We start from the raw sequence: 60,948 nt of genomic DNA on the forward strand, positions 1-60,948 counted from the left end.
AATTGGAGGATCTAAAATTATAGTACAAACAATACATTCCCTATTGAAATACATAATATCAGGAAAAGCGCAGGAGGGGCAACTATCTAATCCTAGGTTGGCACAATGCATTCTGGCCCTTGTAAATCGAGGGATAACTATAGAAAAGGTAAAGGGACTATCCCCTGTACTATATGGTCTTATAGTGCAAGAGCATGAGTATCCTCTACCAGAGTATAAAAAGGTGGAGTGGCCAGTGAAATCAGGACTCACCCTAAAGAAAGCTTGGGAGAAAAATGCACAAATCTGGTTTGTGGATGAGTCTAGCTATTATAGTGCTGAGAGACCTAACAGTATTTGGAGCTGTAAAGGTAAATACCAAGCAGGAACTAACCCTAAAGGGGCCAGTAAAGCCACATTCAAAACAAGCTGAACAAGTGGTGGAGGTTCAAAAGGTGTTACAGGCGGAGAATCAAGAAACCACCCTGGCACTATTTACCAATTTGGACTGGGTGTGCAGAGCAGCAGTAATGCGGTTACCCATTTGGGCATCTAGGGATATGTGCACAGGAGATGGAAAGCCAGTAATTTGTGAACAGTTCTGGGAGCAAGTAGCAGTTTTAAATAAAGGGTATAAAGGGAGACACTTATGTAACTTGTGTGTAAGCACATCAGAAACCAGTGGGTGAGGATGGATTTTGGCACAAAAGGTGGATGTTTTAGCCAGACAAAGGTCCGGTTAACACAAAGTGAGGAAAATGGACACAAATCAGACATCAGGAGTGGTAACATACAAAAGCCAGTAGGAGAACACTTCAATCTCCCAGGATACTCAATAACAGATTTAAAAGTAGCTATCCTTCAACAAAAAAACTTCAAAAACAGACTTCAAAGAGAAACTGCTGATCTACAATTCATTTGCAAACTTAACACCATCAATTTGGGCTTGAATAGGGACTGGGAGTGGCTGGCTCACTACAAAAGCAATTTTCCCTCTCTTAGTATTGACACATCGCCATCAATTACTGGGAGTGGACTACATCCATCCTGACTAAATTGGCCTTCAACATTGGTTCTCCACTTGTAAGGTAACTCCTGTCTCTCATGTGCCAATATACATTTATGCCTGTATCTGTAATTTTCACTCCATGCATCTGAAGAAGTGGGTTTTTTACCTATGAAAGCTTATTCCCAAATAAATCTGTTAGTCTTTAAGATGCCACCGGACTCCTCATTGTTTTTGTGGATACAGACTAACACGGCTACCCTTCTGATACAAAGCAAGGAAGAGGAGGTAATCAATGTAGTAACCAGAGCATGAAAACAGGTGACAAGCCCAGAGATGTTGGATCTGCAAACCCTACAGGAAGGGGGATGAAGAAATTGAACAATTATTGAAGAAAAAAATAATCAGAGGAAAATGGCACATACATAAAGACCCCCGAAGGGGTAGTGTGGGTCACTGAGCATGACTTGGACCTTTGGGAGCAGCCTAAAAAGGCTGTTAGTGCCTAAGAAAGTCAGGATTGAATTAATTCAATATGTGCATGAGCAAAGGAATTTTTGGATGAACAAAACTGTGGAAAGAGAAAGATACAGGGTGGTGGCCCACCCTAAAGGAAGATGTAAAGCCGCGATGTAATGATTGTTTGCAATATGCTATGGTCAATGCCGACCCAGGTACAAAAGAGTCCCATTGCTCACCAAAGGATTCAGAGTCCGTAGGACCTGTTACAGATAGACGATATTGGATCCCTACCAATCACCACATGAAACAATAAGTATTGTTTGGCAATTGTACATCCCTTTACAAAATGGATAGAAGCCATCCCAACAAAGACTGACACAGCTTTGACTACAGCCCAGCAATTGTTTAAGGTAGTGTTTAGCTAGTGGGGCTGCCCAAGGAAATCAATTCAGATTTGAATCGCATGAACTATGTAATATACTGAACATTAAGTAAAAGTTCCACATTGCAGGCCACCCCCAATCCTTAGGAGTGGAACGAACTAACCACCCTCTGCTTTCAGAAAAATGGTAAAAGAAAATGGAAAAGATTGCAATGAAAAACTGCCTAAAATTCTAATGGCCTTAAAGTTGGTCCCAACGAGTCATGGTTATACTCCCTTCAGAGCAATGACAGGAAAGGACACTAGTGGCTAGATGTAGATATTCCAGATGGGTGGTAACGCAAAGTGCTAAGTGACCAATGGATCCAGTCCTTTTTAGGGGCGTTAACAGAAATCCACAAGAAAACAGCAAAACAATTGGGCCTTAATGTAAAAAAGATGGATAAAAGGCTGGGCTGAGTAAAAAAGCCAATTGAGAGGGAGGTTAGAGAGCAGGTGCTGTATCAAAAAGTTGAAGAACAAGATCATTCTTTGAGTATGAAATGGGAAGGCCCAGTAAACGTGTAAAAACCCAGCCTAACTGTGTACCAGGTAGAAATCTGATCAAAGAGGCTAAACAAGCCAAGTTAAAATGGTTCCATTCTTCACAGATTAAATCCCATAGAAAAGGGATTTCAAGCAGTAACCTCTAATTAGCCCCATAAAGGGGGTGGGGGTTAGAAAAATATTTATTTTGTCTTTCAGCATTCCAAGGTAAGGCTGGTGCCAACAGAAGAGCACAAGTAACCCAGGCACCATAATAACAAGTGTATATTATGTTACATGTTTGTTTGTCTAGTAGCCAACCCTGTTTGCTGGCCTGTTGATATTCATGCAGTAAATGTAAGGAAAAGTGATTTCTGGATGATGGTACAATGTTGCATTAATCCATTAGTATGCAATCACACTAGCTGTTGCTTGTGTCAGGAAAAGGGGTTTTCCCATAACAGCAGGGGGGTTATCACCAAAACCCCAATCTGGGTTGTCCTTAATGACTGGATACTCTAACACTATGATAGGAAATTGTACAGGACCTAAAGCCACAATATATGATATTGACTGCCTTAAGCTGGTACGGAAACAAGAATGGGGTCAATCCTTTTAGGATCCTTGTATTTACCCCAAAATGTGGGATACTGACAGTCATTGTGTCAGTGGCAGATTAGCCACTGGGCCAACAGGGCCCGTGCCCAGGGGCCCTGGAAAAATGGGCACACGTGCTCCACTGCAGGAGCATCGGGCAAGCGGAGTAGATCAGGGTGCAGGGGTTTGCCCTCCTCCATCCGCCAGGCATGCCAGCCAGGGAGTGGGGCCTTGCCCCCATGCCCTGACTCCACTCCCTGGCAGGAATACTGGACAGATGGGGAAAGCCCCTGCACCGCGCCCCGACCCCATTTCCCTGGCAGAAGCCTGGGAGGTGGGGTGGGGAGGACTGCATGAGGAAGGGGTGGGGAGCGGCCCCCCACTTGCTCTGACCCAGGAGCCCCACAAATCGTAATCTGCCCCTGCGTGGGGTTTGCTTGGCAGCCAGGAGAGGACATTCACATTAGGATATTAATGGGGTTCGGTGAGCCTCACCTGCTTTAAATCTGGGAATCAAGGCTTATTACACTGACTATTCCCTCTGGGGAGCAATTGAAAGTATCAGGAAACTGCACAAATGCACCTTGGCAGGTGGATATCCGACATATAGGGGAAACGGGTCCCCCAGAATGAATTAAAGAAACTCAGGGCAGTGAATGTACTAAAAACAACCCAAAGTTCAATTACATTATCAGTGTCTGACTAATTTTCTTAATATCCTTGCCCAATTAAGTGTATATATTGCAAAATATCTGGGTAACATTAAATTTTGAAATAATTACCACTGAATCTGATATGCAAAAAATCAAGAAGACACCCATTAAATGGACCACATGTGGCAAAATTGGATCATAGGGAACAAGTTACTATATGACCAATACAATCTCTAAAGCAAATTGAGCTGGACCTCACCAGATTTAAATGTAAGGTGGTACCTCAATGCACCCCATATGTACACACTCTCCATAAGTGATGGGCAGCATGGTTAAAAGTATGGTATATTGAAAAATCCATAAGAATAAGGACCCAAAGGGATATATTGGAAACTGTGGATGCTACTAACATAGAGGTATTGGCAAACAAACTAAGTTGTGTTGCAGCTGAAATACAAAAATTGAGAGAGCCTATCAGTGCACCCTTGTCAAAATTAGGAATGGGGCAACAATTATTTTCTAAATTACTGCCAGTATGGCAACAGCAAGGTGACAAAAGAGATTTGTTACTTTTATCAGGGGACTATGGAATCAATAGAAGAAAATACGTCCTTAGCAATAGCCTGTACCCAGGCCCAGGAAATAAATTAACAATTGGTCATTCAAATAATCTGGGAAGGCATGCAAGGAAATTTGCCTTTGGAAATAAAGATGCTGTGGGAAAATGATACAGAAGAGAGGGACAATTAATGGCATGGTGGAAATTGGTAATCTACATTAAATAAATATCAAATGGTGCTATGGGCATATGTAGTGACTCTACACCACAGTTTAACTATTGATATATATCCAGTGGTAACGGTGGGAATCGAGCTAACAAAAAAATTGGTTATATGTTCCGTGGATAGTCACTCTTGAGCATATAAAAAAATCCAACAATCGAAAACCATTGATTCAAGGAGTATGGGGAACAAACAGGAAGAAATGGAAGTATTAGTACATAAGCTAAATTATGACTTATTTGGCATCACAGAGACTTGGTGGGGCAATTCTTATGAAAGGAATGTTGGTATAGAGGCCCAGGGGCATATCTTTTTGGAGAAAGGACAGGCAGGGAGAAAGGGAAGGGTCTTCCAATATATATCAAGTATATATGATCTTGATCAGAGGTCCAGAAGGTGGTGAAATAAAGACCAGTTGAAAATCTGTGGGTGAAGAAAAAAGGGGGGGGGGGGAAACTGGGGAGATGTCATGTAGGAATATACTATAGACCACTAAATCAGAAGGAGGAGGTGAATGGGGCATTTTTAAAACCAAAAGAAATATCCAAAAATACAAGACCTGATAGTAACTGGGGACTTTAAGTACCCAGATATCTATTTGAAAAATAACATGGCAAAACAGTGTCCAGTAAGTTCTAGGAATGTATTGGGGGGGAATTTTGTTTTGGAAAGTGGAGGAAGTAACCAAGGGAGTCAGCCAGGCATATAGGGACAAAATCAGAATGGCTAAAGACAAACACAAGTTATGCCTAGCAAGACGCATAAAAGGCAATAAGAGGAAGGTCTGTAAATGCTTTAAGAGCAAGAGAAAGACGAAGAAAAGTGTAGATCCTCTAAACAGCCAGAAAGGAGACCTAATAACTGATTACATTGATAAGGCTGAGGTTTGCAATGCCTATTTTGCTTCAGTCTTCACTAAAAAGGTAAATGGCTTCCAGATATTTAATTAATATGAACAACAAAGAGGAAGGGATGCAGGCCAAAATAGAGAAAAAACAGGCAAAAGAGTACTTAGATAAGTTAGATGTATTCAAACTGGCAAGGCCTGATAAAAGGCACCCTAGGGAAGTTAAGGAACTTGCTGAAACAATCTTGGAACCATAAGCAATTATCTTTGAGAACTCATGGATACCAGGTGAGGTCTCAGAGGACTGGAGAAGAGCAAACATAGTGCCTATCTTTAGAAAGCGGAACAAAGATGACCCAATTATACATCTGTCAGCCTAAGTTCGATACCAGGAAAGATATTGGAACACATGATTAAACAATCAATTTGTAAGCACCTAGAGGATAATGAGATAAGTAATGGCCAAAATAGATTAGTCAAGAACAAGTCATGCCAAACCAACCTAATTTCTTTTCTTTGCCTAGTCAATGGGAGGACGCGAAACACACAATATATATCTTGAATTTAGTAAGGCTTTTGATGTAGTCCCACATGACATTCTCATAAACACGTGAGGGAAGGTAGCCAGCCAGTCAGGCAGCGGCACAGACAGCTGCAGCGGCACAGGAGCTAGCAAACAGAGCTCTAAACAGGGGAGTTTGAGTGGGAGTTCTGTTGGAGGAGAAGGTAGTTGTACTTGGTTTTGTATTTTTAGTATTTGTGTGTGTGTGTAGGGGTTTTGTGCTGGGAGAGCAGCTGAGCCCTGCTTAGGGGGTGGGGCTTCTGACTAGGGGCCCTATAAAGGTAGCCAACCAGTCAGGCAGTGGCACAGACAGCTGCAGTGGTACAGGAGCTAGCAAACAGAGCTCTAAACAGGGGAGTTTGAGTGGGAGTTTGGATTGTGGTGCTTGTTTGGGGTTTGCTTTTGCTGGGGGGGTGTGTGGTCTTCTTGGTGTGGCTTGTGTTTCCCAGATTAACAGGATTTAGGTGGGAAGGAGATGACAGATACAGAGGCAGCTGTGGGAGTGACTCCTGTAGTGAAAGACACATTGAGAATGACTGGATGTAGAAGCTGTGGTATGTACATGATCCTGGAGGGGGGAACCGGTAAGAGTTTTTTTCTGCATGAAATGTCGTCAGATAGAGCTGATGGAGGAAAAGATCAGAGGTTTGGAGATGCAGGTGGAAAGTCTGGTTGAGTTTAGGAAGGGGTTTGAGCAGATGATGGAGCAAAGATATGAGGTATCTGAAGGGAAAAGCTCAGACTCACAGATGGAAGCAGGGCTGGGGAACTTTGAGGAGAGACTGGATGAGGAAAGTGGTCAGTGGAAACATGTGACTCAAAGAACCAGGCAGAGAAAAAGACTGGCTAGTGAAGGAGAAATAGAGCTTAGGAACAGGTTTGCAGAGTTGGAAAATGAAGAAGGGGCTCAGCAGGTACTTGTTGAAGGTGGAAGGGTAAGGAAGAAGAGAAGAGAGGCTAGTCCTATAGAAAAAGGGGAAGAGTCAAGGGAGACTACACCAAATATGAGCCCCAGGAGGATACAGGATGGGTTGAAGAAGATTGTAAGGGAAAATAGGAATGGAAAGAACTTGCAGCCAGAGAGAACAGGGGAGACACTGGAGAATAGCACTGTCACCAGGAAAAGGCAGGTCTATGTGATCGGGGACTCTTTATTGAGAAGAATAGACAGGCCTGTAACTAGAGCTGATCCTGAGAATAGAAGGGTGTGCTGTCTTCCGGGTGCTAAGATACGGGATGTAGACCTGAGGTTGAAAAGGATCCTAAAGGGAGCAGGAAAGAATCCCCTAATTATCCTTCATGTGGGAACAAATGATACGGCTAGATTCTCGCTGGAAAGTATTAAGGGAGACTATGCTAGGCTGGGGAAGACGCTTAAGGAAATTGAGGCTCAGGTGATCTTTAGCGGGATCCTTCCTGTTCCTAGAGAAGGGCAACAAAGGTCTGACAAGATTATGACTGTCAACAGATGGCTTAGGCAGTGGTGCTATAAGGAGGGCTTTGGGATGTATGACCACTGGGAGGCATTCACGGACAGAGGTCAGTTCTCTCGGGATGGACTTCATCTGAGTAGGGAAGGAAATAGACTTCTAGGATCAAGGCTGGCACAACTGATAAAGAGAGCTTTAAACTAGGAATTGGGGGGAGATGGATGGGAGATGTCCAGAAAATCTCCACGCCAGATTTTAGCATTGAGAGGGAAGAAGATGAAGTAAGAATGGATACAGCCGTGGGTAGGAGAATGTATATAAGGAGTGAGGGCGGTGTGGATACTAGTCTAATAGGTTATACTGGATGTAGAATGATTGTGCCTAATAGGGTACAAAATGTGAGCGAGGCCAAACAGCAAAAATTAAGATGTTTGTACACCAATGCGAGGAGTCTAGGTAACAAAATGGAGGAACTAGAGCTACTGGTGCAGGAAGTGAAACCAGATATTATAGGGATAACAGAAACATGGTGCAATAGTAGTCACTGGACTACAGGTATTGAAGGGTATGTGCTCTTTAGGAAAGACAGAAACAAAGGTAAAGGGGGTGGAGTAGCATTGTATATCAATGATGAGGTAGAATGTAAAGAAATAAGAAGTGATGCAATGGATAAGACAGAGTCTGTCTGGGCAAAAATTACATTGGGGAAGAAAACTAGTAAAGCCTCTCCTACGATAGTGCTTGGGGTGTGCTATAGACCTCCGGGATCTAATTTGGATATGGATAGAGCCCTTTTTAATGTCTTTAATAAAGTAAATACTAATGGAAACTGCATGATCATGGGAGACTTTAACTTCCCAGATATAGACTGGAGGACCAGTGCTAGTAATAATAATAGGGCTCAGATTTTCCTAGATGCGATAGCTGATGGATTCCTCATCAAGTAGTTGCTGAACCGACTAGAGGGGATGCCATTTTAGATTTAATTTTGGTGAGTAGCGAGGACCTCATAGAAGAAATGGTTGTAGGGGACAATCTTGGCTCAAGTGATCATGAGCTAATTCAGTTCAAACTAAATGGAAGGATTAACAAAAATAAATCTGCCACTAGGGTTTTTGATTTCAAAAGGGCTGACTTTCAAAAATTAAGGAAATTAGTTAGGGAAGTGGATTGGACTGAAGAACTTATGGATCTAAAGGTAGAGGAGGCCTGGGATTACTTTAAATCAAAACTGCAGAAGCTATCGGAAGCCTGTATCCCAAGAAAGGGGAAAAAATTCATAGGAAGGAGTTGTAGACCAAGCTGGATGAGCAAGCATCTTAGAGAGGTGATTAAGAAGAAGCAGAAAGCATACAGGGAGTGGAAGATGGGAGGGATCAGCAAGGAAAGCTACCTAATTGAGGTCAGAACATGTAGGGATAAAGTGAGACAGACTAAAAGTCGAGTAGAGTTGGACCTTGCAAAGGGAATTAAAACCAATAGTAAAAGGTTCTATAGCCATATAAATAAGAAGAAAACTAAAAAGGAAGAAGTGGGGCCGCTTAACACTGAGGATGGAGTGGAGGTTAAAGATAATCTAGGCATGGCCCAATATCTAAACAAATACTTTGCCTCAGTCTTTAATAAGGCTAAAGAGGATCTTGGGGATAATGGTAGCATGACAAATGGGAAGGAGGATATAGAGGTAGATATTACCATATCAGAGGTAGAAGCGAAACTGAAACAGCTTAATGGGACTAAATCAGGGGGCCCAGATAATCTTCATCCAAGAATATTAAAGGAATTGGCACCTGAAATTGCAAGCCCATTAGCAAGAATTTTTAATGAATCTGTAAACTCAGGAATAGTACCGAATGATTGGAGAATTGCTAATATAGTTCCTATTTTTAAGAAAGGAAAAAAAAGTGATCCGGGTAACTACAGGCCAGTTAGTTTGACATCTGTAGTATGCAAGGTCCTGGAAAAAATTTTGAAGGAGAAATTAGTTAAGGACATTGAAGTCAATGGTAAATGGGACAAAATACAACATGGTTTTACAAAAGGTAGATCATGCCAAACCAACCTAATCTCCTTTTTTGAAAAGGTAACAGATTTTTTAGATAAAGGAAATGCAGTGGATCTAATTTACGTAGATTTCAGTAATGCATTTGATACCGTGCCACATGGGGAATTATTAGTTAAATTGGAGAAGATGGGGATCAATATGAACATCAAAAGGTGGATAAGGAATTGGTTAAAGGGGAGACTGCAACGGATCCTACTGCAAGGCGAACTGTCAGGTTGGAGGGAGGTTACCAGTGGAGTTCCTCAGGGATCGGTTTTGGGACCAATCTTATTTAATCTTTTTATTACTGACCTTGGCACAAAAAGTGGGAGTGTGCTAATAAAGTTTGCAGATGATACAAAGCTGGAAGGTATTGCCAATTCGGAGAAGGATCGGGATATTATACAGGAGGATCTGGATTACCTTGTAAACTGGAGTAATAGTAATAGGATGAAATTTAATAGTGAGAAGTGTAAGGTTATGCATTTAGGGATTAATAACAAGAATTTTAGCTATAAGTTGGGGACGCATCAATTAGAAGTAACGGAAGAGGAGAAGGACCTTGGAGTATTGGTTGATCATAGGATGACTATGAGCTGCCAATGTGATATGGCTGTGAAAAAAGCTAATGCGGTTTTGGGATGCATCAGGAGAGGCATTTCCAGTAGGGATAAGGAGGTTTTAGTACCGTTATACAAGGCACTGGTGAGACCTCACCTAGAATACTGTGTGCAGTTCTGGTCTCCCATGTTTAAAAAGGATGAATTCAAACTGGAGCAGGTACAGAGAAGGGCTATTAGGTGATCCGAGGAATGGAAAACTTGTCTTATGAAAGGAGACTTAAGGAGCTTAGCTTGTTTAGCCTAACTAAAAGAAGGTTGAGGGGAGATATGATTGCTCTCTATAAATATATCAGAGGGATAAATATAGGAGAGGGAGAGGAATTATTTAAGCTCAGCACCAATGTGGACACAAGAACAAATGGGTATAAACTGGCCACCAGGAAGTTTAGACTTGAAATCAGATGAAGGTTTTTAACCATCAGAGGAGTGAAGTTTTGGAATAGCCTTCCAAGGGAAGCAGTGGGGGCAAAAGATCTATCTGGTTTTAAGATTCTACTCGATAAGTTTATGGAGGAGATGGTATGATGGGATAATGGGATTTTGGTAAGTAATTGATCTTTAAATATTCAGGGTAAATAGGCCAAATCCCCTGAGATGGGATATTAGATGGATGGGATCTGAGTTACTATAGAAAATTCTTTCCTGGGTATCTGGCTGGTGAATCTTGCCCATATGCTCAGGGTTTAGCTGATTGCCATATTTGGGGTCGGGAAGGAATTTTCCTCCAGGGCAGATTGGAGAGGCCCTGGAGGTTTTTCGCCTTCCTCTGTAGCATGGGGCATGGTTGACTTGAGGGAGGCTTCTCTGCTCCTTGAAGTCTTTGAACCATGATTTAAGGACTTCAATAGCTCAGACATGGGTGAGGTTTTTCATAGGAGTGGGTGGGTGAGATTCTGTGGCCTGCGCTGTGCAGGAGGTCGGACTAGATGATCAGAATGGTCCCTTCTGACCTTAGTATCTATGAATCTATAAGTTCTTTTAAAGGCAAATTAGTATTTCTCCATACCAAATAGCTGATTTCCATACATAAGAATGCTCATACTGGGTCAGAGACCCATGGTCCATCTAGCCCAGTATCCTGTCTTCAAACAGTGGCAAGTGCCAGATGCTTCAGAGGGAATGAGCAGTACAGGGCAATTGAATGATCCATCCCCTGCCATCCAATCCCAGATTCTGGCAGTCATACAAAACCACATGCAGTTGATTCTCATCCAGCCAGAAGCTCATGGATGTTTATCCTAATACAGTTCTCTAGGTATACTAACTTGTACGTTAATGATCTATAATAAAACAATGCAATTTAGTTCACTGAATACATTTTTAACTTTGCTTTCAAGTAGAATATCAGAGCCTATAAGATTTTTTTGCTAATGATCCAAACAAATAGCTATTCAGATAGAATAGGAAGAGGCTGTAAGAGTGAAACGCTTGTCTGAAACATCACAGAGGACTTTTAAATAACAGTAAATAACGGACACACATGTCATTGTCCAATTTACTACATTTCAAGAAGTCCCACCAAGTAAGAAATGTGTGGAAGCTAGCAGCAAAAGTTTGATTTAATCCTAATGTGGAAAGAAGGGAAAAAATCAAACTTGGTGCAAAATCACAGAATTTAAAATGTGCATATTTCAAATGGTCTGGAAACCGTAATGGCACATCAGTGGGACAGTGTTGCCAGAAGGATTCCAAAACCTTTAACTGACTATTCCATAATTTTCATCCCCCACATGTTACTTCAGGAACTCACTTAAAACAACACCATCACCCACCCTTTAAAATACCACATATTTATAAATTCACTGATTAAAATAAAATCCTGCTTGTGAATCTCAGTTTGGTCATCTCGAGTTTCTATAGAAGACTTGTGATTTTCTAGGCTGAGGTTGAAAAGTACATACCACACAATGCCTACATGTTGGGTGGTGAGTCATGGAGAGCAACAGGGACTTGTGCCTTTGTAGATCCAGCCAGTCTACAACAGATTTCTTACATCAGGAATAAGGAGTGAAGCTAAACAAGACACTCAGACTTCGCTGGTCAAGTAGGTGCAGGAAAGTTCCCTTGGGGCTGTGGGCAGCCTGGTGTATGTTAGAGCAGCTCAGGAAATAGAAACTGAAGGCTAAAATAATGTCTATTTTAGAACCTTTGACTCAGAAGAGTAAGATTGCAAGGCAACTGATGAGCCATTGATCTTCCAAAAATGACAGTGAATGAAGCTCTGACACCGATCTCAAGCAAAAGGGCTACGTCACAATCAAGAGGAAACTGTTAAGTTAGGACAACAGCTCTTCCTACACTGTCAATAGCCTAAAATGACATTAGTAAATACTCTAGAATTTTAGTGTTGATTTTCAAGGTTATTAGGTCAACTGGGTTTTTAAATGAACAAACATATTTGAAGATAATTTTTTAAGTGTGATTAAACATTTTTGGGGGAGAACAAGCTGAATGGCACAGGATTGATATAATGATATAGGGTTTTTCAGCACGGTCACTAGTTCAATTCAGATACGGGAAGGAAATAACTAAAAGTTTACAATCTGAGAGGAGCTTTGTGACCTGTGTGAAGTAAGTTATTGTTCCCAATGGACAGGCATCCACCTCAAGTAATCACCAACCTAGCTAGTATCCTTCTTGGTAGAGATGTCAGGAAGTGAATATGCATGGAAGCACCTATCCTCTCACATGAGGCCTTGAAAGGAGCCTGACCTTCAGAGGATGGATAGGGAGCACTTTCTGAAAAATGGGCCCCTTTAAGTTGCCTGAAGTTCGGTACCTAAAAACTGAGGGACTCAAAATCAAAAGTCACCCTTGAAAATCTTGCCTTGACTAATTAAAATATTCATTAGGAAGATGGCATACATGGAGGCAAAAAAGGAAGCCAAATTAAGTGTTGGAACAGCTAAAAGTATGGCCTGTGATGAGCTATATAACTGACCAGGAGGGAGAAAAGACCATTTATAGACTTACCAAGGCAAGAGAGAAAATGATGAGGGGCGTGAATAGGTTGCTTATATTAGAAATGAATATGGTATATTGCAAATGAAGGGTGAATCAACAGAGTTTGGAGTGATTCTTTTGGTAAGAGTGATGAACAAGGAAAACCCAAGGCAGGAATAAAGAATGTGTAACCCCAACCAGGACATGATAGATTTCATACAGGAGGAAGAGGTTACAGAAGCACTGGGGAAAATTTAAAAGGGGAGAGCATCTGGGACAGATGAAGTACCAATGGATGCGGTAAAATCACTGGGAAAGGACGGTATCAAGTATCTTACAAGTTAGCTCAATGATATTCTTGAGACATAAATTCTGGAGAAGTGGCATAAAAGCTTTGTGGTGAAATGAATGGAAAATCTGAAAGACCCAGAGAAAGCGGGGAAAAAGGTCATTTTTATCAGTCAGAGAGCACAGCACAGCAGCATGCTTGTAAGTAAAAAAAAATACTGACCATACTGCTGGTCACCAAGCAACCCCAGAATTGGAGGCATTGTGCTCATGTATCCAAATACAGTTTAAAAGCATCAAAAGAAACCTGACCCCTCCTAGGATGATGGGGGGTGGGGGGAGGGAAATAGGCAGGAAAGTTATTGCTTAGCTAAAAAAATGACCCGAGTGCTGCAGCACACTTCAAGCAAGATTAAAAAATGTAGTTCCCCAAGGAAGAATGAAAATGAATCTGCAAAGTTGAAGGCAATAAAAATAAATAAGGAAAGCCCTAAGCTCTTTGCCTGCTCCTCTTTCCCCTCTCCCACGCACTGTGACTGTGTTGTTTAATAGTAACTTGAAAATTCTGAAGAAATGTTAATATGCAGCTCTTAGCTCCCTTTTGCATGGCTAGCTTGCCAGTGTTAATAACAAGGCATTAATGGCTCCAGATTTTGCTTTTGTGTGAATATTCTGAGAAGGTGTTTACATAAGATAAGTTTATATATATATATATATATATATATATATATATATATATATATATATATAATAAGAAGTCACTTTCAGCTAAATCACTTCTGGTATTTATTTTTCAATGCATACATGTATACCTGTGGGTACACAAATGCTCCAGCATTTCCAACCACAGACAGTAGTAATAATCCTAGCTCTGACTGCTCTGCGTGTTTTTGTTTTTTAATAAACATTTAAAACCAAATCCCAGACTCTCCAGAGGAACCAAGATGTTCTCAATTCAGCTCATAAAATATAGTGGGATGAGTGCAAGAAGTGAGACTGCCTTTGGGAAGAGGAGATCTGACCTCCAACAGCTTGTCCTGCATGGATACCCCATCCTGAGGAGCTGACATTTGGAAGATTTTTGTCCAGGATATATTTGTGTAATTAAATGCAGGCCCAGATTTCCTCCCTATGCTTCCATACAAAACTACAAAAAGAAGAGGCTAGGGTTCCAGCGAAGAACCTCTGTGATGTCCCTTTGTAAAATTTCTTCCATTGCAATGGTGTGTTGTTTACACACCTGTGCTCATTCTGTCTGGGATTTGGCCCCAAGCCCCATGGATCTAATGGAGGCAAAGGGTCATCCACACACAGACCTTTGCCTCTACACTGGTTCCCCAGCCCCAGGGGATCTGCTCAAGTTTCTGTCACCACTACTTTGGGATTTCCTTGCTGGCTACAGCCTATAGCCCCCACCACCCCATGAGGTGCTGCCTTAGTGTAGTTGGATTCCATTTGGGAGTTAACACTGCAGATTCCCCACAGAGTTGAAGAGCAGGCAATATGCTCTCCAAGAACTCTCTTCCAAGTCCAGGGAGTTGTGTGGACAAGTAGGCTGGGGAGGTGGTGCTGCAGGCATAGCTGAAGATGGTTACAAATCTGGATATGGGGTGCTAGAGGACTCTGAGGTGCAGTGTAGTTAGGTATGTATTTTTTTTAAGGATAGAATTACTTGGTGCAGCACTTTGTATTTCAAAAGAATCCTGTTAAAAATCTTTCTCCCTAGGGGAGGCGGGAAGCTTCTCTCTGAGAGGTGCAGAACTTTCTTGGGTCTTTGTTCAGTGAGCAGAAGAGATCTTAAATTGTTTGGCAAGGTTGGAAAAATCATGTGTGTCGGGGGAGGGGAGGGAATATACAAGACGTTGCTATTTCTTTGGAAGAAATATTAAAAAAAAATCCCATGTGTTTATTGCAAGCATTTTTAAGAGAGGTTCACATTTTATTCCCTCTATTACAATTTAATTTAAGGATGATGCTTTAATTTTTGCTACTGAAGGTTTTGAGTTAGCCTGTGGCTACAGTTATATCAGATCACAGTTTTATTTTAACTTAATATGTCATACACAGTTACAACATACAAAATACATAAACTAGATTCTGCAAAGAAAATAGCTTGTTTAGCAATAAATGTTGCTAGTAATGCAGTAGCCTTGTCAACATATTTAATTAGAGCAGTCAAGAGAAGTGTGGAGGAACTTCCTTATTTTTGATTTAAAAGCTTGTGTTGATTTACCATGTTGTACCTTAGGGACAAAAGAGCTCCAAGACAATGTTCCATATTAAAGCAATAATTTTGTAAGCAAAGTATCAGGGATCTGTATGTTAGCAGGTTTGATTCTCTTCTCCTGCTTGTGCATTAGAAGCCGGGATAGTGGGGGAGGCAAAGGTGCTTTTGAAATACCTTGGTGCTTCCTGTATCGTGGGGCAGTACAGAGGCTTATCTGACTCCTTGCGTAAATGACAGTAGCTTCAGGGCTTCCCTAATTTATGCTCTGCTTCTTTGCCCCCCCCCCCAAAAGGAATATGACCAGAGTGCAGGGCATACTGCCACATCCTCAATATGCCAGCAGGGCTGGTGCAGAGTTCTTTGGTGAAATCTTGGCTCCATTGAAGTCACTGGGAGTTTTGCCTTTGACTTCAATGTGGCAAGGATTTCACACCTTGCGTCAGCTCTACACCAACCAAGGAGGTCCTCTGCCCATCAGTTATTCTCAGGTCTGCTTCTGCCCATCTTGAGACTCCTTTACTCTGCCAGAGCTACGTAAAGGGAATTTAGTCCAACTGAGAATAGGGGCCAGTGTGCATTTGTTATGTGTATCATCCATACTTCTATCACTGGATTTGGTTCCAAGTCAGAGGTGTAGGAGTATGAGGTCTTGTCAGGCATTTGATGTGATCTACACACACATACACACACCAATAGGTGTTGAATGTGATGAGTTTTTTTGATGGAATTGTAGCATTAACCCACAGAAATATCAAGATTATATGCAGATGTGTGCATAGGCACCAACTTCCTCTCTGCCCAGGGAGGGCTCGACTCTGCCCCAGGCCCACCCTCACTCCACCTCTTTTCCTCCAAACCCTCACCCCGCCTCTTCCCAATCCACCCATTCCCCCAAGGCCTCCCCTTCCTGCCCCTGCACCACCCCTGCGCTGTCTCTTCCCAACCTTCCCCCCGAGTGTGCCTCCTTCCCCTCCCTCCCAGCACCTTCTGCATGCCACAGAACAGTGGTGGTTTTATTTATAGTGTTTCCAACTCTCCTGATATCAGGTGTTTTTCTTAAAGCTCCAGCTTCTGGAGTCATATGAATATGTGAGAATCTCAGATTTCATTTTTTAAAAAAAGGTTTGAGTACTCACTGTTAGAAATTAAAGCTTCAAAATACATACCTTAAAGGCTTAAATACATACCAGAAGGCAAATAACAAGAATCCAATAGGTAATTTTTAAAATTTTGTTTTTAAGCCATCTATTAATGGGGGAAGGGGGGTGAAGGAACTAACTCATGATTTTTTGAATGCTTAGGTTTGGCAATGTTGTTTTTATGTCAGGTCAATGAGCTTTGTTGGATTTTATTTTTAAGAGAGCACAGTTTGGTGCTCAGCATTGTGTGCAGCCATCAAGGGCCTGATCCTGAGAAAGGCAGGACAGCTGTGACTCCTTGGATTAGATTTTAGGAGCCAGGTTTTTCAGAAGTGCAGAGTATCCACAGCTCCCATTGACTTCTGTGGGAGTTGTAGGTGCTCAAGACTTGTGCAAATCAGGATTGAAACAACTGAGCTCTGTGCTATGTTGCAGTTCCTCTGCTTTTGAAAATCCATAATGCCTTACACACCCGTAGGGCCTTTCAGATGAGGATTTTAAAACCTTTTACAAACATTAATTAAATTAAACCTTAAAACATCCCTATAAAATAGACCTGTGGCATTATAGAGACAAGGTGGGTAAGGTAATATATTTTATTAGACCAACTTCTGCTGGTGAAAGAGAGAAGCTTTCAAGCTACACGGAGCTCTTCTTCAGGTATCAGTCATTTCATGGAGGAATAAAGCAAGTAAGAGGAAGTGACTTTCTCAAGGTCAGGCAGCCAATTAGTGGCAGAGCTGGCAACAGAGGCCAGAGGTCTTGCTTCTCAATGACCTGTTGTAAGTACTAATCCAGACTAAACAGCTGCATGCTAAGCAAACTGTCACATTAGTGGGAGAATGGGGAAAGGAAAAGAGCACAACAAAGGCAGCTGGCAGGGGGTAGACGGGGGCTATACCACTGCTTCAGTCTATAAAATGCATGGAGGCAAGCCCTAGCTGAAGTAGTGAGATCTCTTTTTAAGTCATGTAGATCATAGTCACAAATGGCCATGCCAGATCCAATCAATTCCGCTTCTTGCTCATGTGAGAAAGTCTGTTGTTAAAGAGCTAAAGGAGTCAATGGCATTGACTCTGTTTTTCTTCTCTCACCAATGGAAGCTGGAAGTAACTCAACTGAAATCAATAGACTTGTAGGGTAAGTGGTGCAAGCTGAAGAGAATCAGGGTCATATTCTTGACTTCACAAAAGACTGGGCATAGCCCAAGAGCCTTTGATGCCAATGAAATGTAAAGTAGAAGATATCTTGAACCAACTTCAAGAGATTGAAAATTTGAGTGGTTGACCTGGAATACACAGTGTCTGCCTTTGATGTTGTGCAGTCAGCAGAGCTTACCAAAAATAAATACATGGCAAACAGACTGGACTGAGATCCTTGTCATTGATTCATCCTACCACAATTGTAGTGATTTGCAAAACCCTTCAAATGAAGATAGTATTCCTCTAAAGCAGATGGAATTGCAAGGAAATGGGAAGTGCTGTACCAGGGGACAAGGATCAGAAAGTACATGGCAGGCCTTCTAAAGAAAAGAGAACATTTTACAGCCAAGAGGGAAGAAGCTTGGAGACATCAGGCTCTTCCTAATAGTCTTCTGCTTCCCCCCCCCCCCCACACCATTGGTAGATAGATATGGGAGGCTGGACATTGAACACAGTACAATGCTGAATGCTGAATTCTTCTTTGTTAGGAAGATGTTTTGGCTGAGGCTGAATCTTCCCTAGAACAATTTTGAGTGACTGGAATTGCCAGTGGATTCCTGGTTGTCATAGTCTTGAGTTGGACTAGTTTCTTCTCCACATTTTCATATGTCCCTTTACATAGAGTACCATTTTGGAAATGTACTCCTACTAGGGTGACCAGACAGCAAGTGTGAAAAATCAGGATGGGGATGAGGGGTGATTGGCCTTTATATAAGAAAAAGCCCCAAATATCAGGACTGTCCCTATAAAATCAGGACTCTGGTCACCCTAACTCCTACAGTCCAGTATGTGGTACAATGTAGTTCCAAACTGTGTTTCGATGGATGGTTAAAAATCCTCCACATTGTCCTGCTGCAGCGGACTGACCTTTCAGTGCACACACATCACTTGGATTATTTTCACTGCCAATGCATTTCATTCCTCATTTTGAATCTTTGAGTTAAATGGTACCATTTAAAAAGCCCTGCATTGGGGGATAAATGCTCAGGCTGGAGGAGCTGGAGAGGAATTGTGCCTCAAGATGCACAAGGGAAATGAGTCCTTGTACCCCTTCTCAGCATAATAGAAGCAAGCAAGCTATAGCATCCCTTGGGATGATGCAACCTGCTCCCTGCAACACACCAGAGCAGCTTTGCAGGCAGGTGAAGAAAAAAGGTAGGATTATGGCCCTGTTTCCTTCTTGTCACTGCCCCAGCTGCTTTGTGCCTCCAGTGAGAAGTTCCTACACCACCTCAGGTATTGCTTGTTCTTGGCTGTTAACTGTGTAGGAAGGCAGCTCCTTGTGCTCTTCTTTCTCTCATCACACTCCCCCCGCCCGGCCTCTGAGAAAGAAGCAGGGGCAATCTGGCTTTATTTGTTGGTTGACGCTGAAAAAATACATGGTATTTTAAGCTACCTTATCAATGTTTCTAAATCTGATATGTAATAGTAGAGCTAAGATAGCATCACATGGCATGCACATCATAGTGCATAGCAAAGGCATATGTAATGACATGTGCGTTGCTCTGGATATATGTAATGGATTTGTTACAGAATTTAAAAGCTGCTCATGGGCTTTTAGTTATGTAGTCTATCGTGTTACATTCCTGATGTCTTACTCTGGTGCTTTGATCATAGTACTTACTGGGGTGTCACTGTGAAATGTGAAACACTTGGATAAAATGCAAAGAAAGTCATATTTAGGCTTCATCCTTGTGGATCTTAAAACATTTATTACTCACAAAATGACAAACCTAGCCAAGCATCATGAGTTGCAGAAAATAGCTTATAAAAGTGCAACAAATAAAAGTTCAAGGATTTTTTTTTTAAAAAAAAAATGGATATATGTCAGCTTGTCACAAGGTAAAGATCTTGGTGGTAAGTATTTAAAAAGCAGATTATGCTGGAAAATAGTAAATGATTTATATATATATTTATGAAATTGGGATATGGATATATAGATAGATAGATAGATAGATAGATATAGATATATATGAACTCCACAGAAGCTTAGAAAATAATGAAGATGATTTTAAAAAGGGGAGGTAGGGAATGGATTAAAAGAATAATGGCCCCTATTAAAAATATTTTCAAATAAGTGTGTGGAGTGTGTGCACTTTAAATGTGCTTTATCTTGTTACATGGCAGGACTTCCTTGCACTAGCTCCCCTCTAGGATTTGAAAAGTGTGTGTGTGTCTAGAGTACCTTTGGGTGGGACGGTGGAGGGAGGAGGATTGAGAATGAAATTGTGATGGTGGGTGGAGCACGTGTTTTAGAATGAAATGCTGAGGCTGGTGGAAATGAAGAATGAAATGTTGATGGGGAAGATAAGAGGAGAGAGTAAAACACTGGGTCAACCTTGCTCTCTCTCCATCTACCTCTCCCTCTCCCTCCACCTTTCAGTATGTCTAGATCAGGGGTGGGCAAATATTTTGGCCTGAGGGTCACATCGGGTTTCCAAAATTGTATGGAGGGCCGGTTATGGGAGGCTGTGTCACCCCAAACAGCCAGGTGTGTCCTGGCCCCCGCCTCCTATCCGACCACTGCGCTTCTCGTCCCCTGATGGCTCCCCCGGGACTCCTGCCCGATTCAACCCACCCTGTCCCCTGACCACTCCGGACCCCCCACCCCTGACTGCCCCCTGCCGCCCCATCCAACCCCCCCTCTCATTCCTGACTTGCCCCGCAGGACTCCTGCCCCATCCAATCACCCCTTCTCCCTGTCCCCTGACTGCCCCCAGAACTCCTGCCCCTGACTGCCCCCTGCCACTCCATCCAACCCCCCCTCTCCTTCCTGACTGCCCCCCAGGATCCCCACCTCTTGACCACCACCGCGAACTCCCCTGCCCTCTATCCAACCCTGCCATTACCTGCCCCCTTACCGCGCAGCACAGAGCACCAGGTCAGGCTGCGGCTCTGCAACTGCACTGCCCAGCTGCCCAGAGCATTGCACCGGCAGCACGGTGCACTGAGGCTGCAGGGGAGGAGGGACCTCAGGGAGGGACCGGGGGCAAGCCTCAGGGCCTGGGCAGGACAGTCCCACAGGTCGTAATTTGCCCACCTCTGGTCTAGAGATTTATGGAGCTCTGCAATCTTCTACCTTCCTTTCTAAGATTCACCTCCGAATTTGGTGCAGACCTTGGATTGATATGTCTTTCCTGAGTTCTGCAGCCAGCAAATATTTTCTAGGAAAATCTACAAAATTAAACCAACCTATTTTCATATGATATTAAGAAGACTCTGCACCTTTATTCTCAGAAGGAAGGATCTATATGTCTCTCACATACGTGTAGGAAACCAGGTAAAATGGCCATCCGGGAAGGCTTTCTGTTGGCTCTGCTCCTGTTATTGCTGTTTTCTTTATTCCCTGACTGCTACTTGTTTGACAGTGATTCTAGTCGCACTCTGTATCCATGTCTGCCAATGTGTGAAAATGAAAAAAAGTTTCACACTCCCCCCTACCTCCCAAATACAATTTGACTGGAGAGATACCCAAGCACTAGACTTCTTTCCTGAGTGCAGAAATATTCTAGGAAGAACTTGCTGGAAACAACATGTTTATACAGGAATTCTGAATTCCCATAGTCGCACCTCCTTCCTCAGCATGGGAGCTCTCAGGAGGAAGGAGGTGCAGTTTGAGTGTTGCCCTCAGGCTGCCCTCCCAATGCCTTGGGGGCCCTTGAGAGAGAGCCAGCCTAGCTCCAGGATTGGGAGAGGACAAAGGTGGGGCTGTGCCGTCTCCTTTTACATCCATTGAGTCATGCACCAAGCAATATTCAGCCAGGCCTAAGGGTCAGGGCTTTTAAATGGGGCAGGTTTATGGAGACAGTTCTTTCTTTTAAGAGCTATCTAGTTAACTTAAAAGTGAACTAAGCAATCAGGACTCTCTTTCAAGCTGTGAGAAATCTATTTGGAAATTCCCAAACGTTCTTCATCCATAAATGACCGACTGAACTTTATCGAGAGCATGGATGTTTCATGTATTTTGGTGTCATCCCTTCATTGTCATGGGTGATGTCAGAAATGTATTAAGAAGCCAAGAGGAAGCCAACTAGAGATTTTGCTGCAAGGCCACTCCTGGCCTGTCTGTCAAACACTGTAGAATATATGAAAAATAACTTGAAAGCTGGGATTCTTTTCAACAGGCAGGAAGGAGGAGACAGCTGCAGTGCAGAAAATCTTGATTGTCTAATGGAAAGCCATGGGTGCCAGCATGGTGCTGAGCAACTTTCGATTTAAGTGAGCTTCCTTTTAATTCTGTTTGGTAAATTAAAGCCACCTGCTTCCTGGTTGAGATAGTCAGTGATCAACAGCTTTGAATCTGAAGAACCAGCTCCTGAAATTAGTAGGCAAGGACTGGAGAAAGTCTTAATTTCTTGGCTGTCTCAGCAGACAGGCCAGTGATTTAAATGGGCTATCAGGACTGAACTCCCCTTCTCCCCCCATCCTTGACATGCTGCCTCCCAGATCAATGTTATAATATATTATCAGGGCAGAGAGAAGAAATTTCTTCTGCAAGAAAACAGATTTTTAATTTTCCATTATCACTGTGGCACCTTCGGTGAGCACTGAATTGACTTACTTTTTTTTTATTAATAGAGGTTATGAATTCAGGCAAGGGTCTCAGAAACACAGTGACACATACTTGCAAAGCAATATCACAAGGTTTCCTTTGGTGTGAATAAGGCCCATGACAGGCATCTGAAATTAATAAGCATCCACCACAACTCTTGTTGAAACAAGTCCTTGCTATATTGTGAACATGACCAAAACCATCTCATGCCCAAGGAGCGTCACTTCAAAATTACAGTTGTTGCAAACTCAGATGTTCAAGAATTAGAAAGTCTGCAAGCAATTTCCTTCCCGGGCAGCTTGGAAGCCTGGATGTGCTATAAGATACCATGACAAAAAGCCATTGCAGAAGCTTTGGTGGTGCAGATTTTCCCTTTGGAGCTGTACAATAGGTTCAAACCCTGCTTAAGGTCAGACATGTCTCCTGCTATGTGTTTGTGTTTGGGGCCTCAGTCCTGTTTCGGTGTCTAATCATTATGTGAGATGTACAGACATTCATGTTTATAACTACTACCATGATAGATATAATAAATCAAAATCTGAAGTGTGAAACATTTGAATATTTATCAGACTACCTTGATTATATAAATATTAATGAACAGTGGGAACACCAATGGCCCACAGTGGCACATTTACACTTCTCGAAGTAGTTTGTATGTTGCAAAATGCCGGTACTGCCTAATGGAACAGCACCAACACTCACTGTTTCTTCTTCTTCACCCTAAATAAGGGGCAGAATTCATCACCCTTGATCTGACAGAGTAGCATCTTACGCCAAGTAAGTGGAAATCAGTGAGGCTAGTCATGGAGTAAGGCATTACTCAATGTAAAGATGACAGAATCTGGCCCTAAAGCAACAGTGAAAAGTTCAAAAGCTGGAGCTGTTGTAGAGCCAAAAGGAGCTAATAAACTAATTGTAGTTATCACACAATGGCCCCTACATCTTTTTCAGAGTCACGGCTTTCCAGGATAATCAGCTGAACATGAGCTCTCAATGTGATGCTGTGGCCAAAAGAGCTAATGCGATCCTAGGATGCATAAAAGGGGACATCTTGAGTAGGAGTAGAGAGGTTATTTTATCTCTGTGTTTTTGGCACTGGTGCAACTTCTGCTGGAAAATTGAGCCCAGTTCTGTTGTCCACAATTCAAGAAGGATGTTGATAAATTGGAGAGGGTTCAGAGAAGAGCCACAAGAATGATCTAAAGGTTTAGAAAACAGCCCTTTTAGTGATTGTGGTGAAATGTTCATACCCATCCTGGCCTAGGAAGGTTAATGAGGCTGAGAAGGGGCCAGTTAAGTGGATAGGCCCAACCTGAGATGAATTAGGTGGCCTAAATAACCATGGAAGGGGGAAAACATGTAGTGATCTGGCCGGAGGGCCACACCATGAAGAAAGGCCATTCTGAGTCAGAGAGAGAGTGACATGTCAGGGCACATGAACAAGCAACAGAAGGGGATGTCAGGCCTGGAAGGAGCTAATCCACAGAGCAGCTAGGAGGAGGTGCCCTAATGATGAGGGTACTCCACGGCAATGATAAGCTAATAGATTGTCAGACTCTCAGAGCTCAAAGAGGAGGTTAAGGGGTGACTTGATTAGTCTATACATATCTACATGGGGAACAAATATTTAATAATGGGCTCTTCAGTCAAGTAGAGGAAAGTATAACAATCCAATGGCTGGAAATTGACGCCAGACAAATTCAGATTGGGAATAAGGCATAAATTTTTGACAGTGAGAGAAATTACCCCTTGGAACAATTTGGAAGGAATTTGAACGGAAGGATTCTCCATCACTAGCAATTTTTAAATCAAGATTGGATGTTTTACTAAAAGATCTGCTCTAAGAATTATTTTGGAGAAGTCCTGTGGCCTGTGCTACAGGAGGTCAGACAGATGATCACAATAGTCCCTTCTGGCCTGGGAATCTCTGGATCCTATTGCTGTTTCTAGTACACATTACAACAATCTGAAGGCTATTTTAACTTCCACCAATGGCCTCAAGCTTGCGTCAGAGAGGATCACGCCGCAACAGGCAGTCAAGGAACATGTCTTGTCTTGCTGCTCACTTTTCATCTCTCCCTTTAGAATTCTCCATTTGTGTTGGAGTAAGCACACATGCTGGGCGAGCTTTGAGAATGGCTTTTCATTTTTAAAAAAAGTCAGTTGTCCAATAAGAAAATGTCCTCTACTCACAGTGATTTTCTGGTAATTTACTGGTAACATTGTTCTTTGAAGTAAAAAGTTTATTAGCAGAACTTTTTTAATCTGGATAAGGTATAATATTGGGAACTTACTTAAGAATTCTACTTAGTTGAGTAGTTAGAGAGGAGTATAGGCAATTAGTTTCTACCAGATTCTTTTGTTTCATCCCTGAATCTTTCTTACTGATGCAAGAGATTCAGGCTGTGAGAAAAAAACATTGCTTATTTATTCCCATACAGTTAAAGGCTAGCATTTATCATCTTCCCATACATGGGAAATAGATACTTTTGACATTTGAGTTATTAACTGGAATGGATGCATCATATCCATCAGTGCTAAAAGGGTACGTTAGGAAGATCACTCTATATCTGGTCCTTAGTGCACTTACTCTGATACTTTACTTCATGCAATAGCCACAAGTACCTGACACTTCAGGGGAAATTGAAACATTTCATAATGAATCATAGAATATCAGGGTTGGAAGGGACCTCGGGATCTAGTCCAAACCCCTGCTCAACAGAGGACAAATCCCCAACTAAATCAATGCACCTGTACATGGAAAGAACTTCCTTTCTGTCTCCACAGCCTGTGTCTTGAAGCATGAAATCTGAGTGGCTTTTATCACAAAATTATGGCTTGCTTTCCCTATTAAGGATTACAATGAAAATTGGCTAAATTCTCTTACGGGTTATGGCAGCTTCATTGCAGGACCTCCTGGAAGCAGGAAGTTGTTGATAAAAGAAAGGATTGGGGCTAGAATCTGATGGCTGCTAGCACAGACTAAAAATTAGGCAGTGCTGGTTGAAGGGAGGCATAGCCAAAGGATTTGCTGACTCACAACATTGCTGTTGGCCAAGTTTCTGTGTAGACACCAAATAAAAGTATAAGAGGCCTTCCCCCAGTGGAGGAAGGGCAGGAATGGAAACACAGCCTATGCTCCACTGGAAGTGGATCACTCTATAGTTCAGCAGCCCACATTGGCAGTTTCCTCCCTGGCAAACTGCATCTCCCTGTGGCAGTGGGGATAAATCTGGCCCATTATCTGTTCCCCACTAGGCAGCAGCATGCATTCCTCTCTATTTGATGCCACTCTTCTGGGAGTCTGATCTTGATCTGCAACTTTCCATGTGTTCATGATATTGAAAGCACAAGTTGTAACACTCTTGTAAAGTAGTTTTTCCCTGTGGAAGGTGAAGTCTTCAATGTTTCTCCTAGCTTCCACCACCTTTTTTCCTCCTCTCTACCTGCACCAGTCTTGGTGAAAGTTCACAATAGGTCAAATGCTCTAAAGAGGTTGTTCTCAAGCTTTATTTATGGTTATTGGACTTTGCCAGTTCATTAAAAAATATATCTATATATATAATTTGCTCAAAAACCCACTGCCAACAGTGTCCTTGGTAAATAAATTATCATGATTATGGCTTTGCTAGTGAAAAATGTTAGCTGAATTTTTATGCACTGAATATTCATGCGAGGTGAAAATTTTAGTGCAGCTTGCAGAGTGAATATAAATGCAACCATTAGCATCCCAGACCCATTTTTACCAGAGAGCGCCTACCAGAAACAAGAGAGATTTGAAATAACAACAATCAGCCACTTCAAAAGAGATGGGAAAACAATGCTTTTATTACAGTATTTAAAACAAACAAACAAAAATAATACTTTTGATCAGAGCTTCTCTCGAAATTTGAATTCGCGTGTATCTGTTTGGTGCAGACAATTGTCCTCTGGTCACTCAAATGTTATCACTGCAGTCTTCCTCTCATTTCTCCTGGGATTCCAACACAAGTGTCTGGGTGAGCACCTCCAATTTAACTGGGATTGTTCAAGCTTAGTTTAAATCTGTTGAGAAAATGGGAGTCTCAAACAAGGACTCGGTGAGAATGTCTTCTAAATACTCTGTCTCCTCTCACAATTAGGTCAGTCACTGGCTGGAGGCACAGTACATACATTACAGTACTCTGTGCTGTCACATAATTTTTTTGGAGTAGTGAAAACAATCCTATAGTGAAGGATGGGCCTGTGTTAGCTGGATGTTCTCTCTGGAGTAATTTCATCCTCATTGTACAGGATGATTTGGAGGATGAGATGTGTGTCAGATCCAGCTCAAAAATGAAACCAATAAATCAAGCACTCTGGGAAGAGTAGGTGATGTTATGGTAGCTATAGAAGATGATCCAAAAAAGTTTCTCCTCATGACAATGAAATATAACAAGAGGTGACCATTAGGGGAAACAAAATAGGGCTGGATGAATCTGAAGATGTTTGGACTCAGACTCTCTGTTTTGGTCAAACTAGACTTAGGCCCTGATCCAGGCCCACTGAAGTCAATGGGAGCCTTTCCACAGACTTCAAATGTCTTTGTATGCACCCATTAGTTTGAGAGCCTGGTGTGACATACCCAGGGTACAATCCAGACTAATGAGTAGCTGTGTCACCTCTGCCCTCTAACCTGGGGTGCCCTTTACATTGCTTTTCAGCTGTAGCCTCCAGCCTGGAGTGCTCACAAACAGCCTCCAGCATGCAAGTCACTCCCAGCTGTGTGTGTGTACTGCAGCCAGCCAGCCACACCTTGGCTCTTACCAGCCTGGGTTATACTGCAGGGTGACCCCAACACACCCTCAGTCCTAGTTTTTATCCCAGAAATGTATGCCCTGTAATGCCTGGTCCTCTCCTGGACAACACAAGATTATATAAAGTCCATCATTTTATTAATAGAAATGATATGCATGTATCTTGTTACCCCAACTGGAGTTTCCCAAATGTTTGAATTCAAACACACTGGTTTAGATAAAATGATAAAACTACTACAAAGAGAGGGATTTTAAGTGAGTACAAGTAACGAGGCATAAAAGTCAGAAAAGGTTACAAGAAAAAGATAAAATGCAACTGGTGCCTAACAACAAACTATGTTAAATTAAAAGCAAAGTTTTTCTTACCACATGCTCTCCACAGTCTGACCAAACTTCTTAGGTCCAGACCCCTTTCCCAGTTGAATGGCTACTTCCTTTGCTCCTTCTGGTGCAGTGAATCAATGGGGGGGGGAAGGGGAGAGGATGGGGGTCTTTGGGGTGTTTGCCCTTTCTTTTTATAGTCTTGTCCCCCTTTGAGAAGCATTTCCAGCTGGGAGAAAGGCCACAGGCAGTCTGTGTGGAAGGGAACTCCTTGCTGTTTCTTTGCTAAGATGTAGACTTTTTTTGCCTCTGCTCCCTTTCCAGAGGAAGAATTGCAATTAGCAAGCAATGGTTCATCAGCCTTGTTTATACCTGGCTGAAGCATCAGCTTGTCCTTTGTCTCTGAGGAACTGGTTTGGCCAGTTCCCAGACTTCTATGGAAAAAATATTTTTGCCCATGATTTCAGCTTCTATTTATAACTTCACATATAACCCTGCTACGTGCACTTCACCATGATATTATTGATCAACAAAGTATGAATTTTTAAATGACATCTATAAGGTATACTGTGCACAAATATTATTACAATAGAGTATAGGGTGTGGACACAGGAACATTCTGTCACACCTGGACCTAAACTTTCCCAGGTATTCTCAAGTGAGATACTAGATAAAGATTGATGAACAAGTGATGGGTTTTGAGTTGCCTGTAATAATTTATGAATGCTATGTTTGTCTTATAATTGTAAGGAATTTATTATGTGAAAACATTGGGTTAATTCAAGAAGAGCAGAAAAGAGTACAATGGCTTTAGATAGCATCCCATCAGCTGATCCTTAAGAGATGATGCAGGAGTCATTTGCTTTGATATCCCACCTCTGACCTCCTGTTGTGCTCATTGAACTAGTAAATCAAGGTATGTGATGGGGGGTCCCAGCTTGTAAACACAGTGGATCCAAGCCTGGGAACTGGAGACAAATGTAGATAGAATATGTGGCTAGATTTAAAGACCATCCTTGAAGGATGGGGGGGGGGGTTGTTAATGTGAACCCATACTCCAGAGTTTGGGGGTATCTGGGAAGTTATACCTGCCTATATTCTCTGCTAAGGGATGGCAAACTTTTAGGTAAGATAGGGGTGTGTATAGACTTTTTGTTTTTTAAAAATCCTTTTCTTCTATGTTATGCTATGTTCCTATTGTTAAGATTAAACAATACTTTTGTTTAAGACAGTGGTTCCCAAACTGGGGTTTGTGAACCTCTGGGGATTCGCAAAATGTGACAGGAGGTTCTCAGGAAAAAATTCCTTAATGGCGGACAGAGCTGTCCCTAGGGACCCCAGGCAGCACGGGGCCAGCAACCCGGAGCCCCTGGACTTCCAAGAGCTAAGCAGATCAAAGCATACATATCTATCACACTGAGGAGATTTAAACTTCAAGACTCCTTATAAGAAATGGAAAGGGAGGTGGATTTTTTTGCTGTTTTTAAAATTAAATAGGCAGCTAGTATTGTTTTTAAAATTATTATGAAGAACAAGTTTAAGCTTTGTTGTAACATGCGTTGTTTGCCTGGACTGCTCAAGACCTGAATGCTTGTGTAGGAGGAACTCTTTGAGTTGGCTTCTTAAACACCTTCATGCTGTTTCACATCTGATACTCCTTGATGAAACATAGGAGCCTTGTCTTCTAACAGGCTTATTCAAAGTGATACAAGCTATGAAAATGAGATCTTGGAAAAGTGTTGCCATTTTCTTAATATAATAAAATACTGTAATGATAAATAATAAATAATAGTGTGTAATAAGCATGTCAAAACACTTTATATTTCTTAAATCACTGCTTTTATAATTTATACTCAGGTAAAGGAGAAAATCACTGGAAATATTCATTTTTAGGAGGGGGTTTGCAAGACTTTACATTTTAGTGAAAGGATTTCACAGGATGTTAAAGTTTGTGAACCACTGGTTTAAGAAGACTGGTTTGGGTCACGGTAATCTACTGGTCACAGGCCCCCAAAGGGAAGAACCAGAGGTATGCAATTCCATTCAGTTGTGCAATGGAAGCATAGTTGATACACAGGATATTGTAGCCTAGGACCCAGTCTAAGAGTGAGAGAATCACAGGATTCCATCCCAGGCAGGTAAAGGCTCAAGGCCAGAAACCTGGGGGGGGAGGGGGAGAATGTACTTGGGGAGACTAAAGAAGGGTCAGAGATGCAGATAGCCCTGTAATCATGACAACATAAACCTTGACTTGGTCCCTCAGAAAAATTTGGATCCAATAAATATGAACCATCTTGCATGACCCAAACTTGCTCCCATTAAATTTAATGGGCATTCTGCTATTGACTTCAATTGGAGTATCTCAGGGTGGGTTGGCTCATTAAGAGAGTTGGGCTTAACTGCACCTTTACCTAGTTAACTACCTTGGCAGGTGGTGGGTGCTGAGACTTCCTTCTAAGACAAGGGTGGGCAAACTATGGCCCGGGAGCCACATCTGGCCCTCCAGACATTTTAATCCGGCCCTCAAGTTCCCATTGGGGAGTGGGGTCAGGGGCTTGCCCCACTTCAAGTGGCCTCTGGAAGCAGCGGCATGTCCCCTCTCCAGCTCCTATGCATAGGGGCAGCCAGGGGGCTCTGCACACTGCCCCCACCCCAAGCACCACCCCTGTGGCGTCTGTGGATGAGGCTGCATCTCTGTATAGGAGCTGGGGTGGGGACATGCCGCTGCTTCTGGGAGCTACTTGAGATAAGCACCCCCCAGAGCCTGCACCCCTGATCCCCTCCCATGCCCAACACCTGCCCCAGCCCTGATCCCCCCCTGCCCTCTGAACCCCTTGGTCCCAGCCTGGAGTACTCTCCTGCACCCCTCATCCCCAGAGCCAGCACCCCCAGCCAGCACCCCCCTCACCCTCCCTGCACACCAATCCCCAATTTCATGAGCATTCGTGTCCCGCCATAAAATTTCCATACCCAGATGTGGCCCTCAGGTCACCCCTGTTCTAAGAGAAGACTTCTCAGATCAGTAAGGGCAGAGACCTGGAGGTTGCAGGAAGGCTCCTGAAAGAATTGTAGGACGAAGGAGGTGAGTGCTTTCCTGCAGTGGAGCTTGATAGGTGGCAGAAAGTGGTAGGAAACTCTCTGCAGTGGGCCCAGAGATGAGATCTGGAGAGAAACACAGAGAGCCCAGGAAGAGGCCTAAAGACAGGTTGAGGTAGGAAGTGAAACAAGGGGTCTGTATAGGTGGCCCTTGGCTGCTTGCTATGAGGATCCCTGGAATGGAACGCAGAGTAGGGGGAGGTCCTAGGTTCTTCTACATTTTCACTCAGGAAAGTGTCTGAGAAGATCCAGTGTGAGGTTGCTGGATGATTATTTTGATGGTCCCTGAAAAAACGGTGGAGGAGAAGAGATGGACTTTGATTTGGCCAGAGAACTAGATTGTTATGAAGCACTGGAATTGGCCTATTGAAGAGTGAGAGACTGAAGTGCCTGGAGCTGGCAGACAGGGAACTGAGGTATGGCAGACCACATACCAAGAGGGAAAAAGGGGATCTGGTCACATGGAGCAAGGCACTTTACTTTTATGATCTCTTTCATTCACAGTGGTGAAAATTTTGATCCCTCTAGCCCTAAGGGCAACATACACCACATGACATATTTTGCATATGATAGTAAAAGTTGTGGGATGTGAAGGTATTGCTCTTATAAAAAAAATAAGCAGTCTTATATTTGTCCTTTATTATATCACTTATGCCAATTATCAAAATAATTTGTGTTTAATGTAATGGTTTTCCTCTTTCACCTCAACCAGTCACTGGATCTCTCCTCATTCCTTGGGACATCATGCAATGACTTTCTGGATGGGAGGTCTGCTGGAACAGTGGTTTAATTACATCTCTCATCAGTTATCATGCTTGGTGAATCAAGCAGAAGATGAATTTGGGGGTAGAGGGAGACAGCTAATTCAAACACAAAAGGTCTTAAATAATACTAAAGGGATTGGAGGAGTATAGAAAATTAATGGAAAAATAAATGACTTTATATATGACTGTTGAGTTCCCATTCCTCCACCCTCTGCCTGCCCGATTTGTCCTCGTGGGAAAGTCCCTCTCTGAAATAAAATTAGCAGTGATGTCGTACTTTGTGTTTCATCAATGTTAAACCTTAAAATGAAAAGACAGCTAGATAAATGGGGGAAATAAATGTATAATCTGAGAGAAACAGTAGCAGTAATTATCTGAAGGAATTATATGGTATTGGACCCAGGAAAAGAAAATGCATGAGGGAATAAAACTTAGTTATAAGAATTTAGACTGATGGGGTGATATGCCATAAACTTATTTCTATATATTTGGCATTCTTAAGAAAGGGACCTTGTCAAAGGGTTTTCTCCTTACCTCTGGGGCGCCTCCTTGTGACTCATGTGGGGATTAGCTCTTGACCGGTCTGACAAACCCTTTCTTTGGTTGCTTACCCTGTGATGTCTGTCTCTCTCTCTGGACTTGGGGTGGTTGCTATAATCCTCTCCTTCTGGGGTATCCACATCTTGCTGGACCAACTGGCTGGTTGCTGCCTTCACTAGTCCTGCACTGTTTCCCATTGGCCAGTACAGGAACCCAGGCCTGCCCGCTATTCCAGGTGTCAGCCCAGAGATTCTACGCTCGGTAACCACAGTCTGCTCAAGCTCTGACCTGGTTGATGTTTCTCTAGGCTCTTTCCTACTTCTCTCCTCTATCTTCTAGACTACCTCTGGGATTACCTCTGGAGCTTCCTCTTCTCCCCATGGCTACTTCATCCCTCTCAGCTTCTTGCCAGTCTGTAGTCCAATGCAGGATCCCAGGGTCTACATTCCCCCTAGAACTCCTCTTTGTACCTATCTAACAAACTCCTCCCTTTTTCTTTTTCTGTCATTTTATAGCACAGCAGCCTCAGCCTGTGAGGCTATGACTGCCACCCACTGCAAAAGCAAAAATCTGTATCCTCTCACCCCATCTGGTATCCTTAAAAAAAGCAAAGTAATCCTTTTTTTAATGCTACTCCCATTTTCCGGTCTTTTACCCACCTTTTGACCCTATTAGCTAGTGGGAGTTTATGGCACCCAGTTACTTCTTGTCTACTTAATTCCCAACAGTGCTTATATATTCGTTAAGTGCTCTTATCTTCATTGTTTCCATTAACCATAGCCCAAAGGGTTAAATCTAACAATTTAATCCTTAAATTTATAGGCATTTCTCCAATTGCTACTCGCAGCACACACAATGGAGTCACTCACTCATACTCACCTGCATGCAATTCACAGAGCTTGGGTTTGGATCAGCTCTATTTTTTTTAGTGTTGATTTAGAAGCTGAATTAAAGGCTTGTCATCCATAATCTGTAATGGATCTTATTAATGACTTATGCAGCACCAACAGTGTGTTCTTATCTACACCTCAGTTATTCCCAGAAATATTTTAAAACAGATTCATCCGATCTTTACATTTAGTCAGAGATGAAAGTGGGCCTGTACAGCATACCAGTAAGAAGTGGCCGCTGGTACGGGCCCATACATAGAGGACGTTAAAGTGCTGCTAAGGCAGCTTTAATGTCGTTGCCCCTTTTGCACACACCCCCCGGGCTGCCAACGAGGGGGGGCAAAAGGGGCAGCTGCCCCAGGGCCCGGCAATTTAAAAGGCCCCTGTACTGGTAAGACTTTTAAGTTACTTTCACCCCTGCATTTAGTCTTTATATTATCTGTATGACCTTTCCTAGTTAATCAAACAACTCCTAAGACTGTAACATTTTGAATTACCTGTATTTTTTCTGTATATATAGAGAGAGAGAGGTTCCAATTTTTCTTGTTGTGAATATCATTCCGTTTGTTTTAGCAAGTAATAACTTAAATCCCCGAATATCTCTCTATTCTGAAATCCCCAAGTGCCTTGTTGGTTCTCTCTACAGCTATCTTAAGTCTTCTATGTTTGACCCATATAGCACAGTCATCTACAAATAGAGTAATACTTATTCTTGCTGGTATACTCTCTGGGAGATCATTAATCATTCTATTAAACAGGGTTGGGCTGATAACACTCCCCTGTGAAGTGTCATTAGTAAATTTGTAAATATTTGACAAAGCTGCCTCCAACCGGATTTGTATGGTTCTATCTCTTAAGACGTCACTAAAGGCTTTGTCTACACTACAGACCATACAGCAGTACAGAGAGCTCTCCTGCCAACATAATTAAACCACCCCAATGAATGGTGGTAGCTATGCTGGTGGGAGAGCATATCTCACCAACATAGCACTGTCCACATGGACATTTTGTCGGTGAAACTTTTGTCAGTCAGGGGGGTGTTTTTCACACCCCAATGGACAAAAGTTTTACCAACAAAAGTGCTAGTGTAGACAAATACTTATTCAACCACATATTCTTCCTCTTATTCTACTTGTGGCTAGTTTATTCACCAAGCCTTTCCCCCATAGCATATAATACTCTTTTTCAATGTCCAAAAAGACAGCTATCATAAACTCGGTTCCTTGAGTTGTTTTGTATTTCTCTTTCTAATCTTACAATAAGATCAACTGTGCATCTTCCTTCTCTGAAACCACTTTGTACACAGTTTCTAATTTCATTTTTTTCCAAGTATGCTACTAATCTCTCATTTATCATTCTTATCACATGATATGAGAGCAATAGACGTATATGCATCAGGGTTTGTGTATAATTTGCCTGCTTTCCCTATCGGTATAACCACTGCTTGCTTCTGTTCTGGCAGTACTATTCCTTTCTCAATATATTTTTATATAATTCAATACAATTTTTAGTCTCCCTTTTGGTAGGTGCTTAAGCATTGCATTATATATGCTATCTATACCTGAGGCTGTATTTTTAGCTTTTTTTGAGTTCCTATATGCTGAAATTTTAATGATGTCATTTTTATATTCTACCTAGCCACATAAGAACTTCCTTGTTTTCTTCAGCAAACATTCTCCCCCAACCCACAAAAGTGTTCACTTTGATTTGTATCACTACTAACTTTTTGAAATTATTTTGCTAAAATGTGCGCTTTCCCTAATTTAGAACTTTCAGCTTTATCATTTACTATAAGAAAAGGTTTGCATTTGTTTTTATCTCTGAAACTGTGGAATCTTTGTTCATATTCCCACAGTACTTTCTCCAATTCCTTCTTTGCCTTTTTAATAATTCTTTGTCTCACTGCTTTACATCTTTTATAGTTCATTAAGTCCTTGGTATTCATTGTACTTTTGGCTTCTTTGGACGCCTTATGTCTTTCTTTAACTGTTGCTTTACAATCTTCATTCCACCAGGGAACTGTATTTTTGAGCTTGTGTCAATTCGATGTCTTACATGTAGCTAGGTTGGCTGCTACTACAACTCCCTTATCGTAGTATCATGACATTTCTCTATATTATTACTTATTGGTACTTAGATGCTGAACTCACTTACTTTTAGTCCCCAATTTGCTTTTCTAAGGATCCAGGTAGGAATTCCTTCAGTATTTTTAACATGATCTTGGCCTGGTATGATGGGGTATTCACACCACACTTGCCCTGAAAGGGTTAATGCAGACGGCGAAGGGGCTAATTAACCCAACAGGCCACAGCTGAGAGGAATAAGATGGCTAAGCAATAGCCTCATGGAATGAGGAAGCCCAGCTGAGGAGGAATGAGCTGGGCGGGGACTATAAAGGCAGGACACTGGCAGCAGAGTGACTGTTGGGAAAGTCTGCTGTCTCTTCCTGGGAGAAGGAAGGTGTATTTGGGGTGGCAAACCCAGAGATGGGGGAAGCCAGGAAGGTAGGCCAGGGCTCAGGGAAAGGCAGTATGGTCTCGAAAGGAGCAGGCCCTTGACTGCAAGCTAGGGCAGAGGTGGGCAAACTATGGCCCGCGGGCCACGTCTGGCCTGGCCCTTGAGCTCCCCGCCACGGAGGCTGGCCCCCGGTCCCCCCCACCCTGCTGTCCCCCTGCCCCACAGCCACGCCTCTGTGCAGGCAGTGCTCTGGGCAGTGGGGCTGCGTGATCCTGCAGGGCAGCGTGTCAGCAAGTCTGGCTCCGGCCAGGTGGCATGGCTGCCAGACATGCTGCTCTGAGTGGCATGGTAAGGGAGCCAGGGCGAGGGGTCAGTCAGGGAGCAGGGGGCAGTAGGATAGGTGTGGGAGTCCCAGGGGGCCTGTCGGGGCAGTTGGATGGGGCAGAGGTTCTGGGGGGGCGGTCACAGGATGGGGAACAGGGGTGTTGGATAGGCGTGGGAATCCCGGGGGGGCCTGTCAAGGGGTGGGGATGTGGATAGGGGTCGGGGCAGTCAGGGGACAGGGAGCAGGGAGGGTTGGATTGGGGGTGGTGTCCCGGGGGGTTGGATAGGGGGAGGGAATCCAGGGAGGGGGCGGTCAGGGGACAAGGAGCATGGGGGTTGGATGGGTGGGAGGTTCTGAGGGGGGGCAGTCAGGGGGCGGGAGGTGCAAGGGATCAGATGGGGGCAGGGGCCAGGCTGTTTGGGGAGGCACAGCCTTCCCTACCCGGCCCTCCATATAGTTTTGCAACCCCTATGTGGCCCTCAGGCCAAAAAGTTTGTCCACCCCTGAGCTAGGAGATCCCTGAGCTGGAACCTAGAATAAAGGATGGACCCAAGTTCCCCTGCCAGCTACTGAAGGAGTGGCACTACAAGGCAGTGAATGGGAAGATTGCCTAGGACTACAGAAGGAAGACTTTGGTACCTCGGAAGGGGAAATACAGTCACCTGGCCAGAGGGCTGAGTAGGAAGAGGTGGCAGCAGAAGCAGCTTGTGGAGTGAGAGAGGGGCTGTACACAGGCAGAGAGTGACGGTGACAGCGTGCAACCGCAGGGAGGGGCATTGACCTCATGAGCTAATCCCCAGAATGACCAGGAGAAGGCACCATCCTAGCAGTGAGTGAAGCACCCCGTCACACCTTGATGTGTAATTAGCATAGGGAAGTGATCACTTCCCTTTCCATCTTCTTTATAGATTTCTCAGTTGCATTTACTTGCTGTATTTCCTGTTGCAGTTCCTAGATCTAAACATGAAAAGGTTCCATCCATCAAATTAAACCTAGTAGATGCTGGAGTATTGAGCAATACCAGGTTGTGTATATCAATGAACTGTGCTGGGTATTTGCCATTATAATAACTTTTTCTGCTTCCCCATAACTTCTTATGGCTATTACGGGCTCCACAAATAATAGTATATGGGCCTTTGGCACCCTTAACTAATTCTTCCAATTCTAGATTGTCTCGTTTTTACATGGGTTATAAACATTATAGATTTGATAAAAGTGCTCTGATTCCACAGATACTCCTGGGGGAATTTTGTGCCACTGCGTGGGCACAGAAATGATGTTGCTCTGCAGATTTCTTTGCTTCCCCACAGAAAATGACAGGGAAGCAAAGGGAAGCTGCAAGAGCGGTCATGGGGGCAGTGGGGGCACCTGGCTTCCAGCACCGGGAGCAGTGGTAAATCAAAGTGTGTGTGTGTGTGTGTGTGGAGGGGGGTAATGTGCAACTGCCTCCTCCCATTTCTGCAAGTGCAGAGCTGCCAGGGTGATGGAAGGTGCAGTTTGGGTTCCTGACTATGCGGCTGGACGCCACCTCCTGGGTCCTAGTGCCAATCAACTTCCCCTTCTATGTGTGCAGGGCATTTTTCTGTACAATGGTGAGTGCCTGTGGTGAGGCAGGGTAGTAGGGGTGGGGGAAATAGGGTAAGCGGGGAAGAAGCAGTGTGGAAGTAAGGGGGATAGGACTGGGCAGTGGCATGTGGGAGTGAGGGGAGGAGATGGGGCAGTGAGGAGGGGGTAGGGGAAAAGAAGGGGATAGAAGAATGGAGTGGGGGAAGTGGGAGCCTGGCATGCGGCATCCCTTCCGTAGCAGGAGCAGCTGGGGGTCCCCCGTTAGGCAGATTCATTGAACCCCCACTCTCACTAGCCCCATCCCCCTGCACCTAGACACCCAAATGAGCCACCCCAACCCCCACCTCACTGATCCCCAACCAGCTGTACCCAGACCCCCACTGCATCAAACCCTACTTCCCCCAGACACCCACTCCCCCCAGCCACTAAGCCCTTCCACTCCTGGATCCTGCCAGGCTGAGCCTGCCTGCCCACACCTAGTGCACCTGGCACAGAGGGGCAGAGCCCTGGGGTGTTTCTGGGCAGGTCCGGCCCTTGTGCTGTGTCAGGGTTGGGTGCAGCCTCAACGCTGAGTCCCGGTCCTGGGAGGCAGGGGGCTGCAGGGTGATCTCCCACCTTCCTTTAAAAATATACAGACCCTTCCTCCTCCTTCTCCTCCTCTTTTTCTGTCACATCTGATTACATCATATCCTGGAAGTGTAAACACAGACTTTCTCACAAACCATGTTTCTTGTACATGTCAGGTTTGTTTTCCATTTAAAACAGTTTTCTTTAATTCCTGACCATGTGGTGGTAAACTAGGTGTGTTCCAGCAAAAAACTGTTAGAACCATGTTGTTTAAACTATATTATAACCTTCATTTAAAGACACTTGAATGCGATCTTTGCATATAACCTATATGCAAATACTTTTCTTCTATTTTTGTTTTTATTCTTTCAGTCTTCTTCCCTGTCTATAAAGTGCAATTAATCACTTCTGTCATAAATGCTGTAAGTTTCTCTTTGCCTACGAGCAGTACCACTTCATCTTTTCCCTTTCTATTTCCCTACCCTGAACTGAATGTTGTTGTTGTACCAGTAGCTCTTTTCCCTCACTGGCATTTCCTCCTTATCAACATTCCACTGTAAAATGTCTTCTGGTAGTTTCTGCCTGGGATATTTTATGGATAATCTTAATTTTCTGTATCTCTCCAGCTCATTCTGCTCCCACAACCCCTTTGTATGTTGCACTGTGCTTATCTCCACAATTGCTGCATTTTAGTTTGGTTCCTTCCATACAGTCCCCATATGAGTGTTCTCCACATTTACCACACCTCATTTTTCCCCCTTTCTAACAGCCACCACGTGCCCAAACCTTTGACATTTATAATGTCTCAAACTGTCTCGGATATGAGGTCTAACCCAGAAGAATTGATATTCTGTATTAACCCTGTTAGATAGCGCTGTACCTTTAAATGTTACTTGGATGGCTGTGGATGGTTTTTTTTTCTCCCCCACTCCTGCTAATCAGTCACTTAACAAACAGCACTTGGTCCTCTCCTGTACCCCTTTTAATTTCATCCTCAGCCTTGCCTAGGGAAACCCCTTATATTTATCCATCTTGCTTCTGTCATAAGTTTAGGTAGCTGACAAATTGCTCCAATTTTCTCTAAAAACTAGTTTTTAAACTGTTCGGTCGGTGTACATTCTACTAAGAAATCTGTACTCTGCATTCTTTTTAACTCTTAATGTATCTCCAATGCTTTGCCTAATCCATTCCACTGTTTTCAAGGGATTAACATATCCTCTCTTTACACTTTCAGCTAATGATTTGATCATTAAAATGTTGCTCCTTTTCCTTACCCTTTATTCCATCTGTCTGCTCCCTAATCTGAAGCCATTCCTCATTCCTTTACAGAAGCCTTTGAATTTCAGATTAAGTGCTCATGCATTACAATCTGGCATGTTCCCTGCATTTTGCTTGTGATGCCTTGACCCTTAGAAGATGTCATATGTTCTGCATGATGGCTGTGAAAAATCAGTCATTTTACATCTTTCACTAATGTCAGAAGAAAAGAATTATGCACAGCTAAATAAAGAGAGCTTCAACTTGGTTTGGCTGGCGGAGGGGAAATGTAAGTAATTTCACAAGTATTTGTGAAGTGTTTTACTTTAACCATGGATCAGCAGCCTCTGATATCTATACCAAGCCCTAGTAAAGATATTCTCATTGTGGCTGCTGTATGTTTCTGATGCTGAGCTCTGTTCCTTGGAGGTTACCCACATGAAATTGAATCTAAACACAACAAACTAAGCAAATGCTGATGGACTGCCCTAACTATCACTATGAGAGAATTAATATTCAGAACAAATGTGGTAGATATATTGGGTATACATAATTTTTTTCCAAAAATGCCTAAATGACTTAGGAGCCTAAGTCTCATTAAAAGTCAATGGGACTTTGGTGTCTAAGGGTCAGATTTTCAAGGGCTTTTCAGGTGCCTGAATAGGCATCTACTGGAATTTTCAAAAGCACCTAGGTTCCTGCCTAACTCCCATTGATTTCATTGGGAGTTAGGCTCCTAACCTGATTAGGTGCTTTTGAAAATCCCACTAGGATTCCATTGCATCTTTAGACATCCAAAAACCTTTGAAAATTTGACCCTCAATTGTACTTGAAAATGAGACTTAGGCTTCTAAGTGGCTTAAGGACTTTTGAAAATTTTACCCTGTATCTAAAATATTGATTTTTATCACTAATCTTTGCTATGCTCAAGAGAGAAACCAGGGAGGATCCATTTTTAGCACATACACTTTATGTGAGGATATGAGGAAAGGATGGAGAGCTGAACCACTTAATTCCAGCCTGCCTATTATGGAGACTCCTTTTATTACAACTGGCAACACAAGAGACATGGAGTGACTTCTACCCAATCTCTCTTCCATGGGGAAGAGGAACAAGAACTAATTGATATCATTGCTGAGCTGACTATAGTTATGACAGTTAATAAGGAGCAAGAACTTGCACATGAGGAATCAGGAATAGAACATCTGGGACATTTTCAGACATTCTGCCAGTTGGATACATTTATCAGCCGATCTTGAAAGATTATTAGTGAGCTAAATTTGGATTATACATGTAAAGGCAGCATTAAAATTACACAGATATGATTGTAATTTTACTAAATCATTGTACATCTCTTGGTTATATTATTTAGTGCTACAGTTTTTAACAAAGTGAGTTTAGTGGTTTTTGATGGATGAAACTAAGGATTAGGGGAAGCTCGATTACTGATAGATGTTGACACCACTGTAGCAAGTTATTAGGATGTTGTATGTGTTGTTCCTCATGTCTGTTTTAAATGAAGTTACATCAAAGCTGGTTTTGTGTTCCTCAAACTGCACCTTCTCTCCCAAGAAATTTTAAAGATGTCAGGTGTGATTTTGACACCTGTTGTGTTAAATGAAGGGGGTGTAGCTCCCTTTTATGAACACTCAGCCAGCTAGTTAACTACAAATCCCTGTTAGAAGCTGTTCTCTACTTGCTTTACCTGTAAAGGGTTAAAAAAAGCCCATAGGTAAAAGGAAGGGAGTGGGCACCTGACCAAAAGAGCCAATGGGAGGGCTAGGACTTTTTAAAATTGGGGAAAAAACTTTCCCTTTGTCTGTCTGCCTGTTCTTCGGAGACAGGAGACAGAGCAGAGACAGGGCTGGAGCTATGCTGTAAAAAGCTGTGAACCAGCTATGAAAGTAACCAGATCATACCTAGAAACTACTCAATTTAAAACCCCAGGTATGTAAGTGAATCAAGAAATGTCTAGAAAGACACTATTAGGTTTATCTTTTATTTCTGTAAGGCTTGTGGACTCCTCTGTGCTAACCCCCCAATGCTTTTGTTTTGCTTGTAACCATTAAGATGGACCTCAAGAAAACCATTCTTGATGCTTAATTATTATATTTTCTCCTTTTAAATCTAGCAATAGCCTATGTTCCAAATGTATTTTCTTTCTTTTTCTTTTCAATAAAATGTACCTTTTTTAAGGGTATGTCTACACTACGAAATTAGGTTGAATTTATAGAAGTCGGTTTTGTAGAAAGCGTTTTTATACAGTCGAGTGTGTGTGTCCCCACACAAATGCTCTCAATGCATGTAGTGGGTGGAGTGTGTCCACAGTACCGAGGCAACCGTCGACTTCCAGAGCTTTGCACTGTGGGTAGCTATGCCACAGTTCCCACAGTCTCCACCGCCCATTTGAATTCTGGGAAGAAATCCCAGTGCCTGATGGGGCTAAAACATTGTCATGGGTGGTTCTGGGTACATATCGTCAGGCCCCCGTTCCCTCCCTCCCCTCTGTAAAAACAAGGGCAGACAATCGTTTTGCGCCTTTTTTCTTGAGTTACCTGTGCAGATGCCATACCACGGCAAGCATGGAGCCCGCTCAGCTAACCGTCACCGTATGTCTCCTGGGTGCTGGCAGACGTGGTACTGCATTGCTACACAGCAGCAGTTTATTGCCTTTTGGCAACAGACAGTGCAGTATGACTGGTAGCCATCGTCAACGTAGTCCTGGGTGCTCTTTTAACCGGGCGCCTAGGCAAACATGGGAGTGACTCAGCCAGGTAATTTCCCTTGTTTCGTCTCATGGCGATTGAGTCCTAATGGCAGTGCACTGTCTTTTAATCTGCAGCCAGCAAAAGATGATGGCCAGCAGTCATACTGCACCGTCTTCTGCCGAGCACCCAGGAGGTGATGATGGCTAGCGGTCGTACTGCACAGTCTGATGCCAGCAAGATGTATAAAGATAGATGAAGTGGTTCAAAACAAGAAATAGACCAGATTTGTTTTGTATTCATTTTCTCCTCCCTCCCTCCCTCCCTCTGTGAAATCAACGGCCTGCTAAACCCAGTTTTGAGTTCTATCTTTGAGGTTTTGAGTTCTATCCTTGAGGTGGCCGTTCAGTTTCTCGCAAAGCCACCCCCTTTGTTGATTTTTAATTCCCTGTAAACCAACCCTGTAAGCCATGTCCTCAGTTGCCCCTCCCTTCATCAGGGCAACAGCAGACAATCGTTCCGCGCCTTTTTTTCTGCGCAGACGCCATACCACGGCAAGCATGGAGCCCGCTCAGATCACTTTGGCAATTAGGAGCACATTAAACACCACATGCATTATCCAGCGGTATATGCAGCACCAGAACCTGGCAAAGTGAAACCGGGCGAGTAGGCGACGTCAGCGCAGTTCCAAGAGTGATGAGGACATGGACACAGACTTCTCTCAAAGCACGTGCCCTGGCAATGTGGGCATCATGGAGCTAATGGGGCAGGCTCATGCGAATGCCAATTCTGGGCCCGGGAAACAAGCACAGACTGGTTGGACCGCATAGTGTTGCAGGTCTGGGATGATTCCCAGTGGCTGCGAAACTTTTGCATGTGTAAGGGTACTTTCATGGAACTTTGTGACTTGCTTTCCCCTGCCCTGAGGCGCAAGAATATCAAGATGAGAGCAGCCCTCATAGTGGAGAAGCGAGTGGCAATAGCCCTGTGGAAGCTTGCAATGCCAGACAGCTACCGGTCAGTCGGGAATCAATTTGGAGTGGGCAAATCTACTGTGGGGGCTGCTGTGATGCAAGTAGCCAACGCAATCAAAGATCTGCTGATATCAAGCATAGTGACCCTGGGAAATGTGCAGGTCATAGTGGATGGCTTTGCTGCAATGGGATTCCCTAACTGTGGTGGGGCCATAGACAGAACCCATATCCCTATCTTGGCACCGGAGCACCAAGCCAGCGAGTACATAAACCGCAAGGGGTACTTTTCAATAGTGCTGCAAGCACTGGTGGATCACAAGGGACGTTTCACCAACATCAACGTGGGATGGCCGGGAAAGGTACATGACGCTCGCATCTTCAGGAACTCTGGTCTGTTTCAAAAGCTGCAGGAAGGGACTTTCTTCCCAGACCAGAAAATAACCATTGGGGATGTTGAAATACCTATAGTTATCCTCGGGGACCCAGCCTAGCCCTTAATGCCATGGCTCATGAAGCCATACGTGGGCAGCCTGGAGAGTAATCAGGAGCTGTTCAACTACAGGCTGAGCAAGTGCAGAATGGTGGTAGAATGTGCATTTGGACGTTTAAAAGCGTGCTGGCGCAGTTTACTGACTCGGTTAGACCTCAGCGAAACCAACATTCCCACTGTTATTACTGCTTGCTGTGCACTCCACAATATCTGTGAGAGTAAGGGGGAGACGTTTAAGGCAGGGTGGAAGGTTGAGTCAAATTGCCTGGTTGCTGGTTACACACAGCCAGACACCAGGGGGGTTAGGAGAGCACAGGAGGGTGCAGTGCACATCAGAGAAGCTTTGAAAACCAGTTTCATGACTGGCCAGGCTACGGTGTGAAAGTTCTGTTTGTTTCTCCTTGATGAAATCCCCCGCCACTTGGTTCACTCTACTTCCGTGTAAGCTAACCACCCTCCCCATCTCCCTTCGATCACAGCTTGCAGAGGCAATAAAGTCATTGTTGCTTCACATTCATGCATTCTTTATTAATTCATCACACAAATAGGGGGATAATTACCAAGGTAGCCCAGAAGGGTTGGTGGAGGAGGGAAGGACAAGGCCACACAGCACTTTAAAAGTTTAAAACTTATTGAATGCCAGCTTTCTGTTACTTGGGCAATCCTCTGGGGTGGAGTGGCTGGGTGGCCGGAGGCCCCCCCCCACCACGTTCTTGGGTGTCTGGGTGAGGAGGCTATGGAACTTGGGGAGGAGGGCGGTTGGTTACACAGGGGCTGTAGCAGTGATCTGTGCTCCTGCTGCCTTTCTTGCAGCTCAACCATACGCTGGAGCATATTAGTTTGATCCTGCAGCAGCCTCAGCATTGAATCCTGCCTCCTCTCATCACGCTGCCACCACCTTTCAGCTTCAGCCCTCTCTTCAGCCCGCCACTTACTCTCTTCAGCCCACCACCTCTCCTCCCGGTCATTTTGTGCTTTCCTGCATTCTGACATTGTCTGCCTCCACGCATTCGTCTGTGCTCTGTCAGTGTGGGAGGACAGCATGAGCTCAGAGAACATTTCACTGCGAGTGCGTTTTTTTTTTTTGCCTTCTAATCTTCGCTAGCCTCTGGGAAGGAGAAGATCCTGTGATCCTTGAAACACATGCAGCTGGTGGAGGAAAAAAAAGGGACAGTGGTATTTAAAAAGACACATTTTATAGAACAATGGGTACACTCTTTCACAGTAAACCTTGCTGTTAACTTTACATACATAGCACATGTGCTTTTGTTACAAGGTCGCATTTTGCCTCCCCCCACCGCGTGTCAGCCATAGGCAAACAGCCCAGCAGGAACGGGCACCTCTGAATGTCCCCTTGAGAAAAGCACCCTATTTCAACCAGGTGACCAGGAATGATATCACTCTCCTGAGAATAACACAGAGAGATAAAGAACGGATGTTGTTTGAACACCAGCAAACATACGCTGCAGTGTTTTGTTCTACAATGATTACCGAGTATGTGGTACTGGCCTGGAGTAGTAAAGTGTCCAACCATGGTGGATGGAATAAGGCTGTCCTCCCCAGAAACCTTTTGCAAAGGCTTTGGGAGTATATCCAGGAGAGCCACGAATGCCAAGGCAAATTAATCATTAAACATGCTGGCTTTTAAACCTTGTATAGTATTTTAAAAGGTACACTCCCCAAAGGTCCCTTCTCCACCTGGCGGGTCCGGGAGGCAGACTTGGGTGGGTTTGGGGGGTACTGGCTCCAGGTCAAGGATGAGAAACAGTTCCTGGCTGTCGGGAAAACCGGTTTCTCCGCTTGTTTGCTGTGAGCTATCTACAACCTCATCATCATCATCTTCCTCATCCCCAAAACCTGCTTCCGTGTTGCCTCCATCTCCATTGAAGGAGTCAAACAACACGGCTGGGGTAGTGGTGGCTGAACCCCCTAAAATGGCATGCAGCTCATCATAGAAGCAGCATGTTTGGGGCCGTTCGCCTCTCTGGTTTTCTGGTAGGCTTGCCTTGGCTCCTTAAGTTTCATGTGACACTGCTTCAGGTCCCTGTTATGGCCTTTGTCCTTCATGCCCTAGGAGATTTTCACAAATGTTTTGGCATTTCGAAAACTGGAACGTAGTTCTGATAGCACGAATTCCTCTGCCCATACAGCGATCAGATCCCGTACTTCCCGTTCGGTCCATGCTGGAGCTCTTTTGCAATTCTGGGACTCCATCATGGTCACCTCTGCTGATGAGCTCTGCATGGTCACCTGCAGCTTGCCACACTGGTCAAACAGGAAATTGAAATTCAAAAGTTCGCCGGCCTTTTCCTGTCTACCTGGTCAGTGCATCTGAGTTGAGAGTGCTGTCCAGAGCGGTCACAATGGAGCACTCTGGGATAGCTCCTGGAGGCCAATACCATCTAATTGCGTCCACAGTACCCCAAAATCGACCCAGCAAAACTGATTTCAGCGCTAATCCCCTTGTCGGGAGTGGAGTAAGGACATCGATTTTAAGAGCTCTTTAAGTTGAAAAAAGGGCTTCGTCATGTGGACGGGTGCAGGATTTAATCGATTTATGCTGCTAAATTCGACCTCAATGCCTGGTGTAGACCAGGGCTTAAGAACAGGATTGGGGCGGGGTTGTGTTCTAAGAGGTTTGTGCACATGTTTAATTAGCTGGTGGCAACAGCTAATTTCCTTTTTCTTTCTCAGCTCTTCACTGGAGGGATGGTGGTGAAAGGGCTTGAGGCTACCTCACAGGGTGGAATTCCCAAGTGTGCCTTCCTGGGCCCAAAGGGGTTTTTTTGCACTTGGGTGGTGGCAGCATCTATCCATCCAAGGTCAGAGAGAAGCTGTAATCTTGGGAGTTTAATACAAGCCTGGAATGGCCAGTATTAATTTTTAGAATCCTTGCTGGCCCTCACTTTCTGCACTCAAAGTGCCAGAGTGGGGAATCCGCCTTGACACATGTCCATTTTCATATGCAATTGCCCAGTTTGCCTATCCCCTTGAAGTAATTGTGCAAACAGATATAGAAGCACAATTATGTAAATTTTTAGCGTCCAGACCTCAGGACTCTCCTTATTTTAAAGTTGCCACAGAAAAACAAGTTCAGTTCAGTGATTTCTGTGATTCTGAGAATCCAGCCTTAGCAGTAGCCTTTCTTCACAGATCACCCAGAAGTAAAACTGCTTGCATTTGCATTTCTCAGAAAACTGCAATTTTGATAAAAGGAGAATTATCTGTTTTTATCCTTAGCCGAACCAATATCTCCTGGAAATAAAAGAGAGAGCAAATTCTTTGAGTGAGGCACACATACATATTTCACACTGATTCACAATAAATATTATGGAAATCCAAAGATTAACTGGAAGCAGGTAAAACATTTAGGAAACTTAAAAGGTTCACTTTTAATGAAATTCCCTTCAGTATATAATAGTTCCCATGTAATTCAGTATATACCGCTATGTGCCACCATGAAATTAAAAACACACATTATTAGTCCAGTGGTACCTGGCTCCATCTCATGTGAAAAGCAAAATTACAAAATTTTACATTTGAATAAAGTTTAGTGAGAAAGTACAACGAGAGGGTATCTTTCTACATGTTTGATGAGAATGCCCAGGAACAGTGGTCAAAGATCCTAAATGTTATGGTTCTTATTACAAAGACACAACTGCCAGTGGAGCCGTTGGTGTGTTTGGAGCTCCTTGTACAAGAGCAAAGGGACTGTGTGACCATCAATTTCTTGGGGAATATGCCCAGTGCAAGAGGCTGTCTGTGGGAGTCAGGTATTTTTAATCCTGATTGTTGTGGGAGATATCAGCATAGCATTCTCAAAAATGACTGCATAGACTGAGGTGACACTATCACCCATCATTTGGACCTAATGTGGTAAATATGGTATAGTCTGCACAATGTTGGGAATTGATTGGCACTGAGGAGGGGACAAAGAGGAACTGAAGGGCCATTTGTGTAATAGATTTAATATGGGCTGCTTTAAAATATTGCATTCTATATGCTTGTATGTTTAATACCACTGGACTTAAGTAACAAAGAAGTTTGCTATTCTTCCTTTTCCTTGTAACTGCAAAGAAAGTGACAGCTAAGTAGCTAGGAGACTGAGCGAGCAACAGTGCTGTTTTCCCCTAGTTGACCCAATTTATATTTTCCAAAGGGGAAAAAAGATAATTGCAACATTCTTATTCCTCAAAATCAACTTGATGCTGTAATCAGAGGTGTGCTCAGCTTCTGAAGTTGTCATATCTTAATGTCATTCAGAAAATGATGGGTCTACAAATGATCATTTAATGATCATGAAGGTTTGTCTTAATATCTACAGGGTATCTCTGTTTAGCGCAAGAACAATTTGCAATATCTGCTCTGTTTACATTATTCCAACTAAAGGTTGCTTTCTTTTGGTCATAGATGTGCTTAAGTGCTGTCTGCAAATGTAGTAGCAATGAACACTTTATACACTGTTCCACAAGCAGCAATGGCATTTAGCAACTCAGTCAGTTAAAATCCTAGTGGGAAACATTCAAGTAGTGCTAGATCTTCTAGGTTCTTGGAAAGAAATTCCATAAAAAATCATGTGGTGTTTTGTGTGGGTGTATTTAATATCCATTTTGGTTAATTTATATCAACTATCCAACTGAGATGGGCAATGAATTGAATGGGATGTAACAGTGAAATCAAACTGCAAACCCCTAGACAGTTATAGAATAGCCCTTTCTTTAGTGCTTTAAAGAAATTGAAGCAGCACCAATGAGGAGAGACCTGTTGCAGCCACAAGGATGAGGATGCCTCTGATAGGAGATGGCCAACAATCAGAGAAAGCAAGCACTAGAGTCCAATAAGTTAGCAAAGGACCAATTGGACCTAGAGACCGGCAAGCCTGTGAGAATCCAACCATTAGAAAGAAACCAGAAGGAATGGACTAAAGGTGTCATGAGATGTGCAGTGGCACCCATGTCATATGAGGTGACTATGCAAGTGGGACAAGTGACCAAGGAGCAGAAGACAGTTAAGAGCCAGGAGACACAATACTCAGAGAAAGCATATAGAGATTATCATAGAATGTAGACAGAGCAACATCTGGAGACCAACCCCACAGGGAGGGAGGAGACTCCACAGATGTATGTTGCTGGCCTTGGAGACAGGTGAAAGAGAGACAGGGATAGGCCACTCCCAATGTGGCTGCCTGTTGAGAAAACCAAACGATCTCAAAGTCTATTTAACCAGCTGAGTCTCTGGTAAAGACAAGACTCCAATTTGGCTATGTCTTAGCAACCTGTGGCTGAAGGGACACAAGGTGGATGTCTGGGCATCAATTATTAATTTTTAACATTTATATTTTTTTTTTGTAAAATAGGGAAGATGTTTCATGATCAGTGGAACTGGAGTCAAAGGGCCCATATTTCCTGAGGGGCTGTTTCTGAGCAGACACCAGGAAAATAGGGAATGCTGGAGAATCAGGTGGGAAGCAACTCAGCCATATGGACAGAGCAGTCCACAGAGTTTAATAAAGTTCCAGTTGTTCAACTTAACCTGTGCTCAGTTTCACTCTTTGCAAATTAAACAGCTATGAACCTGAAGTGGGATTGGAGAAAGCAAGCCATGATTAGATTCACCATTGGGCTGCTCTGTGCTCACAATGTGTTAACAAGGGGAAACTGTCCCACTTACTGTGCTAAAAATCCTATGTACAATACCAGTGGTGCCCATGCTTCACCTGGAGAAAGGCACTGGGAAATCTAGTCACTTGTTTTCATAATTAGAACCAACAAGGGAAGGAAACTAGTGAGCAAAAGAAATTGTATATTAAGTACACTTCATCAGAAATGTTTAGATGTTGTTCCTAATGTTATATTGAATGTATCGGTTCTATGGCACAGCATTCAACTTGTGTGGTTTTGAGTGGGGCGGGGCAAGGGGCAGAGGGAGAGAGAGAAGACCTTGAAGTGGGCAGAGGGTATGAGAGAATTTTCCCTACAGGAAATATTTTTTGAAAATATCTTGGTGTTTGGTCCAACCTCGTCCAGTCCATAAGCAAAAGATTTCCTCTTCAGATGTATTTATGAGAGCTCCAGCTGATGTGATCACTGCATGGATCAGTAAGTTCTATCTAGAGAGGCTGTGACTGTAACAGAGGCAGGGAAATCATCCCAACTTTTCATTTGGTGATAGAATTTCAACAAAGGGCTCCCATCTGCCGTTGTACCTCTCCCGCATATTGCTGTCATTTAAGAGAAAGATAAGGTGTATATTAATGTTGGTCAACCCAAAGTGGTGTTTTGAAAGATCTAATAAAAGAGGCTGCTTGACAAAACAATTATTTTAATTAGAGCTGTCGATTAATCGCAGTTAACTTGTGCGATTAACTCAAAAAAATTAATCACAATTCATTCCAGTTTTAATTGCATTGTTAAACAATAGAATACCAATTGAAATATTTTGGATGTTTTTCTATAATTTCATGTATATTCGGTCTTGTAATTGCAATCAAAGTGTATATTATTTTTATTACAAATATTTGCACTGCAAAATGCAAAATGAAAAATAGTATTTTTCAATTCACCTCATACAAGTATTGTAGTGCAATCTTTGTCATGAAAGTGCAACTTATAAATGTAGATGTTTTTTGTTACATAACTGCACTCAAAAACAAAACAATGTAAAACTTCAGAGCCTACAAGTCCACACAGTCCTACTTCTTGTTCAGCCAATCACTGAGACAAACAAGTTTGTTTACATTTACAGGAGATAATGCTGCCCTCTTCTTATTTACAATGTCAACAGAAACTGAAAACAGGCATTTGCATGGCACTTTTGTAGCTGGCATTGCAAGGTATTTATGTGCCAGATATGCAAAACATTTCTATACCCTTTGTGCTTTGGCCACCATTCCAGAGGACATGCTTCCATGCTGATGACGCTCGTTAAAAAAATAATGTGTTAACTAAATTTGTGACTGAACTCCTTGGGGGAGAATTGTATGTCCCCATCTCTGTTTTACCCATATTCTGGCATATATTTCATGTTATAGCACTCTTGGATGATGGCCCGGCACATGTTCATTTTAAGAACACTTTCACTGCATATTTGACAAAACGCAAAGAAGGTACGCAAAGAGATTTCTAAAGATAGCTACAGCACTCAACCCAAGGTTTAAGAGTCTGAAGTGCCTTCCAAAATCTGATTGGGACAAGGTGTAGAGCATACTTTCAGAAGTCTTGAAAGAACAAGTCTTAAAGAAGTCTTAAAAGAGAAACTACAGAACCCAAAATGACCAAAAAAGAAAATCAACCTTCTGCTGGTGGCATCTGGCTCAGATAATGAAAATGAACATGCATCAGACTGCACTGCTTTGGATTGTTGTTGAGCAGAACCCATCATCAGCATGGACGAATGTCCCTTGGAATGATGGTTGAAGCATGAAGGGACATACGAATGTTTAGCATATCTGGCACGTAAATATCTTGCAATGCTGGCTACAACAGTGCCATGCCAACACCTGGTCTTACTTTCAGGTGACATTGTAAACAAGAAGCGGGCAGCATTATCTCCTATAATGTAAACAAACTTGTTTGTCTGAGCAGTTGACTGAACAAGAAGTAGGACTGAGTGGACTTTCGGGCTCTAAAGTTTTACATTGTTTTATTTTTGAATGCAGGCTTTTTTGTACATAATTATACATTTGTAAGTTCAACTTTCATGATAAAGAGATTGCACTCCAGTACTTTTATTAGGTGAATTGAAAAATACTATTTCTCTTGGTTTTTTTTTACAGTGCAAATACTTGTAATCAAAAATAAATACAAAATGAGCACTGTACACTTTGTATTCTGTGTTGTAATTGAAATCAATATATTTGAAAATGTAGAAAACATCCAAAAATATTTAAATAAATGGAATTCTATTATTGTTTAACAGCGCGATTAATCACAAATAATTTTTTTAATTGCTTGACCGCCCTAATTTTAATGTCAGATGACAGAGCAGATGTCTTATTTGTAAGTAATTTTTTTCTGTTATCAAAAGGTTTACCTAGGCTGAGAGTGACAGATAAGTGTTAGTGAATGAATACATGTTTCAATCTACCCTGAGAAGATTATGTACATTATCAGATACTATGAAAAATGGTAGTGTCACAAATAGTGACATATGTATGGAGAAATGGTCTGAAATTTAATTTTCTAAAAAATGACAGCCATGCATTTCTGGTAAGTATTATAGCAAAAATCTGAGGATGATACTTACATGTTCTCTATGTATATAAATCTCCCCACTGTATTTTCCACTGAATGCATCCGATGAAGTGAGCTGTAGCTCACGAAAGCTTATGCTCAAATAAATTTGTTAGTCTCTAAGGTGCCACACGTACTCCTTTTCTTTTTGTGAATACAGACTAACATGGCTGCCACTCTGAAACCTACTAATATAATAATAATTCTATAGTGACTTTCATCGATAAGTTTATGGAGGAGATGGTATGATGGGATAATGGGATTTTGGTAAGTAATTGATCTTTAAATATTCAGGGTAAATAGGCCAAATCCCCTGAGATGGGATATTAGATGGATGGGATCTGAGTTACTATAGAAAATTCTTTCCTGGGTATCTGGCTGGTGAATCTTGCCCATATGCTCAGGGTTTAGCTGATTGCCATATTTGGGGTCGGGAAGGAATTTTCCTCCAGGGCAGATTGGAGAGGCCCTGGAGGTTTTTCGCCTTCCTCTGTAGTATGGGGCATGGTTGACTTGAGGGAGGCATCTCTGCTCCTTGAAGTATTTGAACCATGATTTAAGGACTTCAATAGCTCAGACATGGGTGAGGTTTTTCATAGGAGTGGGTGGGTGAGATTCTGTGGCCTGCGCTGTGCAGGAGGTCAGACTAGATGATCAGAATGGTCCCTTCTGACCTTAGTATCTATGAATCTATGAATCATCCAAGGATCTTAAAGCACTCTATCAACACTTATTATAAAAGACTTGCAACACTCCTTTGGGTCAAGTTACAAGGCCTCGGACATTATTGTACTCTGTTGATTAGTCTGCCATCACTTGTAACATTACTCTTAACACGGAGACACTGCAGGCACATTATCCTAGGTGACAGCGCACAGGAAGCCCTGGGGGCTATAACCTCTCTAGGATTTATGCTGCTGTTACAGCTGCAATAGGTAAATACTTCATTAAAAGTTAAAAGAAGCATCTGCTTCTGCCGCTTCATTTCAATATAGTACACTGGCCCCATGTGCTAATGCCCTCACAGGAGGTTGTTTCTGGTTCTTAATAGTTCGTTTTTCTTGGCTCCTCATCCTTGTGTCACATGCAGGATGTCCTTAAAACAGGGTGACAGAAACATTCCAACATATGTTGAACCAGAGATGGGCCTGACTCATACAGTTATGTTCCACAGTCTGATCTGAATTCAAATGTACTCACAGGTGATCCAGATTTGAATCTGAACTTTCACAAAGTTCAGGGTACTTGAAGGGATTTCAGATTTGGGTTTGGATCCAGTTCTGGTTAGGTTTGACTTTTTTTTAGAAAGTGTGATGGGGCGTTCATCCCACACCAGTCCTGAAGGGGCGAAGGTAGGCTAGCTGGGCCAATTAACTGCATAGACTGCACCTGGAGGGGGGCCAGGGATCCATAATGCTTAATTAAGGATGAAGCTCACCGGGGCAGGAACAGACAGGGCTTCTGTAAAGCTATGAACAGAAAGGGGTTGCTGGGGGAAGTAGTCAGCAGTCACTCCCTTATAGGAGGGAGGTGTGTTAGAGATTACAAGGTCTGGCAAGAAGCTAAAGGTGGAAGCAGCTACAGAGAATGTGGAGGAAGCTCAGAGGGGTGATAAGCCAGATGTTTGAAAGAGGGCATAGGACAGAGCCTAGGGAAGTAGCAACTAGGAATGGGAGTAAGTATGCCATAGTTGTGCAGTATCAGGTCCCTGGGGTGGAACCCGGAGTAGAAGGTTGAGTCCTGGTTCCCCTACCAGGAACTGGGCAAGTGGCACAACCTGCAGATGGAGAATGGAGGACTGCCTGGAACAGCAGAAGATCAGCTTATCCTGAGGGACTTTGACAGACCCCAGAATGGGAGGACTATAGTGACCTGGCTGAAGGGCCCAGTCATGAAGAAGGAACAGCCAAGTCCCAAAGAAGAAGGCTATCCTGAGTCCTAGAGGGTGAGATTGAGGCAATGGGCTGAGTGACTGCAGGAAGGGGTGTCTGAGTCAGGCCCCAACCTCTCCTGGCACCGGTGGGTGCTCAACCCCCCCCCCCCAGCCCCACCCCGACACCACCCCTGCCCCACCCCCATTCCAACCTCTTCCCCAAAGTCCCCACCCCAACTCTGCCCCCTCCATGCCCCTCTTGGACACCTTCCCCAAATCACTGCCCCGACCCCGCCTCTTCCCGACCCCACCTCTTCCCCGCCTCCTCCCCTGAGCGTGCCACGTTCCTGCTCCTACCCCCTCCCTCCCACAGCTTGTTATGCTGCGAAACAGCTGTTTTGCGGCAGCAAGCACTGGGAGGAGAAGTGGGGACATGGCGTGCTCGGGGTGGAGGCGGAGGTGAGGTGAGCTGGGGCGAGGCGGGGAGCTTGGCTGCTGGTGGATGCAGAGCACCCACCAATTTTTCCCCATGGGTGCTCCAGTCCCGGAGCACCCACGAAGTCAGCATCTATGACCAGCTGCGAGCTAATACCCAGATAAGCCATTAGGAAGCATGCCAGCAGTGAGTAGTGAAACCCATTACAGTAAAATAATGACTTTTTTTCTTTGCTTTTACAAACAAAACTCGTATTGCACAAATTCTATTCTAACCTTTGCTGCAGCCCAATTTAAATCTTTAATATTAACAGTCTGGTTTAAGCCAAGGAGAGGCAGAAAATTCAAAGCCAAGGCTGAATGATGAGGGGAGGAGTGGTCTTTTTGCTAAGGAACTGGGCAGCTACTCAAGAGGCATGAGTTCAAGTCCTGATTATACCACAGCCTGTGTGACCCTGGGTAAGTCACACTCTGTGCCTCTCTGTTCCCATCTGTAAAATGGGGATAATACCTGCTTTCTCCCACTCTTTGGCTTGTTAGAATGTAAGCTCTGTCTCTTATGGTGTGTATGTACAGCACTTAGCACATTCAGATCTTGAGTTCAATTGGGGCCTGTAGGTGCTACTGTAATGAAAGTAATAAATATGTAATGATGACCCTCACTGTAGGTTGTCAGTGGGGAAAGAGTCTGAGGCCTTCTGATTTTGATCCCTCCCATGGTTGTTCAACCCAGACAGGATGCAGCTCCAAAGCACAGGAACCACGTGCACCCCAGGATGTTACAGAGACCAGGTGGGTGAAGTAATATCTTTTATTGGACCAGTTTCTGTTGGTGAAAGAGAGAAGCTTTCGAGCTACACCAAGCTCTTCTTCAGGCAAGCTTGAAAGCTTGTCTCTCTCCCCAACAGAAGTTGGTCCAATAAAAGATATTACCCCACCCACCTTGTGTCTCCTTTGTCAGTTTAGGCTAGGTAATTTAAGACTGACAGCTGGTTTGACACACATTGATCATATAATATTTCTGTGTTACCTTGTAGCCAGGTAATAATAAGCTCAAGTCTCGTACTGGGAACCTTGCCAATATGCCATTAGAAATGTTGCTCCAGGAAATTAAAAATGATAAGCCATGATAAACGTAGGGCTGTGCCTGCCTACACAGATATGTGACGCTTGCACCCTCGGAGCGTCCGAGTCGAGAATTCTAGATGTTGACAATTAACTGGCTGTTCTATGTATTAAGGAACTGCAAACAACTGACAAACAAACAGAGGGATATCCCCTTTTCTAGGACAGAGGCATCTAGCCTGGACTTGACAGTTCAATGACTATAGACTCTACGCTGTAGAAAGGGTATGTGGGACAAAGGAATGCCACACCACACAATGCCACCTGCTCAAACAAGATTCTCTGTTTTGGAGAAGGTTGGGAAAATTTTGAGGACTGTGAAAAGGAGAAAGATGAAGAATATTCCTGTAACAAACAGTTCATTTCTGTTAGGTAGCGTAAATCTCATTGTGAGAGAGTCCCTACCTAGATAGCATCAGTCATAAATGGACCAGCAGCAGTAGACGAGTGCTCCTGCAGAAAAAATAAACCAGGGGGAGGCTAAGCTTCTCAGATGGAATGAAGAGGGCAAAGGAAGATTTATAAAGGTGTGATTGCAAAGAAAGATAAAAGGGAAGTATGCTCCTGCAGCAGAAATGAACTACAAACCAGATTAAATTCGAGATTTATGGGCACACATTTCAAGAAAAGTATGGTCAATAACATTTGATTATTAAATTGCCATTGTTCAACTGAAGAAATTTATGATAGCAAATATCAGAGCAGGAGGCAAATGTTTCCAGGTAAAATGTGCTGCTTAAAGCACATTGTCTAGGAAGTGTTGATAGAAAAGGTTTTCTTTTTTTAACGCTTATGTAAAACAGACAAATAGTGCTGGCTTGAGCCAGACCCTGGGCAAGATTTTTGTACACAACTTTATCAGTCTTGGCTACTTTTGAGCAAAGAATGATTTCCAAAATTTTTTTTGTAAACAGAAAAAGACTAGAATGAGGCTACCAAACTAATTCTTAGTCTCACTTGTGTTCTAGGCCAATATTCAAGTCTCTAGAGGTAAACTAACCCATTTCACTATTGCCATTGACTTCAGTGAACCCAGGATTTTATCCCTTATCTTCCCTCCAGATTTCAGCTCTGAGGTTTTGGTTTGGACCCATCTCTAGTAAACCTATAGCACAGATCTGTACAGTAATATCTGGCTGAGGGCTAATAACAAAAACAAATCAATACTATGAATCATTCTTTCTCTTGTCTGCTATAACTGTCACTCCCCAGCACCTCTGTATAAAATTCATGTTGTCATGAGGCCGGTGAGCAGCTTTCATGTGTTTTTTCTGGGATTGTTTTGCTTATAAAGGGACAAATTTTCATCTCACTTAAGCCAGTGTAATTCCATTGGCTTCGATGGAGTTACACCTGACTACAGTATGAGATCGGAATCAGGCCCTTATATTGTACTCTTACAGGCTGTTACTTCTTTTACAAGATGTTGTTGAAGAGTTGGGATCAAAATGCAACCCAGAGAGGTTCTAGCCAGAATTCAGTTACACTAACTCTTAAAGTAATATAAAATTCACTCAGTATTTGAACACAGAAATTATATTGATGTGTAAGCTCTGTGGTTTGAAGCCCTAGAGAATAGGGAGCTTGCTAGTCAGACCTGTTGATGAACAGGGAGAAGAGCAGCCTAGACCTCCTAGAGAACTCAATATGGACATAAATTTCATAAGGAAGTGAGCTCTCTCCCAGCATCTATTGGTGAGCAAGTGAAACAACTGAATGGGCCAAGCCCCATTTGCATTTCTGTTGTGTGACAGATGGGGATGTTTAAGTCTGGGGGTTATTACCTCTGCTGTATACTGAAATGACGAGTGAACTGCAAAACATGTGGCTGGGGTGAGGAGTCACCTTAACCAAACTGTAGGCTGTCACAGTTGGTTAGCAGAGCAGGGGCACAAGCTATAGCAATATGGAGGGGGACTCTAGCTTTTGGAGTGGGTGCATCCCTGCAAAGCCTCTGCTCCGAGTTCTGTGTGAGGCAACTTTTGTGAATTGGAGGTGGTTTCAAGGTGGAGGATGGTGTTGGTTTTTGCCAAAGCTGCAGCAGCATAGCTGAAGAATTCCAGTGAGGGCCCTCCCCCACCCACCCAGCAATCGGTAAAAGCTGTAATCACTACAGCTGGGTTACATGGTAGAGCTCTGGGAGCAGACCTGGGAGCACTTCTCTTCGGAGGGTAGGGATGGACTTGCCTGAACTCTGTGCTCCACAGACGCTGCACAACAAACTGTGAGTGGGGACGTAGTGGAGGGAAGTGACTGTTGCCTTGTTGGAATGCATTGCTTGTTGGATGCTAATAACTGTGGTTGAATGTCTGAGTTTAAGACTGTTGCTGAGATACTCTAGGGCATGGGAGTTTTACTTAATAGATATATACAGATTAATTGTTACTGGCTTTCCCCTCACTCCCCAATACAATTTTCTTTGTTTGTACAATGGACTTGGTGCTTGCATAGGGGAAGTATTGCCTGTGAAGGGTAGGATGACTAGACCTCAAGGGTGAAAAATCGGAACTGGTGGGTGGGGGAATAATAGGGTTCTAGAAAAGACAAAGCCCCTAACATTGGAACAGTCCTGATAAAATCAGGACATCCAATCACCCTAGTGAAGGGCTCCCAGGGAAGTGTGTAGTTTTCCCAGGTTTCTGGGTGGGGGCTCAAGTTGGTGTTTTTTGTTAGGCTTTCAGAATGAATCCCCAGATAACTGAACCTGGCCCTTTTTGCTGCTGACAACACCTGGCAGAAGGGTTATATTGATTACTTTCTGATGTTAGACACTCAGTCCTCCTCATTTATCTGCAGTCTAATGTGAATGATTATCTGAACTTACTAAACAATATGTCCCAGGCTTACAATAAAAAAAAAAGTAACTTTATACACATGCACCTGAAACCATTAAGACAAAACCAACAAATCACTTCCCCTTTGGAATGTAGTATCTCGTCAGGCCAATTTCTGTACCCCAAAAGTCATTGCAAGGCACTTAAATCTTGGAAATGTATCTGAGGTCTCCACAGAGCATGTGCTGGATGGAGTTTTTAATTATTCTAGCTCTTATATTTTTAGATCTTTAATATATACTTCTTAATGCCACTCTGCTGAATTCCAAATATATTTTAAAGTGCAAATCAGCAATAAGCACTTATATTTATAGAATTCAGTGGTTTGAGGATGTGTTTTTTTTTCTTGTTTTTTTGGGGCGGGGAGGTTATTTAAGATTTTAACTTTATTTTCTTGGGCCTATTTCTAATGTTCAGTGCACATCAGTTGAGAACTGTTCAAACGCTGCCTAACTGGTGGATGTCTGTTCTGTTTTCATGGTTTTAAATTTATTGCTGAATTTTCCATGTGTGTTCTTTAATTGCAAAACAAATGTCTAGGTAAAATGCTGATGCAGGTTTTTTTAAAAAACGTTTTTATTAAATTTCTGTCACCACATTCTTCCTTCTCTTAAACCCAATAAAAAAATTAATTTGCTTGTATAGCCTTCTACTTGCCCTTGATAAAAAACTTAATTAAACGGGTATCATCTCCATATAATTGTGTGTGCCTTTTTTTATTGTAGAAATGATTATATATAATTTCTTTTCAACCTCCTTTAGAGTGAATAGGAACAAACATGCACTTAAAAGCAACTGTCTTTGTGACACTGATCATGCTATCCAATATAAGTCAGTGGAAAAATTCTGCATTAAAATTGCTGCTGAGCAAAATTGCTTTTAGAAAAAAACGCATAATGCATACATTCTTTAATTGCATGGCTGGGCTTTGTTGGAATGGGCTATGTTCCTGTGCACTTTTTCTGATATTTTTAGGAATGAGACAATAAAAATATCAGAGCTGTGGATATTATAATAGTCCCCGAGAGGGTTAGAAGAATGATCTAGGGAGAAAAAAACAGTGCATTTAAAGAGAGTGCTGAATGCTCACTCACACTTCCCTACAGTAGTAGCAGAACTTAATCTGTCATATGTCAAATTGATGTGTAGTAACTGATGGTATGTTAATCATTCCTATGCAAATATGTCAAAAACCAGTGTAAGCAATTAAGGCAAAAGTTGCATGGTTAAAAGAAACATTGGAAGAATGGATTGGATAATGATCCCAAAACATGAAATCCTTGTATTTTGACAAGCTTGTAGCATTGTGTTTAGCCAGCCTATTTAAACGCATACAGTAAATTTTACTGTGATGCCACCAGAATATTTATAAGGGTTGCATGCAGTGCTGGGGAGGCTTTTTTTTTTTTAAATCTGTGTACCTACCTGTACTCTTTATAGCATGCTTCTTTTTAAATCCTCACTGAGATCTTTGCCCTTGCTGTCTTTAGAGCTTGTACATGTCAGTGTTACTCATCACATTTTTCTTCTTACTAGAATAATTTTTAGAGAGAATTCAAGAAGTAAGCAGACAGCAGAGACGACAAATGCACTCTTTTTTTAAAAAAAAAAATAGGAAGCAGTTTAAACCATGCTGTGAAATTGGATGTTTTTATTTAACTGTTCAACTATGGATGGCATTGCTTTTTGACATTTGACTAACACAATACAGATTGGAGGAAATCCAGAGAAGAGCAACAAAAAATGATGAAGAGGCTGGAAGGATTGGCTTATGAGAATTTAATACTGTGGGCCAAATCTTCATCTTGAATCCTGTGTGCAAATGTGGTCACCACATCTCAAAAAAGATATATTGGAATTGGAAAAGGTTCAGAAAAGGGCAACAAAAATGACTGGGGTATGAAATGGCTGCCGTATGAGGAGAGATTAATAAGACTGGGACTTTTCAGCTTGGAAAAGAGATGACTAAGGGGGGGTTATGATAGAGATCTATAAAATCATGACTGGTGTGGAGAAAATAAATAAGGAAGTGTTATTTACTCCTCCTTATAACACAAGAACTAGGAGTCACCAAATGAAATTAATAGGCTGCAGGTTTAAAACAAACAAAAGGAAGTATTTTTTCACACAATGCACAGTCAACCTGTGGAACTCCTTGCCAGAGGATGTTGTGAAGGCCAAGACTATAACAGGATTCAAAAAAGAACTAGATAAATTTATGGAGGATAGGTCCATCAATGGCTATTAGCTAGGATGGGCAGGGATGGTGTCCCTAGCCTCTATTTAGAATGAGTGACGGGATGGATCACTTGATGATTACCTGTTCTGTTCATTCCCTCTGGGGCACCTGGCATTGACCTCAGTCAGAAGACAGGATACTGGACTAGATGGACCTTTGGTCTGACCCAGTATGGCCGTTCTTATGTTCTTACCTCCTGTAAATCAGAGATATACAGTAGCTGAGGATCTGGCCTTGTAGGTGTCTTATCTAAACACAGAACCGTTGCACATTAATATGCAGAGATGCACAATATGCTTGATTCATCACTTCGTCACTCCAGTTTTACACCAGTGCAGTTCATTGAAATCTACAAAAAATTACACCATCATAAAATTTAGGCAACAGTGGTGATTCAGACTTGATATTTATACAGCAATAAACAAGCATTTAACCAGTGGTAGCTGAAAAACAAGAATCAAAACTAGAACTGGCATAAGGTTAGGGGTTATTTTGAGTCAGAATGGCAAATACAATGTAAACTGGCAATTAAAATCCTATTTTTTGATTAAGAGAAATGAATAAGTGGCATTCAAATTCTAGATTTTTATCATGTTTCAGGTTCACAAGCTTCTCGATGGCCAGAGTGGCCCATCTTTTATTGAAACAACATCTCAGAATGGGTCAGCCTGCGGCAACATAAAAGTGAACAGCTCTCAGGAGGAGCCTAACAATCGTTCATTCCAATTTTGATATGCTACCATATTTTAATTGTTTATAATATTGAATAAAAGACATTTCACAATGAGAAACTGAAATGTTCCATTCCAAAAATGTCAACCTGGTACGTTTCAAAGGAACGAAAAGGCTTCATGTTGGATTTTTTACCCCAAAAAGAAAATTTGTCGAAATTGACACTTCTATAAAATGTTTTACTTGTAATGAATAGGCATTTTCTGACAGACAAACATTCTGCCAAAAACTCCCTAACCAGCTCTAATGCAGGACAAATGTAGCCAGGAAGTTCAGCAGAGAGAAAAGATTGTTGTTTCCTAAGCCCTCGGGATACAGTTTGGCTTAGTGGATAGTGCACAGCACTGGGGCTCCGGAGATATTTCTTTATACGTTCTTTGTAAAGAAGCAATAAAGTGCTGTTTCCCTAAACACAGTTGAAACAAACAATAGCAGGTGATTGCCTGAGAGTCAGGGAGAATAAGAGAAGTTTCCCTGCGACTGATATTTTCCTGGAGTTAGGGCTTCCA

The 60,948-nt window shown here is 42.8% G+C and overlaps 1 long non-coding RNA gene across 1 annotated transcript; it reads left to right on the forward strand.

The window, feature by feature from the left end:
• The first annotated feature begins 35,057 nt into the window (after positions 1–35,057).
• On the forward strand, positions 35,058–60,439 carry LOC122458531. The gene is made up of 3 exons (XR_006278572.1): positions 35,058–35,133; positions 48,327–48,430; positions 60,308–60,439. It is a non-coding gene; the product is annotated as an uncharacterized LOC122458531 (long non-coding RNA).
• Positions 60,440–60,948: the final 509 nt, after the last annotated feature.

The sequence above is a fragment of the Dermochelys coriacea genome, chromosome 2, assembly GCF_009764565.3.
Source record: "Dermochelys coriacea isolate rDerCor1 chromosome 2, rDerCor1.pri.v4, whole genome shotgun sequence".
NCBI lineage: Eukaryota > Metazoa > Chordata > Testudines > Dermochelyidae > Dermochelys > Dermochelys coriacea.